Genomic DNA, 72,089 nt, shown 5'->3' with positions numbered 1-72,089 from the left:
CGTTTTCATTCTTACATAATACGACTCAATAAACATCCTGACAACATTCTGACAGAATGTGAATAATAATAATAATAATTCTATAATAACCTTATAGACGATTTAATTGGTGAAAATGCATGATAATGACAATAGTTATATAAGATTGAACGTATTCACATTATCACACAACATATTTTCTTTGTCATTCTCACAGAATAACACTGTCCACACGTCCGCACAATAGATGTCAATCCATATTTGAACCTAGCTCTCTTTCTCTCTCTCTCTCTCTCTCTCTCTATATATATATATATATATATATATATATATATATATATATATATATATATATATATATATATATAGGTGATATCCGTTGAGACTTATAGTTTCCCGAGAACCCGAGAACTAAAAGTGGAGCGTTAGATCAAAATTAACTTATTAAGGACATGATCATCATCTTACTAATCTCATTTAATGTTTAATCTTTTGTGTTATTGGAAATATTAATAAAAAAGTCTAAAAATTAACATAATAAATCAATTTTTCTATTTTTTTTATAAAAATAATAATTTTCTTTTTTTTTTTCAATGCAAAATTTTTATTTTGTTTAGAGAACATGAATTTTTTTTAAAAACAAAATCTGAAAAAATATATATTTTTTTTTAAAAAAAGCTGCAATTTTTTAAAACCAATAAATTTTAAAAATAACTAAATTTAAAAAAAAACTAGAATATTAAAAAAAACCATAATTTTTTAACCAAATTATTTAAAGTTTCAGGAATATATATGCATAATTTTTCATAAAAAAAACCAATTTTTATTAACTAATATATAAACACAATAGTACAAGTAGTTTATTCGATACAAAATAAAATATAAAATATAAAAAATGCTACAAAGATTTAAAGTGATATCATTTATTTCCATATTTTTTTCAATATATCACTTTCACCTCTTCAATATATTCCACAAATTCTTCCAAATCTACAAGAAAATTAAAAAAAAATAAAAATAAAAAAAGTAAAATTAATAAGTGCAAGTACACTCACAAAAATGCATATGTATATATCATGTAAGATTCAAATGTGATTATATCAGGTAAGATTCACATGTGATTATATAATGTGATATTCAAATGTGATCATATCTTTTAAGCTTCAAATGTGAAATTCACATGAAAATATTAAAAAATAATTAACGAAGAAAAGTGACACAAAATGTACGTGTGCATATAGACGTAATTCATATGTGATTCATTTATTATTTACATGTAAATCACATGTAATTCATATGTGATTCACTTGTGATTTACATGTGAATTACATGTGAATCACATGTAATTCATATGTGATTCACTAGTGATTTATATGTGAATCACATGTAATTCATGTGCGATTCACTTATGATTTACATGTGATTTATATGTAAATTACATTTGAATCACATGTAATTCATATGTGATTCACATGTGATTTACATATGAATCACATGTCATTCATATGTGCTTCACTTGTGATTTACATGTGATTTATATGTGAATTACATATGAATCACATGTAATCCATATGTGATTCACTTGTGATATACATGTGAATCACATTTGATTTATATGTGAATTACATGTAATTCATATGTGATTCACTTATGATTTACATGTGAGTCACATGTAATTCATATGTGATTCACTTGTGCTTTACATGTGAATCACGTGTGATTCATATGTGAATTACATGTGATTTGCATGTGAATCACATGTAATTCATATGTGATTTGCTTGTGATTTATATGTGAATCACATTTGATCCATATGTGAATTACCAATTTTCTTTTCAGCCACTTGTGTCTGTGTGTATTCTAATCCAACTATTTCAAATTTCCAAATTTAATGAATCTTTTTTGTGTATGTTAAGGACGAAATCTGTAACAAAATAAAGTTTAAGGTACATCCGAGTGAAAAGAAATCAATATGGGCAAGCAGATTAGATGAAACCATAAAAAATGATATAATGTAATTTAACTTCTTTTTTTCTTTTCTTTTTCAAAATAACATTCTTTTGAACAAAACTCGTAGAATAACGATATATCATTTTAAACTCCCCTATGTTTTTATTCTCACTTCACAAAAGAAAAAGAAAAATGTTTGATTATATACATGTACAAATATTATTGTCAAACATATGTTAGATTTAAAAATAATAATAATAATAAAATAAAAAATAATAATAATAATAATAAAACATTCTGAAAGATAAAATAATATATTAGTCGCATTGAAATGTGGCCATGAACTAGATAATGAAGTATAAAGAAATAGAGAATCAACAAGAGACAAAAACATTTGCAAATAGCCAGGCTTCAAAGTGGAAAACTCAGTTTGGTGTTAAGGACCTAACATTGTATTCTCAAAATTATCTTTGTACAGAACGAAAAATAAAATTTTTTGTTGGATAAAGAAAAATAATCAATCAAAAAATCGTAAGTGGAAACGAGTAAGAAAAATGGAAAATCCATTATGTTCTTTTCAACCACTTTGGGTCTAGAAAACAACTATTCTGTCACTATTACACTCCCATCTTTTATCTCAATAATATCTTATGCATAATATGTAATTTATAGATCAAGACATCAAGTATCCAGGTAAGTTTTGATTTAGAAAAAGTAGACCAAACCGAAATACCTTGATTATAGCCATATATGGCTTCTTGTTTTATCCTTCAGTATAAGGAAAGAACAACATAAGATCCTCCTGCACATCCACAAAGACAGATTATACTTACATGAATAATTTATTCATGGTGCACAAATTTAACATCAAAAATATCTATAAAATTACTATCTGACATAATAATTGAACATATAAATAGATTATATTGTGTAGATATCAATTGAATCTAGCAAAGACTCACTAAAGCAAATCTTACACATTAACAGTTAGCTCAAATAAACATAGCATCCAAACCTAAGTCTTCTCTCCAGACGCACAGTTAACAACAATTGAAACTTGAAAATGGACTAATCAAAATCAGAGCTCAACACAGAATCAGAACACCAAAATGGAGGCAAATGAAATTAAATTTTAAACCTGTTTAACAGCAATAAGCTCTACATAATCGAGATTCATGCCCATATACACTTGACCAAAAGCCTTGCACCAAATCAATTCACCCTTACACCACCTGATAGTAGGAACTTTCTCATCATTCTCTTTTACCACACGACAGAAATGAGGAAGTTCTGGAGAAAACTCTTGACTTGCGAATACATGAATGGATTTTTTCGGGATCGCTATCTACGGGAGCACGAAAAACCAGAGATCGACGGACAAATCCTAGACTGTGGTGGTCGTTGACAGAGGTAGAGGTTGGCGTTACAGACGGAAGGAGGATGGAGATGATCAATGGAGTTAGGGAGGACGTCGATGGAGTCGGTGAAGAATAAGGAGAAAGAACGAGCGATAGAAAGAGACTAGGATCTGATATGATTATTTGGGCTAATTTCTAAATCCCCTGAATGCCCTTATGTTATTTTATTAACATACCCTCCCGTGTTTTTATTTCCATTTATTTACAAAAGCGCCATAAAAGATCTTAGCTCTTAATTTTTTTAATTTGACGGTCCACTTTAATTCTCGGGTTCTCGGAAAACTATGAGTTCTCAAATGATCATTCCCCTCTCTCTCTCTCTCTCTATATATATATATATATATATATATATATATATATATATGATATTTTTCACTACCTTTTTGGTCGGTCATCTTTGATATTTATTATGCGAAGTCTTGAAAACATATTTTGATAATTAACTTCAAAAAAAAAAAAAAAACTCAAAAACTTATTTGTATTTAATTATTTCATTCTATAAGTACTAAATTAGTAAACCAAATAAAAATATAATCCAGAAAATTACCGAAAAAATCCAAATGAGCTGTAGTAAATCAATGATACAAACTTATTAGGAACAGAAAAGCTATAAAAAAAAGTTTAAATTATTTTAAGGTACAATGAGAAACTATCCTAAATAAAAGAAGCATCGTTGCTGCCCAAAAAAAAAAGATCTGCTCATCGAAAATATCTCATACACCGGACTGCTTACCTCTGCCAGATTTCCCACCAGAAAATATATTGTTGCCAGCTGACTGCTACTGGTCAACCTTCTTCTTCGTTTACTGATTACTTCTCCTTGTTCTCTGTTTCTTAACTGAGAAACATACCTCTATTGTGGTCTTTATCTCTTCTGATCAGTCTACTTTTCCGTTCACTGATTACTTCTCTTGGGTCTCGGTCTCTATCTTTTAACTGACCTCTATTGCGACCTATATCTCTCCTAATCAGTCCTCTATGCGGTTCGCCAACTGCTACTCCAGCAGAGATCATCGTCGGCGATGCTTCATTATGTTGTCTCCTCTCCGTCAAACCTTTGTGCTCTCTATCTTTTATGTTCGATGTTGCTTATTTCGAAATTGTAAGCGTGTTAAAAAAATTAAAGAACACGTCAATCTTTATTTACTGTTTCTAATTTATGAATTTTTAGGAATGTTAAAACAATTAGTTATCTTTTAAACTGTACTAATAGGTTATTATTTTATATTATTATTTGTTAAATATTAGTTAAAATTGTGGTAGGTAGTTTATACTAAAATGGTAAAACAATCACCCATTGGTAACTTTAATCTATATAAATTTTGGTTATGCACCCCCCCCCCCCTAATTTTTATAGTTGTGTTCCGCCCCTATCATTACGTGTGGTATATATCAATGCAACTAATGTCATGGTAGCTTAAACTGACATCTTACGGGAAATGTTTATTACTTTATTGTCGAGATCTGCAACTTTCGATTATGATGCAAACTAATGAAAGACGAGAATAAAATGAAGAACACTAAGGCCCTGTTTGATTTGTTGCTGACCCGGTCAGGTCAGACCTATTTGGCTGACTCGGTCAGCTCATTGCGTTTGATATCATGATATGTTGCATCTTACTCAGCCATGAAGGTCTTACCAGTCATCCAAAAAAAGGTTGTTGACTGAAACAGAAAGAGTCGTTCCCTTGTTTGCCCTTCTCCTTCGCAGTTCTCAAGCGTTCCTTCATCCCTGTCTAGCGCCATCGTACCCACCGGCACCACCTCCTCCTCCTTCCCTACATATGTCGGTATGTCTCTCCCGCTCTCAATCGATCTGCGGTTATTCTTTAATTTGTGATTATTGCTCTGATTCATCCTATGTTTATGCTGTGTAATTGTTCTTTAGTTTGTTATAAACTGAATTTTTATCAAAGAAATGGAAGAATGGTCAAAATAAGGTGATTTTGAATATCTTTGAAGACACCAGGCTTAAATTGATCTAGATTAAGAATGGATAGGGATTTAATAATGATGTGAGAAGGAAATGGGGAATTCCCATTGAAAAAGATAATGGTTAATCTGATGAATTATCTTTTTATAACTATTTTTAGTTTATATTTTGCTCTATTGGAGTTTTTGGATGATGAAGTTACCGGGGAATAAAAATTTGAAGGTTTTTTTGATGTTAATTCTTTCAGTTCGGTGGGATCTTTACAGTGACATATTGAATAAACATTGTTGGTTATTGATTCGGAATTTTTTTTGAGAAAAGGGCAGGTTGGTCGTTTTTTGATTAATTTCAAGATTAGCAAGTATATGCCAGGTCTGTTAGTTCTCAATTGTTTTTTCTGGATCAAGAAATTCAAAATTAGTAGATTATTAAAGATATGGATGAGAGGATCTGTTTTTTTACAAGACATATGGTCAAAGTTCTATGCTCATGGAATGGTCTGGAATAAAAATGGAGTAGGGGCAATTTGGTCAAAGTGTTATTTTTATGTTTACTGTTGCTCTGTATCAATTTTGGTCAATGAATAAATTGTTTGAATTGTTGAAAAACAATGAATTTTTTTATAACTTTATAAAAACAATGATTTCTTTTATAACTTTTATTTGGAATTTTTAAAGGATTTGTGTGTAATTCACATCACTGTATAGAGCAAAGGGTAAAATGGTCATTTTTCATTAGTCAGCCCATTCAGTCAGACGTAGAATCAAACAACATGGTTTATTAGTCAGCCATGATTTCTTACCCAGACAGACATTTCTCAGTCAGCACTTTTTCAGTCAGCAACTATCAAACGGGACCTAAGATTTAATGTGGTTCACTCGATCAAAGTAATCAAACAACGTCCATGGACGAACTAGAGAGATATTTTATTAATGTAGATGTCATACACACTTTTTGCATTAAGTCTACAATCTTACACAATAGTTATATTTATATCAAATGTTTGACCTAAAATAGCTTTTAGGTTGGGCTCCACAAGCCCATGATGTCACCAACTAATCATGACGATGGATCATGGACCGTAAATGCAGTGTATGAGCACTACTATTTTTTCATCTAGCATTTACATTTTCTTGTCCAAGCATTGCAACTTTAGATTCTAATGTGAACCGTTCAAGACCCATGCTTAGTCTTTGTAGAGACAATGAGGGTTATAGGGAAGAACATGATCAATAACTAAACAATCTCCCACTTGGAAGTATATCAACCATTTGGAAGTTATGGTATTGACTTTGCCATGCCAAAACCATAACTTCTTCTCCTAGAGAGAAGGTTTGTGTGTTGATATGTTTTTTTTCATCTCCACACTTGTCATATGTAGCATATGCTTCCCTTAAATGCTTGCATTGACTTAGTACATTTGGAAGAGTATATATATATATATATATATATATATATATATATATATATATATATATATATATATATATATATATATATATATATATGGCTATTGTTATATTATAAATGTTAATACAATATCTTTATAAAAACTTAGCTATATCATGTCGTTACTCTGACCGTTTAAAATGGATAATTTTTTATATTATGTCGTTACTCTACCCATTTAAAATGGATAGTTTTTATATTATGTCGTTACTCTGCCCGTTTAATGGATAATTTTTATATTATGTCATTACTCTTCCTGTTTAAAATGGATAATTTTCATATTATGTCGTTAGTCTGCCCGTTTAATTTTAAAAGATAATTAAAAGCTATAATTGGATTTTAATATAATTATACAACGCAACATGTGACAACCGTCAAATTCCGGTCAAGTCAAAGTCAAATAAAGTCAACAAGTCAAACCGGTCAACTCTACTAACCCTTGTATACTAGGGTTTACGTTATGTAATTATTGTACAACTCGTTATTTTAATAAGAAGCCATCACTTGGAAAGTTCGTATGTGTAGGATTCTTGAACCCTAATCGGGGTAGGTGATGTAGCAAAGCGATAAAACACTATTACATACCCTTCGGGGGTGTGTAAGACTCTTAAACATGGCTTAACAGGGTTTACGGACCTTGCGTTACAAAGCCAAACACTCAAAAATGTCACAAAAGAAGTCTCTCTCAATCTCTTTCACTCTATCTCTCCCTATCTCAAATCTCTCCCAAATCTCTCCAAGTATGTGAAATCTCTCCCAAATATCTCCAAGTATGTGAAATCTCTCCCAAATCTCTCCAAGTATGTGAAATCTCTCCCAAATCTCTCCAAGTATGTCAAATCTCTCCCAAATCTCTCTAAGTATGAGAAATCTCTCCAAGTATGTGAAATCTCTCCCAAATCTCTCCAAGTATGTCAAATCTCTCCCAAATCTCTCCAAGTATGTGAAATCTCTCCCAAATCTCTCTCAAAATCTCTCTCAACTTTTTATAATCACTCGGGGCATCCCGACCCTTGAATTAGTCAAAAACAGCTCGAAAACGGAAGTTTGCAGGAAAAACAGTCTTAAGGAGCCGAACCTAGCTTAAGGGTCGAACCCTCTTATAGGTGCGAAACCCTCTTAAAGCCGAAGCTCCTATTAGAACCGAACCTCGGAAGACCGAAGGTCCCTTCGGACCGAACCACTAGCCAGCTTCACCTTCGGTCCCTTCTGATGAGTGCGCCTTCGAGACCTGCTCGGACCGAAACCCCTCACTCTCGGTTCCAATACACCAACCGAACCCTACCTTCGGTTCTAATGCTTCTAAGACCGAACCTCGCCCCTGACTTCGGATTTTCCATTTTCTTCCCGGTTTTTGACCCAATCTTCGTTTTAAACCCGTTTTTCATTATTTTAACGTGAGATTTTCACCCAAACTTATATTTTGACATATAAGACCCTAAATATTCATATTTTAATCACATTTTGAGGATAATCTTTATCCAAGATTAAAATCTAGTGGGTGAGATATTTAGGTGGAGTGTTGACTTTACCTTTGGGTTATGACACAAGCAACCCTCTACACCCACTCCATGACCATCCCCAGTCACTATTCCACCATACCTGGTCATTACATCGTCCTTTTCCCACTCTTTTCAGCCAAACACTTTGATTCAAGGATAGAAAAATCCTTATCTCTCCTCCCATTTCACTCACACTCCTCCAAGAAGCAAAAACTCATTCTCTCTCACTATCCCTCTCTAATCTCGAAATTTCAAGGCTGATCACAAGTTCTTCATCTACTCCTAGTAAGTAATATCACTCCTCACATGATTATTTCTCCTTCTTTCTACTTAAATCATGGATATCTTACACAAACATCGTCATATTTGTGTTAGATCTTCGAATCTTCAAGCATCTTCTAAAGTGTTCTTGAGTTGAAGACTTCCTTTCTTCATCATCCATCTTCTGAAACCAAACAAGGTGAGTTCATACCCCTATCTTTTCACGTTTTTCTTAAGTTTTAAGGGGGGGAATACAAGTTAAAACACCAAGAACACAACTAAACTCATCCAACAGCTTTCGTCAAAAAAGTTTAACTCCATTCACGGACTGTTTTGGTCAACTTAAACACTTTAGTTTTCAAAACTGTATCAGGTGCAAATAGTTCAGGTTCATACCTTTAAAATGACTACTTGCACATCTCCATACGATGTTTCTACAATTTATGGTGATTTTTACAAAACTGCCTATCATTTCAAGAACAAATCCGGACCAGTCTGTGAATATGGACTTTTTCACACAACTGGGAAGTCACTAAAAATCATAAAAAAATTTATGAACAAACTAGACACATTTTCCAAACACTCAGAGTTTACGGATTCTAATTTGGACCTTTGATGATTTTTCTATAAATCTTCTAAGAACAGGAAAAGAAATGTTAACACTAGAAAAATGTTATCAATTTCATTTACACCTTGTAACTTGTTGAGCAAGGTGTGTATCATTATTTGTATATATGTGTTATATTATATGTCATTTTGTCTTGGTAAATAGACATACATCAGAAAACAAATGAATTTTTACCTCCACGAGTATGGTAATTAATTATAATAAACAAAGTTTATATCCATTGCATACAAACATTTTGATAAACTATTGTAAGTATAGTTTATATTCACTACTACTACCATTACTTGATAAACTATAATCGGTATAGTTTATGATGCACTTACACAACAAGTTCACTACCGGAGGTTTCATTTACACAAAAAGGGTTTTCATTCACTACACATAAATCCGTTAATGACTAAATTGTGAGACGTTCGCTTCATGTTACTTTTCAAGTAATGCACTATAAGTCATGTATTGTAACCAGAGTCTCTTTGAGGGAGAGCGTGATAGTTGTGTATAGATCTATATTGGGATTGACACCCCACACCTTGCTGTTAGCTACAGTAGGACCTCGAGGTCTACGGGTAACAAATGTCATAACATTTCCGACGCCTGAAGAACGTCCTTTCAGGCCATCTAGGTCATAGCATGGTTATAATAACTCACATAAAGTATTAACAACTCATAGGATTTACGGGGATTTCATTAAATCAAACGAGTTTATGTCAATTTAAACTTGCATTATTTTACTATAAGTATGGAAATTACTTGTACATTTTGGTCTTTGGATTTAAGGCTGCAATTCACACTTTAGGGAAAATATTGGATTTTTCTGGAACAAACATTACTTTTAAAAAGGAAAGGTTTTCATCACTACATTCAAAAGCTTATGAACTCACAAACTTAATTGTTTACACTCTTTCAAACTACTTGTATTCTCAGGAAATAAATAAACAGGTAAACAAGCACTTTTGAGGATGGGACGTTAAGGCGTCAAACATTTCATTTTTGTCAACATAATGTAATTGATTTGGAAACATGTAAACTTATACTATGGTGTAACGTTTTCAATTATATTTATGTTGGTTGTGTTTACTTTGATCACTATCGCAATTGTTGTTATGATACTATACATGAAGTCCTCCACCCCTAGACGTTTCCGCCATCCTTGGTTTGGGGGTGTGACAGATTGGTATCAGAGCAATGTTTATAGTGAACTAAGTATATCGAACCATATAAGATATACAAACTATAAACACATTTGGGACTGAAAGTCTCTGATTAAACATTTTCAAATGACTGTACTTTTAGAAAATAAACGGTTTCTTGTTAAAAGTATAAGTACATGCATACATGCTCGCATAGTGTCATAACTAGGAAGAACATAAGGTAAAAGAGGAGGAGTTGTACGTTACGAGTATGCCTTGGGATATGTGGTCAAGTCTGGGATGGATATAGCCTGATCAACTATATCTGTCCGAGAAGTGACTTGCATATATTGGGGGATAGTCGTAGTGGGCAACAAATCTGAAAACCTAACATCACCCTATAATGAATGCACTAAGAACCAAACATAACATTTAAAAATACTATAGGAGTATTTTGTAAATTTATAACTCGAAATTCTAGATTCATTTCATATCTCTTACACCCCTATTCTCGTACAGACAACATGGCGGGATTCCATCTACCTGGAGACCCTTACTTACCTAATGAGGGAAACGCTAGATGGCTTGAGGCAGAACCCGAGGAAATGATCGAGGAGGATCCTGAGGAAGACCCCGAAGAGGGTGAGGAAGAAGAAAACCCCGAAGAGGTTGAGGAAGAAGAGGAACCCGAGGAGGAAGAAGAAATGGGGGACGACGAAGAAGAAGAAGAACCAGAGGAGGAAGTCATCAACCCTCCTTACATCGCCAGGGTGCCTGCGAACCGTTTTGGCTACAACGGGCCTGAACCCCGTTGGGCAACAATGATCGAGCGATGGAGCCGTCAACAACGACAACGATCACCATTTGGCGATCAACGAGTTACTACGACCTCAGCCACGGGGGACCGGCTGACAGAGCGCTTCCAGTCATGACCCAACAGATAACTATCATCGATGATCGCGGTAGAGCGACGACGGACCGAATTCGGGAGCTGGGTGCCAATATAGAAGCTACTACTACCCGCACCAGAGACCTAGAGAGAGACTCCTACTTCAGGGACCAACTCATCAAGGACCTTCTCGCTGCTCGAGCAGAAGCAAAGGAGTATCAAGAAAAATACTTGGCACTCGAGGAAAGAGTGGTTACAGCCGAGCGACGATTGGCCGAACTCCAGGGCGCATCGACCTCGTCCAAAGCACCACCAGGGACTAATCATCGTAAGTAGAACTCATGCTACTCGCACGTCCTTGTAGAATAGGTTTATGAGTATGCGTTGGTGCTACTCTTTTTGCATGTAAGCTAACCCTGCGATTAAGTGATTACACTACTCAAGGGGCTATGTTATGCCAAAATTTTCTGTTACATTGATGTAGACCTGCATAAAGGTCAATTTTTCCTAAACAATATGTATCAAATTATATCAATGAAATTGGCATGTATTTTATTTCATTGCGAGTTATGATAAATCTCATAACATGACAGTACAAACAATTTGCTTTCGGTGTTTCTGAGATTCTTAATGTGCACCTCCTGGTTAATTATAACTGTGAGACGATCGACTTAGAAATGGTGAGTCCGCCTTAGGTCCTGTTCCTTATTTGGTTGTGGGCTTAGGATAGACTCATTAAGTTCAACGGCCTATTGGACCATAATTACAAATAACTGGTGTGCATCGAGTGATCTTAGGAAAGGACCAGGCATGACCAAAGATTACAGAATTACATTTGGGTCACTACTAAATTCAGGGAGTTCGAGCGCATGAACTTTCATCATAAATCATTTCTGAATGTTTTAAGTCGGGACATATAACAAATAATCAAATTCAATAAACTCCGACTTGTCATTACAATTGAAGACTTACCGACTTTTCGTCTTTATAACTTATGACAGAACTATGCCGCCAAAGAAAAAGTCCAGACCTTCCGGCAGCGCAGCACCACCTCCTCCACCACCTCCTCCGTCGCCACCACAGTTCGATTCCGCGATGTTCCAGGCTACAGTAACAGCAGCTGTGGCGGCCGCAATGTCACAAATTGGCACAAATGGCACTGGTGGTTCCGGATCTGGTGCTACACACTCTAACCATGGGGATAGTACGGGGCGTACAAAAGAATGTTCCTACAAGGATTTCACCAATGGCAAACCCGATTCGTTCAGCAGAAGTGGGGGCGTCATCGCCCTAATGCAATGGTTCGAGAAGACTGAAACGGTCTTAGAAATTTGTGCTTGCCCCGAAGCAAGCAAGGTCAAATATGCAGCTTGCACCTTCTCAGGCAGAGCTCTTACCTGGTGGAAGAGCCGCGTGAAGCCACTAACTCTCGCGGTGGCTAACACAATGAGCTGGGAAGAACTGAAGACGATAATGTTGAAAGAATACTGCCCGAGGGGCGAAGTACAAAAACTGGAGCAAAAACTATGGAGCCTCAAGATGGCGGGATCTGACCTTGAAGCCTATACTGCTCGGTTCAACGATCTGGCACTCCTTTGTCCCGCGATGGTCACTCCGGAAGACAAGAAGGTGGAACGATACCTCTGGGGACTGTCTCCTCAGATTCAGAATAGTGTGCTGGCCTCAAGACCAACTACTTTTGACAGTGCTAGGGAGTTGGCACAACAACTCATCGACCATGGAGCCAGCCATGACACTGTGAAAACTACCCCCGATCAAACAAGAGGGGGAAGTAACAAAAGGAAGTTATGGAGCAATAAGAAGAAACAACCGGCGCAGGACACAGCTAAGAGGCAACAGACTGTTGCTGTCCATGCTGCCACTACTCCTGCTACTCCAGCACCACCGAGGCAATATGATGGAAACCTTCCCAAGTGCAACAAGTGTAATTTCCACCACACCGGTGCTTGTCGGGAAATATACTGCAACAATTGCAACAAGAAGGGGCATACAACTCGCTTCTGTAGGGCGCCAGCTCAACCAATCACTCGAGTCGCCAATACGGGGGCAAGTCAAGCCTGTTACGGCTGTGGAGAGACAGGGCACTTCCAAAGAAACTGCCCAAAGACACGAACCCCTAATGCTGGTGGCATGGGGAGAGTCCTGGCTATAGGACATGGAGAAGCAGTCAAGGACCCCACGGTGGTTACTGGTACGTTTCTTCTCAATAACTCATATGCATGCATACTCTTCGATAGTGGAGCGGAGAGGAGTTTTGTGAGCCATCAATTCAAACAATTACTTAGACAAGATCCCCAATTACTAAAAGACACATACGTCGTAGAAATGGCAAACGGAAAGGCAGAGCGCACTAGCGATATATACTCAGGGTGTACCCTCACTCTAGACAATCATTCATTTAAAATCGACCTAATGCCGGTAACAATAAAAAGTTTCGACATAATCATCGGTATGGATTGGTTAAGTTCTCATCGTGCCGACATTCTATGTTACGAAAGGGCCGCTCGCCTTAGTCTGCCAAGTGGCGAAACCCTTCTCATATACGGTGATAAACCCAGTGCAAACTTACAAATCATCTCTTGCGTCAAGGCTCAAAAGTATCTCCGAAAGGAATACCACGCCTTCTTAGCCCACGTAGTAGATAAGAAACAAGAGGTGAAGGATATCAAAGACATTCCAGAGGTGTGCAACTTCCCCGACGTATTCCCAGAAGACCTTCCAGGCGTACCACTCGCACGGCAAGTCAAATTACAAATAGACTAGGTCCCCGGAGCTACCCCAGTAGCCAAAGCTCCATACCGCCTAGCGCCGAAAGAAATGCAAGAATTGTCCAGTCAGCTGAACGAACTATTAAGCAAAGGGTTCATCAGGCCGAGCTTTTCACCTTGGGGAGCACTAGTCCTGTTTGTGAAGAAGAAGGACGGATCTTTTCGCATGGGCATCGACTACCGCAAGTTAAATAAGCTTACCATCAAGAACCGATATCCTCTACCCCGAATCGACGACCTCTTCGACCAACTTCAAGGAGCAAGCTACTTTTCAAAAATCGATCTGAGGTCGGGTTACCACCAACTACGAGTTCAAGAAGAAGATATCCCCAAGACAGCCTTCAGAACTCGCTATGGGCACTACGAGTTTGTAGTGATGCCCTTCGGGTTAACAAACGCACATGCGGTATTCATGGACCTAATGAATCGAGTGTGTCGACCCTACTTAGACAAGTTTGTGATCGTATTCATCGACGACATTTTAGTCTACTCACGAAGCGAGGAAGAGCACCGCCAACACCTGCGACAAGTGTTAGAGACATTGAGAGCTGAGAAGCTTTATGCTAAATTCTCTAAGTGCGAATTCTGGATCCGAGAAGTGGATTTCCTTGGTCATGTGGTCAGTGAAAGAGGGATACATGTGGACCCCTCCAAAATCAAGGCAATCAAAAGCTGGTCAACACCTACAACATCGACGGAAATCCGACAATTCTTAGGGTTTGCTGGATACTACCGAAGATTCATCCAAAACTTCTCCAAGATCGCTAAACCGCTCACCACCTTGACTCAAAAAGGTGTGATGTTTAAATGGGAAGATAAACAAGAAGCTGCCTTCCAAACGTTAAAACAAGCCCTGTGCAGCGCACCGATCCTGTCTCTGCCAGAAGGAACCAAAGACTTTGTAGTCTATTGCGACGCATCAAACCAGGGGCTTGGGTGTGTATTAATGCAGCGAGGAAAGGTCATTGCCTACGCATCGAGGCAATTGAAAACGCACGAGGTCAACTATGCCACGCATGACCTCGAATTGGGAGCAGTAGTGTTCACCCTAAAGATCTGGAGGCACTACCTTTACGGAACAAAGTGTACTGTTTTTCCCGATCACAAGAGCCTTCAACACATTCTCAACCAAAAGGAGCTCAACATGAGGCAAAGATGATGGGTAGAACTACTGAATGATTATGAGTGTGAGATTTGTTATCACCCAGGTAAGGCAAACGTAGTAGCAGATGCCTTAAGTCGAAAGGAATACTCGGGGCGCCGAGTAAAGTCATTAACGATGACAATCCATTCACACTTGTCCACACAAATCAAAGAGGCTCAGCTGGAGGCCTTGAAACCGGAAAATGTGACGGGTGGGCATTAAGAGGAATGGATAAAAACCTAGAAGTCAAAGACGACGGAGTTCGTTACCTCATGAACCGAATCTGGACACTGAAGTTTGGTGGTTTCCGAGACGTCATCATGAACGAAGCACACAAGACTCGATACTCCATCCACCCAGGTTCAGATAAGATGTGTCTGGATCTCAAGAATTTGTACTGGTGGCCAAACATGAAAGCCGAAATTGCTACCTATGTAGGCAAGTGTTTGACTTGCGCCAAGGTCAAGGTAGAATATCAGAAACTCTCAGGACTACTACAACAGCCTGATATACCTGAGTGGAAGTGGGAACGGATAACCATGGACTTCATAACCAAGCTACCTAAGACCACGGGCGGGCTTGATACCATATGGGTAATCGTAGACAGATTGACCAAATCAGCACACTTCATGCCGATAAAAGAAACCGACAAGATGGAGAAACTGACTAGGACGTACATCAAAAAGATTGTACAACTGCATGGGGTGCCAAAGTCCATTATCTCAGATAGGGATAGTCGATTTACCTCGCGATTCTGGTAGTCACTTCAGAAGTCCTTGGGGACTAGGTTGGACATGAGTACAACCTATCACCCACAAACCGACGGGCAAAGTGAGAGGACCATTCAGACCCTAGAGGACTTGCTTAGGGCGTGTGTGATAGACTTTGGTAAAGCTTGGGATACCCATTTACGACTTGTCGAATTCTCGTACAATAACAGTTATCACACTAGCATCAAGGTTGCACCATTTGAAGCCCTCTATGGCCGCAAGTGCAGGTCACCTCTGTGCTGGGCTGAAGTGGGTGACACACAACTAGCTAAGGGACAAGTCCCTAATAGCACCCTCACTGGCCTGGAGATAATAAGAGAAACTACAGAGAAGATTGTTCAAATCCGAGAACGATTAAAAGCTTCTAGAGACAGACAGAAAAGTTACGTAGATAACAGACGAAAGCCCTTGGAATTCCAGGTTGGAGATCGTGTGCTATTAAAGGTCTCACCCTGGAAGGGTTTAATACGTTTCGGCAAACGAGGAAAGCTGAACCCTAGATACATCGGACCATTCGAGATTCTCGCTAGGATTTGCCCGGTAGCTTACAAGCTTCGCCTACCTCAGGAACTTAATAACGTACATCCTACCTTCCACGTGTCGAATTTAAAGAAATGTCTATCCGACGAGACCCTCGTGATACCACTCGACGAAATTGAAATCAACGAGAGTCTCCACTTCGTGGAAGAACCGGTAGAAATCATGGATCGAGAGATCAAAAGAACAAAGCAACGTCGTATTCCCATTGTGAAGGTCCGTTGGAACGCTAAACGAGGACCCGAATTCACATGGGAACGCGTGGATCAGATGAAACAAAAGTATCCACATCTCTTCCCAAATTCGTGAAGTCCCAGTCAAAAAGCTAAATTTCGGGACGAAATTCCTTCTAACGGGGGGATGATGTGACAACCGTCAAATTCTGGTCAAGTCAAAGTCAAATAAAGTCAACAAGTCAAACCGGTCAACTCTACTAACCCGCTATTTTAATAAGAAGCCATCACTTGGAAAGTTCGTATGTGTAGGATTCTTGAACCCTAATCGGGGTAGGTGATGTAGCAAAGCGATAAAACACTATTACATACCCTTCGGGGGTGTGTAAGACTCTTAAACATGGCTTAACAGGGTTTACAGACCTTGCGTTACAAAGCCAAACACTCAAAAAGTTCACAAAAGAAGTCTCTCCCAATCTCTTTCACTCTATCTCTCCCTATCTCAAATCTCTCCCAAATCTCTCCAAGTATGTGAAATCTCTCCCAAATCTCTCCAAGTATGTGAAATCTCTCCCAAATCTCTCCAAGTATGTCAAATCTCTCCCAAATCTCTCTAAGTATGAGAAATCTCTCCAAGTATTTGAAAGCTCTCCCAAATCTCTCCAAGTATGTGAAATCTCTCCCAAATCTCTCCAAGTATGTCAAATCTCTACCAAATCTCTCTAAGTATGAGAAATCTCTCCAAGTATGTGAAATCTCTCCCAAATCTCTCCAAGTATGTGAAATCTCTCCCAAATCTCTCCAAGTATGTGAAATCTCTCCCAAATCTCTCTAAAAATCTCTCTCAACTTTTTATAATCACTCGGGGCATCCCGACCCTTGAATTAGTCAAAAACAGCTCGAAAACGGAAGTTTGCAGGAAAAACAGTCTTAAGGAGCCGAACCCTCTTAAGGAGCCGAACTTAGCTTAAGGGCCGAACCCTCTTATAGGAGCGAAACCCTCTTAAAGCCGAAGCTCCTATTAGAACCGAACCTCGGAAGACCGAAGGTCCCTTCGGACCGAACCACTAGCCAGCTTCACCTTCGGTCCCTTCTGATGAGTGCGCCTTCGAGACCTGCTCGGACCGAAACCCCTCACTCTCGGTTCCAATACACCAACCGAACCCTACCTTCGGTTCTAATGCTTCTAAGACCGAACCTCGCCCCTGACTTCGGATTTTCCATTTTCTTCCCGGTTTTTGACCCAATCTTCGTTTTAAACCCGTTTTTCATTATTTTAACGTGGGATTTTCACCCAAACTTATATTTTGACATATAAGACCCTAAATATTCATATTTTAATCACATTTTGAGGATAATCTTTATCCAAGATTAAAATCTAGTGGGTGAGATATTTAGGTGGAGTGTTGACTTTACCTTTGGGTTATGACACAAGCAACCCTCTACACCCACTCCATGACCATCCCCAGTCACTATTCCACCATACCTGGTCATTACATCGTCCTTTTCCCACTCTTTTCAGCCAAACACTTTGATTCAAGGATAGAAAAATCCTTATCTCTCCTCCCATTTCACTCACACTCCTCCAAGAAGCAAAAACTCATTCTCTCTCACTATCCCTCTCTAATCTCGAAATTTCAAGGCTGATCACAAGTTCTTCATCTACTCCTAGTAAGTAATATCACTCCTCACATGATTATTTCTCCTTCTTTCTACTTAAATCATGGATATCTTACACAAACATCGTCATATTTGTGTTAGATCTTCGAATCTTCAAGCATCTTCTAAAGTGTTCTTGAGTTGAAGACTTCCTTTCTTCATCATCCATCTTCTGATCTCGAAATTTCAAGGCTGATCACAAGTTCTTCATCTACTCCTAGTAAGTAATATCACTCCTCACATGATTATTTCTCCTTCTTTCTACTTAAATCATGGATATCTTACACAAACATCGTCATATTTGTGTTAGATCTTCGAATCTTCAAGCATCTTCTAAAGTGTTCTTGAGTTGAAGACTTCCTTTCTTCATCATCCATCTTCTGAAACCAAACAAGGTGAGTTCATACCCCTATCTTTTCACGTTTTTCTTAAGTTTTAAGGGGGGGGGGGGGGGAATACAAGTTAAAACACCAAGAACACAACTAAAATCATCCAACAGCTTTCGTCAGAAAAGTTTAACTCCATTCACGGACTGTTTTGGTGTACTTAAACACTTTAGTTTTCAAAACTGTATCAGGTGCAAATAGTGTTCATACCTTTAAAATGACTACTTGCACATCTCCATACGATTTTTCTACAATTTATGGTGATTTTTACAAAACTGCCTATCATTTCAAGAACAAATCCGGACCAGTCTGTGAATATGGACTTTTTCACACAACTGGGAAGTCACTAAAAATCATAACAAAATTTATGAACAAACTAGACACATTTTCCAAACACTTAGAGTTTACGGATTCTAATTTGGACCTTTGATGATTTTTCTATAAATCTTCTAAGAACAGGAAAAGAAATGTTAACACTAGAAAAATGTTATCAATTTCATTTACACCTTGTAACTTGTTGAGCAAGGTGTGTATCATTATTTGTATATATGTGTTATATTATATGTCATTTTGTCTTGGTAAATAGACATACATCAGAAAACAAATGAATTTTTACCTCCACGAGTATGGTAATTAATTATAATAAACAAAGTTTATATCCATTGCATACAAACATTTTGATAAACTATTGTAAGTATAGTTTATATTCACTACTACTACCATTACTTGATAAACTATAATCGGTATAGTTTATGATGCACTTACACAACAAGTTCACTACCGGAGGTTTCATTTACACAAAAAGGGTTTTCATTCACTACACATAAATCCGTTAATGACTAAATTGTGAGACGTTCGCTTCATGTTACTTTTCAAGTAATGCACTATAAGTCATGTATTGTAACCAGAGTCTCTTTGAGGGAGAGCGTGATAGTTGTGTATAGATCTATATTGGGATTGACACCCCACACCTTGCTGTTAGCTACAGTAGGACCTCGAGGTCTACGGGTAACAAATGTCATAACATTTCCGACGCCTGAAGAACGTCCTTTCAGGCCATCTAGGTCATAGCATGGTTATAATAACTCACATAAAGTATTAACAACTCATAGGATTTACGGGGATTTCATTAAATCAAACGAGTTTATGTCAATTTAAACTTGCATTGTTTTACTATAAGTATGGAAATTACTTGTACATTTTGGTCTTTGGATTTAAGGCTGCAATTCACACTTTAGGGAAAATATTGGATTTTTCTGGAACAAACATTACTTTTAAAAAGGAAAGGTTTTCATCACTACATTCAAAAGCTTATGAACTCACCAACTTAATTGTTGACACTCTTTCAAACTACTTGTATTCTCAGGAAATAAATAAACAGGTAAACAAGCGCTTTTGAGGATGGGACGTTAAGGCGTCAAACATTTCATTTTTGTCAACATAATGTAATTGATTTGGAAACATGTAAACTTATACTATGGTGTAACGTTTTCAATTATATTTATGTTGGTTGTGTTTACTTTGATCACTATTGCAATTGTTGTTATGATACTATACATGAAGTCCTCCACCCCTAGACGTTTCCGCCATCCTTGGTTTGGGGGTGTGACACAACATTGGTGTAATAACATAAAATCTTAAAGTTATGACTACAACAATTAAGGTTATGAAAGAAACCGTTAAATGAGATACATTCATCAAACCAAGTGGTAACACTTAGAAAGACCACATGCCTATAATCGTTAATATTAAGTGAGTGGGAGAGTTATGTGTAGATCTATACGGGTTGACACACCTGCCTGCGGTTGCTAGCTACAACCCCGATGTTGGTGATAACTGTCTAAACATTACGACGTCCGATGAATTGACGTGAGGGACATCAATATTTCGACAGGTCGATTATGGGAACTCATTGTAACCTTGATACACACGCCTTAAGCAAACAAATATATAATTTGAAACAAGCTTATGTATAATAAAACACTACTTTTAGATAAAAGTACACTCTCAGTAAACATACTTTTGGTATAAAAGTACACTCTCAATAAACATACTTTTGAAATAAAAGCACACTCTCAGTAAACATATTTTTGGTATATAAGTACACTCTCAATAAACATATTTATGGTATAAAAGCACACTCTCAGTGAACATACTTTTGGTATAAAAGTACACTCTTAGTAAACATACTTTTTGTGTAAAAGTACACTCTCAGTGAACATACTTTTGATATAAAAGTACACTCTCAGTAAACATAATTTTAGTATAAAAGTACACTCTCAGTAAACATACTTTTTGTATAAAAGTACCACTTTCAGTGAATATACTTTTATATAAAAGTACACTCCCAGTAAACATACCTTTGGCATAAAGTACACGGTCAGTGAACACCTTTTTGGCACAAAAGTACACTCTCAGTAAACATACTTTTGGTATAAAATTACACTCTCGGTATCATACTTTTTTGTATAAAAGTACTATTTCATAAACATACTTTTGGTATAAAAGTACAATTTCTGTAAACATAGTTTTGGTACAAAAATACATATTCAGTAAACACACTTTCAGATAAAAGTAATTTCAATATAAATAATACAAACCTATGAACTCACCGACATTATATTGACGTTTTTTAAATTGCATGTATTCCTAGGGAAAAGAGATGGAAGCTTGCACTCTCGAATGCCAAGTTATAATCACATATAGATCAGTGATGCAATTTTACTAAGTAGCCTACTATTTAAGGCATCAGATTTATTGTAACTCTGATTATCATTGTAATCATTTTAAGTAATAATACACTCACTAATTATGTTATATTTTTCTACTGTTCATTGTATCTTCAATAACTGTGATCCATGACTACGTCGAACAACCCAACGTTTCTGTCGCCGACCAGGGGTGTGACAGTGCATGATACAATTCTTTTGTTACACGTGCGACTCTAATAAGAAGTTCTTGAACTATATAAGCTCTTTGATAGCTTTTTGCAACTGCTTCTTCACTATATTGATCTCATGCTTGTCATATCTAGCTACCAACATGTTGTCTATATTGTAACGCCCCAAAATTTTCGATTAATTTTTTTGAAATATAATTTAAACAACCAAAACCATCTTCTTAAAAAACATAATAATAATCCATTTGGTTCAAACTATTTGATTAAGATGTCTAAGGTCCTAACTAAATTGGTATAATGTTGATGAATAAAAGTAAAGTCCTTTTCTGGTTGCCCTCATAACCAGGAAATAGCTTGGATTGATCAAAGGAGAGAGATAAATGATTTATTAATATATTATATGATTAAGATATTAAAAAATAGTAATACTTAATTAAGAATTAATCCTAATTAATTTGGAATTAGTTCTAGGTTAATTAGAGTTAATTAAATGTAGAAGGGTTGAGTGTAATTGTTCAATAGTTGAACGAAAGAGAGGATCTAGAATCCTCCTAGATGGGACGGTTTTGGAGGCACTTGATAGAGCTTTTGGAAGTCTCCAACTGATAAAAGGAAACTACATAAATACTTATTTGAAATATTATTATTTAAAGTTCAAATATGGGGTTTTTGTGTTTATCAGGAAACTATATAAATGGGCATACCTCTTGTGATTTTCGGCCTAAGCAAACACAAAGAGAAAAGAAAATTTTCTCTCTTCTCTCCCCTCTCTCTTTCAATCCTAGGGTTTTCTGATTTTTGGGTGTGACGCATTAGAGGCGGCCATACTTTTGGAGCTAGTTTTTCAAGGAGATTATCAAGAGTTTTTTATTGGTTTAATTCAAATTAAGCTACAACGTATGTGGTTCTATTTATGAATTTGTTTCATAGGGTTTATAGTTTTTGTTTCATAAGTATGTTGCTATTAATTGATAAAAGACATAGATCCAATTTAGGTTGCATGCACCTGTAAAAGTTAAGTGAAATTCCGCATGTACAAATGGATTGTAACCTAAAAACCCCAATAGTGTTATCAAAATTATGATTTTTCTATTAACTATACATAGAAGATGGAACTCATAAAACAAAAAAAATTCATAGGCCGCGTCGCTCCTAGTGTCACATCTTTGGCCGGCGGCGGAAACGTCGGGTTGTGCGACGTTAAAGCGTTGGATCATAGATGTTGAACATACATTGAACAATAGAAAACAATATATATACATATATATATATATATATATATATATATATATATATATATATATATATATATATATATATATATATATATATATATAACATAAATATCACTTCCATTATGGATTAAACATTACATCATAAAATGTTTTGAAGTACTAGTATTTCTAATACAAATGGTGCCTTGGTAGTTCGGCATAACAATAAACGATAAAACCTTGTAGTAGCTCCATCGATCAACCGCTGCTTTAGGGAGTGCAAGCCTTCATCTCTTGGTTTTCTAGGAATACATGTGGTTTTGAAAACATCAACGTAATGTTGATGAGTTCACAGGTTTTAATATTATACCTTGAAAATACTTTTTATACATAACTTTATTAAGTCGTATAAATATTTTGATTTAGAGTATCTTTAGTTCAAAAGTAGTATTCTACTATTTATAGGTACTATGGCTCTAGAAATTATTATATCGTTCATCTTAAGCATTTATTGAAAAATTAGTGTATTCTTATATCAGGAGTGTGCTTATGAAAAGGGGTACTTCTAGTCTTTAAGAACCGACTGACCAAGTGAATCTTTCGTACTTTGGTTAATAGGATACCATCCTATTTAACCTACATAACTGTTTACTTAACATGTGAATAACAAGATTACACCGAGTTCCCATAATTGTGCTTCTGACTAGTGATTTGCCTTGCACAAGGCTTCAACGTACGTTGTAAGTTTAGACAGATACGTCTGCCAGGGTTGTAGTTAGCAACCGCATGTAGGGGTGTCAACCCCTTATAGATCTATACATAACTTTCCTGCTCATTTAATATTAATGATTATAGGTCGGGGTCTTAGCTAAACATTAATTAGCTAAGATGAGTGATTGCCTCATTTAACTAGTTATGTGACTAGTCTTAACGTAAAAAGAGTTATAATGTTTCATTGTATAATTTTAATTAATTTATAATTATAGTAACTAGATATCTTTAGCAAAGCCAAACTAGTGGAGTGGCGATTTAATATATGACCATAATCGAGCGGAGTGATAACATAATATACTATAATTATCCGTTTGAGTCGAGCGGAGTGACGACATAATATACTACATTTATATGTTTGAATCGAGTAGAGTGACGACATAATATACTACAATTATTCATTCTGAATCAAGCGGAGTGACGACATAATATACTACAACTATGGGTTTGAATTGAGTGGAGTGACGACATAATATACTACAATTATCTGTTTGAATCGAGCGGAGTGACAACATAATATAAGTATTATCTATGAAATGTATGGGCAGAGTAACAATAGGGAATGGTATTATTCATAAGAGTGAGCAGAGTATTGACTAGGTATAATATTATCATAAGATTTTGGGCAGAGTGTCTACCAGACATAATATTATTCTAAGGTTTTATGCAACATAATGAATAGGCATAATATTATTCCTAAACTATTGGCAGGATAACTACCGAGCATATGAATCATAGTCTTTAGGTCACTTGTAGCCCAAGAGGCTAAGTAGTGGAGGCTTGTTATGATTGGTAGGTGTCAAGAGGGATGATGAATGGGTTCCTTCAGGTCAGTAGGATGACTGTCGTGTGGCTATATACACAATGAGGTGTTAATTGCGAGAAAAATGATTTTGTATCATGAGTCTCTTGTCACAGTAGTTAGATGGTGTCATGTTATATCATGAACATGTTTGTGTAAGACTTGCTCGACGTCAACTTAAGTTCTGATGTGGTTGGGTAGTTAGAGCCTCGCCGAAAGGCTATTGGTAACCTAATGTTTGGCAGGCGGCACAACACGACCCTCTAAAGGGCGCGACATAGTGGCACAATTTCCAGCCTATAAAAGGAGGATCAAGCTGAAAGATCTTTATGACCAAGAGTCAATTTAGAATGATATTTGATAATGACATCTGATCCTATCGGGTCACACTTTATAGCAAGTTACTACTAATTAGTTATTTATTAAATTTATTTGATAATAAATATAATCAACACTTGTATTTAATTGGAAAATCATCATTTTATGAAAATAATATAACGCCCGCAAATTCAGGCTACACATAATAAGTAATAATTATTAAAATTAAAATCCTACAATGGGATAATCTATAGTCGTGCACGCTACAGACTATATAATACAAGTTTCGTATTAAGGAAAAATAAGAAAAATCAGCCGGATCGTCCGTAAATTGTAAAAATGAGTGTTCCAAAACATATATATTTAGAAAGTACACATCGACCCGATCCCGGAAATATAAATTTCGTAGAAATCTGACTTCGTATAAATTAGATATGATTTTTATAATATATAAAAAGTCAGCCGCGCACAATGAATGAGTGACGTAAAAAACTATGATGATAATGGTTGACTTTTAGATAAAGTCACCAAAAGGAAAATCATAGTACTCTTTAAGATGGGAATTTAGAGAAAAAGAATATGTCAAAAACGGAGTCCAAACGAGAGAGTTATGATTTTAGCAAAATCATTTAATCATATAAAAAATAGGGACGAAAAATAAATTCAAAAATAGCCGATGGAGTCTAAAGGAAAGTTGTAGATCTCGTCGAGAGATTTAAAGAGATATAAAGAATGTCAAAAACGGAGTTTGTATGAAGAAGTTATAGAATTTACAAAATATGTGTTTTGCGCCGTGCGCAGTGCGCGCTGGGAGTGCGACGCACGCTTCTAGAAGGTGAAAACGCAAACCACTGAAAGTGTAAGACTTAGTACATGGACAAGGTTTGAAAACTCAAATATCGAATTAACTTCAGATCAATGTATGCTGCTAATATTTTGGTGCAATCAAGTCTGGTAAACCAGTCTTGTATTGAAGTATGAAGATCAACAAAGTATTCAGCAAAATATTTAAGTAAAATAAAGTGAGTATGAAAAAAGTAAAGACAACTTAAGAACAAAGAGAATGATGGTGAAAGAGATTTGACTTGCAAGATATTGAGTATTTGATGTGAAGAGAATATTGCTTCTTAAGGTTACAATGCATGGATATATCATCTCCTTAAATAGGAAAGGAGAGACAATATGACAAAATACAAGGCTTGCATGGAGAATGTAAATCTGATAAGTCAGAAAAGCTAAGACACAAGATTTACTCGATTTTGTCCCATGAATAGTACAATCAATAAAAACAACAAGGAGCGTTAAATGCTTGTACGAACTCTATAACATCAAAAACTAGGAATGTCTCGGATAAGTCTTCATCTCGGAAGAAGCTTGACTTTGGAACTCTTCACATCTCAGAATGCACTTGGACTTCGGTTCTGGTTTAGCTTCGGATTGATAGAGGTTCACTTTTATGTTTCAACAATCTCCCCCTAAGTGAACTTAGCAATCAATTAACTCCTCAGTTGGTTTCATCAAACACAAAGAGATAGGCACTGTGTAGCCAGGTTCGGACTTCCAAATACCATTTGAGATGTTTGATGAACTTCTTCTTGACATGCTCAGGAGAATTACTTTTTGCAGCATTGGAGATGAACTTCTGAAGGATCTTTGTCAGAACAAGATGTTTTTCAATAACTCTAAAGAATTCGTTTTGATTAGTCTTCTTTTTGAGATAGACATAGCCGAGTTCCGGTTTTAATGGGGCCTTCTGCCAAGATCTGTGCTTCAGGCAGTTCGAAAGTGATTTTTTTCCAAAACATTCTCAGTTCCAAATAGGTGAGCAAATTCAATGTCGGGCCTCCAAAACTCCGCAACGTAGTCCTTCAAGAAATTGATTGCAACACTGTAAGCTCTGATGCTCGAGTGAATTGATTGGAGATCTCCGAAGTGAGCATCAATGGTGAGAATGTCATTGGGTTGATTGAAGGAAAGTCGGCATCCGTGATGGTGATGGTTGATTCTTTGTTCTGAGAGACATAATATTTGTACACCATACAGTTGAGATCAAACTTGCTTTGAACCTTGTTATCGTATCCAATGATCTTGGTAATCCGCTTCCGAGACCACACTTCTTTTTGGGGACGTGCGTTGATGGAGTAGAAGGTTCTCAATCTCTCACGCTCTGTCCTAATGATTATTTAAGGATCATCATTTGGATGAAGAGGAGTGTACTTGATGTAGAAGTGACCGTGAAGAGAGATTGGTAGATCAAGTTGATCGGTATTCTGTGTTGGAAGATCATAATACATAAAGGGAACAAAGTGTATACCATGAATAACTCCTTCTAGGAAAAAAGGAGATATGCCCAACATCGGATTCAAATTGTCTTTCAACGCTTGAATCCTGATGCTTTCTTCCAAAGCTTGATCGATTTGTTCTTGTGACCAGCCCTCAGACTTTTTCGACATCTTCTGATGTGGATTATGAACATTGGTTTGACATGCGGAATTAAAGAACACACAAAGAACACAATAATTTCAGTGCTTAAGAGATGCATTTGATTATGAAAGGTGTTTACAAAAAAGGATCTAGATCTAAATCTAGATAATTAACACACACTAACACTCTCAATGTTACATCTCTCAAGCACACCTCTACAAGTGGTATGAACCCACCTTATATAGAGGTGTTTACATTTCTCTCTCTCTCTCTCTATATATATATATATATATCTATCTATATATCTCATGTCACAAGGCTACTTTACCACATGTAAGTGGGTCTACAAAAGTCAAACCATTTACAAAGTCCTACATGGATAACTTTGTACCCAACATTCTCCCCCTCAAAGTTAGGAATGGATGACCCGCTTCAAATCTTCCAAACTCGAGCAACTTCACGAACCGAGCCTCAAGTGTGACACATGTAGAGATGAACATCAAATCTTCAATCCTTCCATGATTCTTCAATTTGGGTTCTAGAATGTGAGACCATACGAACCGAGCATCAAAAGGTAATTAGGAGTTTCTCAATCTCCAAAAAAATTAACCAATTTGAGCATAAAAGCACACTCCAAAAATCTTCAATAAGTCCAAACCCATCATGAACCGAAACCACTTCCGAATCTCCAATCGAATCATTTCATAAACTTCCAATACTCAAGGTCACTTCGGTCTTCAAGTCCGCGTAATATGAAAAATTCAACTTTCGAATTTCCATATCTAAATCTCTCCCTCTTTTTATAATCAAAAAGTGATTATAAAACCAAAAAGGGAATGAGAAAGCGCTCAATTCGGATTTTTTCTATCCAAAACTCCCCCTTAACACATGGCATAAACATTTAGCTTCAATCCGGAACATCCAAAAAAATCTTCAATTTTTAGCTTCGTTCACGGACTGCCTTTGACAAAATTTTTCAAAATTTGGGTAGAATTTGTCAATTTCAAAATTCTGCAGTGACCCGGTGCGCCCAAAACAGTCAAATATGCGAAACACTCCCCCATTTTCGAAACTGGGTAGAAAGCGTCAATTCGCATTAACTGCAGGGGCCTGTTTCAAAAATTATCCTATTTCTCAGATTTTTCAGCCCAATTGCGAAGTTCGGTAAATTCTGTCAAATCTTCGAAACTTCAGGGACCAACTTAGAAACTTCTGCACATTTCTTCAAAATGTCGAAATTATACCCCAATGTCGAATATGGGTATAAACTGTAAGTTTCGACAAAAGTGCAGGGGCGTGTAATGAAAATAATGTCTCTTTTATCCCAATCTGTCGAAAGTTGGTCCTTCTTTCGAATATGGGTGCAAACTGTCAAATCTTCGAAAGTTTAAGGACCAACTTCGAAACTATGCCTTTTCTTCTTTAATTCGTTACTAGTCGACTCAAAATCTTCGCGATCAAAATCTTTGACTATCGCGATCAAAAATCTTCATTAGTCCACATCGATTCTCACATCTCATTGAGTGTCAAGTAGGCATACCAAAACCTTTGACAGTAAGGCACACCCTTTCAACCATCGACTCAAAATCTTCGATATTACATCCCAGTTCCAAAATCATCGATGTCTATTCACTGTGAAACTTTCGAAATCAAGACACCAAAATCTAAACCTTCGCTATCAATACAGGGACCAAAATCAACATCACTTCACCATTTTGTTCGATCAATTGTTCGTTCCCAACCATCAATTTCGACTATCGAGTATTAAAAATGTAACCCAAACCTTCGAAATCTGTTCAAACTTCTCAAACATTGATATCAACCAAAACTAGTCGCATATCGAATTTTCAGTCCATTCCGACTTCTCGATCTTTGACCATTGGAAGCCAATCCCCAAAACGAACTCCAAAATTAGTTCGACATCCAAAGCTATCAACCAAAAGAGAAATTCGATCATCCCATTCTGAATCCACAATATCACTGACTTCGCTTTTACATCCATCGACTTCGCTTTTACAAATCAACAATATTGAACAACCATTTAATTTCGAACCAACAATCATACCCATTTGATCCTCAAATTTCGTTCAAGAAGAAAACAGGAACGAACTCATAGTGTTCGTCATCAAGAACACACTCCCATTCAATTCCAAAATTAATCCCAAATTAAACTCGGTTTAGACATTTACAGCCTCAAAACAACTTGTATCTATCGATTTATACCTTCAATTCATTGATTCATCATCTAGAAATTGTCTTTGACTTTTTCTGGATTTGACTTTTCGAAGTCAAAGATCAAAAAACACGAAATTGACGATTCTAATGCCCAATTTCAGATCAAAAAGTGTTCAGTTAGCTGTTCTTCATCATACCCATGCTGTTCTTGACCATATTCATCCAAATCAAAAATCCAATTTTCGATTTCATTGCTATAACTTGATCATAATCGATTTTGTGATGGAACACATTATATAAATCGATTCACAAGTTCAAATTAACAATCAAATCTAATCGATTTATAGGAATAATGAGAAGAAAACGAAGACGCAAGAACAGGTTGAAGAAAATGCGATTCAAGAGCATCGTAAACGTACAAGTCAGTAAGCATATGAAAAAGATGATTTACATCGAATTTGTATCAAATGGTTTTAACAAATCATTGGGCTCAAACAATTATGATGTTGGATCAAATATATGAACAGTAACCTTTCAAAATTATGGGCTTAAGATATCGAGTAGCCATAAAAGATCAAATATATGATTTTTGGGCTTGAAAAACAAATATGAACAATAATGGATTTAATTTGATTTTGGGCTAAATCTTGATTCAAACGAACAATTGAAATTTGAGAATCAAAGCGAACAAACGAATATGAGATTGGATCGGGGCTTGATCAATGAAAAAATTATTGGATCATAACAAATGGGTTTTTCAAAAAAAAAGTTTGATCCAATGAGTCAAAATGATCAAAACTTCAAGAACGCAACGCGCGAATTAAAGAACACACAAAGAGCACGGTCAAAATGATCCAATGAACGAATTAAAGAACACACAAAGAACACACGAATTAAAGAACACACAAAGAACACACGAATTAAAGAACACACAAAGAACGCAACGCACGAATTAAAGAACACACAAAAAAAAGTTTGATCCAATGAGTCAAAATGATCAAAACCATAAATGTTCCAATTGTGATGATTGTTGCCAAACCGAGAATCATTTCTTCAAAAAACCACTTTGATCTTCGAAGACCCGCTCTGATACCAATTGATGTGGATTATGAACATTGGTTTAGCATGCGAAATTAAAGAACACACAAAGAGCACGGTGGTTTCGGTGTTTAAGAGATGCATTCGATTATGAAAGGTGTTTACAAAAAAGGATCTTGATCTAAATCTACATAATTAACACACACTAACACTCTCAATGTTACATCTCTCAATCACACCTCTACAAGTGGTATGAACCCACCTTATATAGAGGTGTTTTCATGTCTCTCTCTCTCTCTCTCTCTCTCTCTCTCTCTCTCTATCTATCTATCTATCTATCTATCTATCTATCTATCTATCTATCTATCTATCTATCTATCTATCTCTCACGTCACAAGGCTACTTTACCACATGCAAGTGGGTCTACAAAAGTCAAACCATTTACAAAGTCATACATGGATAACTTCGTACGCAACATCTTCACTGGGCTATCCGATTTAGTAGCAATCTGCTCGGCTTTGTCTTGTGGAGGTATATTCAAGTCAGAGATGATTTGATTACCGGATTCGGTGATGATGAATTCTGGTGGAGGAGGAACCAGAGGCTCTTAAGGGAGATCATCAGGTTTCCGGGTTGGAGAACCTTCATCGATTTGAATGATCCACGGAACAGGGATTGGTGGAAGCATAGGCTGAGTAGCTCGGAATGCGTCGATGGTTAGCTTGATCTTGATTTTTTCCATATCTCGGCTTCGTCTGAACGTTTCTGCTAACGACAATGGCCACGTAACCGAGGACCATTTCAACTTATCTATATCTGAAAGGACCTTCACAGGTTGTTCCCTGATAGCTTGAAGTCCTAAAATCACATTTTCAACCAGGTCTTCATCTTCTTCATCACCAGACTCAATAGGTTCAAGAGTTTCAACCTCGAGTATGTCTTCATCGGATAACTCATTTCGAAGCACAAATTCCGAGACAGGTTTCCATTGAATCCGTTTTTCTCTTTGACTAGCTCCTTCTCCCCCTCTTGCATTGGAAGGACCTGCATCTGATGCAAGTCGCTTTTGACATTGAAGTTCACTCAATCGTTTGAACACTCTCTGAAAGCTCATATTGATCTGTTTGGAGAGAGCATCGTAGGCTTGGGTTTCGGGAGCTTAAGCTTTAAGATGGGAAAAAGTTTCATCAATAACGACGAGCATCTCATCAAATTTATAATTCGGAACATCAATGATATTCCAAGTGGCTCGGATCAGCTTGATGAGAGCCTGTTGCATAATCATATTCATCTCATCCTTTTTACAAATCTCCTTTTTCCATCCTTTGAATTTGTTTCTCATGACGAACATGAGTCTGTTTGATGAGTTTGTTCATAGTACTAATCATGTCGTCATGAATCTTGAGCATAGTGGTGGTGGTGGAGATGTGATGATCGAGTTTGTCGTTATACTTCTGTTCGAATTCCTCAAGAGTGTGCTTGAACTGGAGGGAAATGAGTTGGTCAAGTTGATTTGCTCGATCGAGTTCAAAGGAGCCAACATCTTTGATCTCGGAGAGAGATTTGAGAATAAGTTCAAGCTTGGAGTTGAGACTTATAACCTTCTGATCGATATTGGAGTCAAGTTGAGCAACGGTTTTGTCGAGAGAGTCAACTTTGGAAACAGCAGATGCAACATTGTCTCGGAGTTCTAAGAAGGCAAAAGGATCTGCAATGTTTTCATCCGAAGATCCTATGTCCGAGGTAGAACTCTCAGACTTCTTATCATCGTCATCATTATTCACATCATCTTGCGGTTCGGAAGGCTTGGGATTATTAGTTGGATTGGCTTTATCTTTTTTGCCTTGATTGACTTGAGTGTTCGCATCAACATCAACTTCTTCTTCTTCTTCTTTGGATTCTTCCGAGGAGGAGAAAAGACCGAAATCATATGATGGTTTGGAGGAGGAGGGCTTCTGAATTTTTTTGAAAGATGTGATGATCGGAATGGCACCAACAGATGTGATGTCATCATCAAACATTACGTCATTTGAATGTTTTTCAACAGATGGAGGCTATGGAGTTTCTTCACTTGAGAACATCAGAGGAGGAACATTCGAAAAAATTGTGGGATCAAGAACATCTCCTGTAGTAGTTTGCTGAGCTTCTTCGGAAGGACAGAACACTTAATCAGTCTCTTCATCGAATGGAAAAGTGAATGGAAGACGACTTTGAAGAGCTCTTTGATGCATTGAAATAAGCATATACTCCACTTGTACTCTTGTTAGCTTCGAATGTCTAGAGTGAGCTCTGTCAACAAAATCATATCAGTCTTTGTCAAAAATACTCGATCGTCTTTTACCTGAACCAGGTATCAGACCGGTTGGGGCTTTAGAGATAGGAGGGACAACTCTAGTTTCGGAAAGCTTAGAATCATAGGCAGGGGCCCTGATTGTGCATGTGTAGAATTGAATGGGATTTACGAAAAGACTCGTGGGTGTGTCCCAGGGGGATTCAAGGGACTATTTTCAATACCAACACCATCTTTTTGGGAAGATGGGGGTAAATTATGTGCTGACTCTCCGTGAGTGTGTGCATGTGATATTGAAACTCTGAAGGATACTTCAAAAGAGTGGACAGGAGGGGTAGGCAGTGATCCAGAGTCAGATCGAATGCCAATCTGTGAATCCTGTTGAGAGGATCCACTGGCTTTGGTTCTCTTTTTGGCTTTAACTTTTGAGGGAGAGGCCTTTCGTTTAGCCATTTTCTTCTTACGGCCACCAGTAGAAACTGGTTTTTTCACATCCGAAGGCTGATCATCCGAGACTGGGCTAGATTATGTAGGGTCATACATAACCGAAGTCTCAAGATGTTGTTTGAGATATAGTGAATCGGATGGAACTGCAGCCAACATATGTTCTGGCAAACGACATATAGGTCCGAAAGCAGATTGGTTCGGTAACCTATAAGTTTTTATAGCCTTAAAGGAATAGTATACCTATTTGAGATCGAAATTGAGAGGAATGGATTCTAATATTTCATCGTATAACTGTTGAAGAATCAGAGCCTAGAATCTCGGACTTGAGATCTCGTTAGGCTTCCTTTTGATGGTAAACTTCTGAAAGTGTTGCCAGAACACCTCGGTCAGATCAACAGCATTGTTTCTTCCAGAATAGATACTGTACACAACGTACAACCAATTCCTGGTCGTGGTGTCAGTATGACCATGCTTTCTGGACAATCCTTGAAGGATTAGGTGCATTAGAACAGTTCAAAGGCTAGGAACAACAAACTTCTTGAACTCCTTTGTCTTGAATTCCCTATTATACCCGATTTGATTGAGAAACATCTGAAACTCTTCAGTCGTGGGTTATTAGACACGAAAATCCTTGGGTATTTCTAGAATGCCGATTCCCTTAAGGAAGGTGTTCTTGTGGAGAGGAACGATTTTGTCGTCGGCGCTTTTCACTTCCAGTACGTCTTTTTCGATCTTGATCCATTCAAAGGCTTTGTGAAGAATGCGAAGAGGAAGTTTAGGGTTGGGGATTTCGGTGAGAGGAACTACTATAGGATGATGAGAGATGAACTCGATCATGATGCAGATGGATTCAACATAATCTATGGGATCTAGTGAGAACAGTTGAGTAGTTTCCCTAAGGATAAACTCAGTGGATGAAGATGAGGCAAAACCCTTTGAAGATTTCTTCATTGATGCAGGTTTGGAAACTTGAGGATTAGTTTGGGAAGATGCCATTGATGAATGTTTGAGATCTCGAAGAACAGAGTACAGAGAGAAAGGCTCTATGAAGATGATAGCAAAAGTGAAAAGTGGGAACAGTTAGGATTCAAAATCCTTTTATAGGTTGGACATTCCAGATCGGGTCGAAGAAAGTAATGATGAGACCCGAACATGAAATGGGTTGCATTTAATGTATTTCCGAAAACGACATCCTAAACAACTGTAGCACACAAACGATGGGACGTCAGTTTGTTCCAAAAGAGAAAACTGTTGTTTCAGTTGTGATTTGTAATGCGCTTTATTGGAACGTGTGCCAAAGCACGTTTATTGAGAATTAAAGGATAATCATCAAGAAAAATTACCATTAATATAAAATGAGAAAATGTTTCGGATTAAAAACTTTAATGAAAACCTTAAAATTCTTTAATAGCTGAGGATCTCCGAACAATTGGATTCCGAGATGAGATATCATAAGATACTTCCATTTGAATATGAACACATCATTAGTACAAGCCTCTTGGAAGAATTGTGGATCAGGCATCATCATTGTCATTTTGTTCAGAAACCCATTAAAGTTGGTTTCGTCTAATGCCTTAGTAAAAACATCAGCAATTTCATTATCAGATGGAACAAAAATAAGTTCGATGTTTCCTTTTAAAACATGATCTTTAATAAAATGGTATCGAATATCGATGTGCTTGGTCATGGAGTGTTGAATTGGATTTTGAGAAATCGCAATTGCACTTTGAGAGTCACAATAGATTGGAATCTGTTGAAATAGATAACCATAGTCCAGAAGCTGAGATTTCATCCATAGAACTTGCAAAGTGCATCTTGTAGCAACAATGTATTCCGCTTAGGCTGTTGAGAAAGTAATACAGTTCTATATCTTGGATGACCATCTAACCTATCTTCCACCAAAAAATTGACAACCTCTGGAAGTGCTTTTTTTTTATCCAGTTGAAGACCTCCATAGTTTGAGTCAAAATATGCCTGAAGAAGGAAACTTTCATTTGTCGGATACCAAATTTCTAGGTTCTTAGTTCCTTTGAGATATCGGAATATTTTCTTGACAGCCAGAAGATGATACATCTTCTAATTAACCTGAAATCTAGCACACATGCATGTAGAGAACATGATTTCCGGACGAATTGCAGTAAGGTAGAGTAGCGATCCAATCATTCCCCTATACTTCTTCTGATCAACAACAACACCTGATGGGTCTGACAAGTTATTGTGTCTGAAACCCATTGGAATCTGTGCAGAGGCACAGGTGTCCATTGAATATTTTTTCAGAAGTTCGGAAATGTATTTCTCTTGATGAATAAAGATTCCTCTGTTGGTTTTCTTGTTGGAGTCCGAGGAAAAAACTTAATTCATGATTCATGCTCATTTGGGATCGACTAACCATTAACTTGGCGAAATCAGCAACCATCGTTGAATCCGTGGATCCAAAGATGATGTCGTCAACATATATTTGGACTAACATAAGATGGTTTCCATTCGATCTTCAGAATAAGGTAGGATCAAGAATTCCTCTTTGAAAACCAGAACGCTTCAGAAAATCGGTGAGAGTCTCGTACCAGGCGCTTGGAGCTTGGTTGAGGCCATAAATAGCTTTTTAAAGTTTGTAACAGTAGTTTGGATATGAAAGATTTACAAAAGTAGGGGGTTGTTGAAGATACACTTCGGTATCCAGTTCACCGTTGAGAAATGCAATTTTAACATCCATTTGGTAAACTTTAAAGCCTTTGTGAGCTTCATAGGCGAGAAATATCCGGATGGCTTCAAGACGAGCAACAAGAGCAAAAGTCTTGTTGTAGTCGAGTCCTTCGATCTAAGTAAATCCTTTGGCCACCAATCTCGCTTTGTTTCCGATAATAACTTCGGAGTTGTCGAGCTTGTTTCGGAATACCCATCTTGTGCCAACAATAAGGTGATCCTAAGGAGGAGGGACAAGAGTCCACACTTGATTTCTGTCAAATTCTGGTAATTCTTCTTGCATGGCTGTAATCCAATCAGCATGTTTTAATGCTTCCTTGATGGATTTTGGTTCAATCATTGATACGAATGCTGAGAAGTGATACTCATTTTGGATGTTGGTAGTAAAACGAGTTTGAACACCAGCGTTGAGATTTCCAATGGCTTGATTTGGAGGATGATCCTTTGTCCAGATGTGTAATCTCGGAAGTTCTTGTGCAACGGATGATCCAATATCAACAATGTGGCTGTGTTGCTCCCCCTGAACAGTTTGAATTTGAGGATGATGCTCCCCCTGAACTTATAAGCTGGATATGTGGACGTCGTCATTGTTCGGAATGTCAAAGAAGTTAGCATCGTATTCGTTGTTGTTCGGAATAGGATCAAATTCAGCGAATTGATCTACTGCATCTTGAAATCCATCAACATTTGATTCGAGGGTTGGATGACTATTCTCCCCCTCAACCTGAGAAGGTTGAAATAGATCAGAATCAAATAGAGGAAATGTGGGTGTCAGACCAGATACATTTTGGGAAATCGAAGCTTCAGCTGACGAGGACGGTCTTGATCAAGATTCCGAGTCAAGAACAGTTTCTAATGGTCCGAACAGGCTTTCGAAGTTGACTTCATGGATGATTTGGGAATTTGTAGACCCAAGAGGTGGAGCATCGGACTCCATGATCTGATTTATAACATGAGTTGTACCAGAGTTCCGAACAAAATTATCATCAAAAGTGACATCAAAGCTTTCTTCAAGTACACGAGTTCGACGATTCAGAACTTTGTAGGCTTTAGATTTGGCTAAGTATCCTAGAAAGATTGCTTCATCGGCTTTGGGTTGAAACTTGGTGAGTTGATCACGGTTGTTTTTGATAAAGCATCTGCAATCGAAAACATGTAAGAACGAGATACTCGACTTGCGACCATTCATGGCTTCATACGGTGTCATGTTGAGACAACGATTAATGATGTTTTAGTTTTGAGTGAAGCAGGCAGTGGACATAGCTTCAACCTAAAGATAGAGAGGAAGGTTTGCAAAGTTCAACGTCGATCGAGCGGATTCAATGAGAGTTCGGTTTCTTATTTCAACAACAACGTTTTGTTGAGGGTGGTCGATGCCTTTGTCGGAGAGTAATTTCTTAATGGTGACATTGGTGAATTTAGAGTCATTGTCATTTCAGATTCTTCTAACTGGGAGTTTGACAAGAACTTCAATTCCTTTAATGAAGTTAATAAGTTCAGAGGCTGTTTCGGATTTTAGCCTAAGGAAGAAGACCCAGTCAACAATCACAAGAATGTACGTTTTGTGATGCAGACTTTCTATAGTGGATAGTCCATAAAGATCAATATGAAGAAGTTCTAATGGTTTCGAAATTGATGTTTCAATGATTACAGGATGACCTTTCTGGGATTGCTTCCTACATTCACACGCAGAATAGAGATGATCATTTTCGAATTTGAGGAGTGGCATACCTCATACCATTTCACCAGAAACAAGATCATTCATGTATCAGAAGTTGAGATGAGCGACCCTCCGATGTCATAGCCAACTAACGTCAGGAATGGCCTTTGAGAGAAGAAAAAGTTGAGGCTTTCTGATGATCATGTTGATGTCTAATGGATACATGTTTTGATGCGATCTGATTTGATTAAACATTCTTTCGGGTCTTCTATCATAAAGTAGCTATTCTTTTTGCAGAATTCAACTCTTCGGTTTGCATCAGTAAGTTGAGCTACACTAATGCGGTTATGCTTGAGATCAGTCACATACTCCAGATTGGAGATAGAGAAATTTTCATTGGTCAAGACGTCATAACCTCGAATTTGTGAATTTGAATTGTTTCCATTTGTCACGTAACCAGCGTTAGGAGAGAGCTTTAGATCATGCAGAAAGTCTTTCTGCCCAATCATGTGCATGGAACAGGCACTATCAATATACCATATTGTATCCTGTTCTGAAGCACAGAGTGCCTGCAAAATTAGTGAGTTTTGGAGTTTTTAGGCTCCGAGTTAGACTTAGGGACTTTGGTATGGGCTTTGGACTTGGATGATGACTTTTGAGCAATTGGCATCTCGGAGGGCTTGTTCCGAGATTCTTTCGAAAAGAAGCAGAATGTCAAGGTCTTTTCATTTATCCAAAAATAGTATTCAACCAAAGGTTGTTTGGATACTGCTTTTCTCGGACCAATAGTTTTTCGAGATGTTGTAGTAATCACTGTGTTGACAGTTGTTACAGATGTGTTTTCAGCCTTTTTTACATTCCACTTAAACTTTTGGTTTGAATATTTTGAGGTTTTCTGAACAACATTGTTCTTAGCAACATGTTCTTTGCTTGCTACTTTTGAAGGCACATCTGGTTTCGGAAATTGTTTTGGTTTGAAAATTGTGCCATCGGATTTAGCAATAAACACGGAAGAAACTATCCAAGGAGAGTCAGTTTTCATCGAAGGAGTCTTAACAGTGATCTTTATCGGATTATTATTGACATATTTGTTTTGAACAACTGAACTAGGAGGATTAGATGGCCTCTTAAGAATCTTAACATGCATAAAGGTATTGTGGTTCCTAGTGGTTGGACTAACTGTTCTAGAAAATTTCTTATCGGAGAATCTGGAATGTTGCCTAGACCTCATTTCTTTCTTAAGGGCATTCTTAGCTTTGGTCTTTGGGTGAACAACATATTTCGTATTCAGCGAAGGTTTCTTCCGAGAGTCAGATGATGACTTGGAAGTTTTTCCAGACGGTGGATTGTTGAACCTAGGCTTAATTGGAATTAGAGTTGATTTCGAAATTACATCAGATTCAGAGGTACAATTTCTTCATCTACATCACTATCAAATGACGCCCAAACGAAGTTGGATTTGTCAGAGTCATGTCCAGTTGTCTCGGGAATTATTTCCTCAACAACACAATTGTTTGGAGGGCTGGAGTTCGAAATTTGAACTCTAGTACAGTTGGTGTCAGGGAATGAATCTGAAGACTGATTCAGGTCTAGGGATATCAGAGGCAGGATAGGTGTGGAATCAGGACATTTAACAATGATAGGCTAGAACTCAGGAATCAGAGATTGGAACTGGTCCGAAGTTTCAAGAAGGGTGACAGTGGTGAGACAGGGTTATCCGAATGAGTATGGTTCGGAACGTCTCCTATAAACGTTAGATTTTGAAGTTCCTTCAAGGGACGAGCAACATGTTTTGGAAACTCACTTCCGAGGCTTGGTGCTTTGGACCATGGGTGATGAAAATTATGTGTCATCCGTTCGTTTGCTTCAAGAATATCAATAGAGTTATGCAAAGCATCAATCTTGGCATTAAGACGTTTGTTATCAGAAACTAAGATATTTATTTCACAAAAAAGTGATTTCACATTTGTCTTTGAAAATGATACATTCATCTTTAGACATTACATGATCTCTTTCTAGTGATTTTATCTTAAGCTTGAGATCTTCAAAGCATAATCTAAGACGAGTCAGTTCACTATCCAGCTTCTCACTAACTTCTATGGCAGACGCATAGGCTCTTTGAATAACTGTCATATCTGATTGGATCTGAGTTAGATAGGGTTCATAAACAGATAATCAAAATTATTGTCAGTGATCATGGATTTTACCTGTTGGATGATGCTTCTATCGGGTGGATCGTTTGTTGCCATGTAGCAAAAGTTTGGCTCAGCATCGTCATCGTCTTCTTCTGAACCTGAAGACCAGTAGCCTTTATCACACTCGATCGATTGTCTAGCCGTAAGACATATGTTCCTTCCAGATCTCACTTCATCATCATCTCCAGAAGACCAGTAACCATCAACATTTCTTGACACTATGGTAAAAAAAGCTTTCTCATTTTCTGCCAACTCTTGGGCTCTACGAGCATAGTATGTAGAATCTTTTACCTTCGGTTTTTGAGAGGTTTCAGCCAAATAGTATTTTGCAAAGTGGTTAGCAAGACCGCACTTATGACAAACTATCTTGGGTTTGACTGATTTCGGAATTTCTTAAGATTCCGAGGAGTGATTTGGGATGTTGGGTCGGTATGCAGGTGGGTTTTCTGAAGGTTTAGGAAATGGTTGAAGATTAATTGGACGAGGGGATTGAAATTGGTTTTGATAAGGTTTATGACTGGGATTCCAGGGACAATTGTACTTCATGGACAATAGTGTGAATTCTTATTGAGAACGAAGTTCGGACTCAGCTGGATTGAGATCAAGATTTTCTTCAAAGGAATGGTTCGGAACAGGTGGAGTAGGTGGGGTAGGAATTTTTGGTTGAATTGGCAAAATAGGTGGGATAGTTCCAAAAGGATCTGACACAGATGGGCTCGGAATTAGTGGGTTAACACAACTAACTAAGGAAAGAGGACCTCCTTACAGTTCTCTTAACGTTTGAGCAACGTTAGATTCATGGCATTGTAGTTCGTCAAATAGTTGATAAAGCTTCAGTTTCTTCATGGATCCGTTACTCTGAAGACATGACTTGACGTTCCCCCATCCTTTTCCGAGGCTGTTGATAAACTTCACATTGTACTTGAGTGGAGTTCTAACTATACCATGTGCAATCATATTGTTCACAAAAATTATGTACCCATTTGAAGCAGAGGCTACAGATTCACCAGGAGTTGTGGTGAGGGTATCAAAATCATTGACAACAGAAGTCATACGTTTATCCTTCATGTTCTCGGACCCTTCAAATAAGTCTTGAAGAGTGTCCCCCATCTCCTGGCATATTTGCACAACTTAATGTGCTCAAAAAGAGACGGAGGAACACCAAACACCATCTCTGAAAATGCAATGTGGTCTACATGAAGATTTTATATGTCTGATGCAGTAAGAGGTGTTGGACATTGTTCTTCTTGGCCCATGAGAGTAGCAACGACATCTCTGACCATTTGTCTTACTGGAACATGAGGTCCTTCTTTCACAGATCTCCATATCTCTTCACCTTTTTCCTTACCAAGTAAAACATTTCAATTCTAACTTTCCAGTGATCATACTCTTCAACAACTAGTAGTGTGGCACGAGATGGGCAACCCACGCTCTTTGCTATTTGCATTGAATACATTTGTTGGGTTTGATTAGGAGCAGCCATTGAAGTTAAATTATTGGAGCAGAAGCGATATATAGAAGAACTATTATCTTGAACACAGAAATGATTGAGATACCAGGGTAATCTCAGATCAATTATAATCTGTTCTTATGGATTCAAAGGACAACCACTCAAGCTATGATACCAATTGAAAATGAAAGACTTAGTGCGCGGACGAGGTTTGAAAACTCAAACCTTGAATTAAATTAAGATCAATGTCTGTTGCTAATATTTTGTCCAGTCAAGTCTGGTAAACCAGTCTTGTCTTGAAGTATGAAGATCAACAAAGTATTCAACAAAACATTTAAGTAAAATAAAGTGAGTATGAACAAAGTAAAGATAACTTAAGAACAAAGAGAATGATGGTCAAAGAGATTTGACTTGCAAGATATTGTGTATTTGATGTGAAGAGAATATTGCTTCTTAAGGTTACAAAGCATGGATAAATCATCTCCTTAAATAGGAAATGAGAGACAATAAGACAAAATACAAGACTGGCATTGAGAATGTAAATCTGATAAGTCAGAAAAGCTGACACACACGATTTACTCGATTTTTTTATGAGCTGTACAATCAATAAAAACAGGAGCATTAAATGCTTGTACGGACTCTATAACATCAAAAACTAGGAATGTCTCAGATAAGTCTTCATCTCGGAAGAAGCTTGACTTCAGAACTCTTCACATCGCGGAATGCACTTCGACTTTGGTTTTGGTTTGGCTTCAGATTGCTAGAGATTTAATTTTATGTTTCAACAACCACGAAGAGCCTAACATGTGGCACAAAATGGTTGGGGATACGTCACCTTAAAATGTGCTATGTGTACCCTAAATATCGCATATAAAAGGGCATTCACCCCTTATTCATTTCACACACTTTCTTCAATTCTCTCTCAACTTCTAGGCTCGTTTTTTTTGAGATATTTCTTCGGGATTTTAGAATATCTTAGCTTAGAAAAGCTATGGACATCTAGCACCGACAAATAGAGGCTCTCGAGTCGAAGTTCTCCAACGTAATTTTCCGATTTTTGCTTAAATGCTCTGTAAGTTAAGCTACACTCTATCACTTTCAGTGTAACTTATATTTGTTGTCATAAGTGGTAATTATGAACCTATAAATAAGATTTATCAGTAATACAAGTCAAAATACTGATTGATCTACTTACGGGAGAGATGTCTAGAATTGTCACGTTGGCTTGGTTGTTGGATTTCAGAAAAGCTATTATGCCGAAATAATCTTGCCTCCCAACTGTCATGCATGGTTGATCCTTGATAGATCATGATTTAGACATTGGGATTAGTGAGGAATCTAGACTATAATTATTATAGTCACCGGGATTACGAAACTAGACTATGGCTTAGTACTTTATGCGTCTAGGTCTATTCAAAATACGAAGCGAAGCGCTGCCAAAATCGTTAGTCTTCTACTTTTATCAAGTGAGTGCATAGATATCTTCATCTTACACATAGATATGAAGTATCTACATAATTACATGCTCTATTTGCTTATTATCTGCACATAAAATGTTATGTGTTAGATAAAATAATATGAGATGACATTTAAATTGATTTAATCATATAAGTATTATAAAATTATAAATATGTATTGGGTAGTGATAGGATATATAGGAGATAATAGATGGGTGATGATAAATACATAATGATACATATGTGATGATAAATAGGAGATCACTATGAGATGCCCTGGCCTTGACTTGCGATGATGCGATGTAGTCATCTACCAGAGTATAGATGGCGACCGCAGACTAATCTAAACCGTCCAGTGGAAACACCGGCAGGATCATAACCTCTAGGTGATGAATTACAACTTTAGGTGACGTATTAACTACGTATTTATGCGATGATACCCTAACCCTTATTGGACACGTATTGAGGGAGTAATTCCCAAAAGAATATTGTTCATGCGATGTAGGCGATGATCCTTAGGAAAAGTCCTTAGCAAAAAACATATAATGAAGTGCGATGTAGACGATTATAGGTGGATACGATATAGATGATGACCCTGAAGATAATTCCTTAGGATGGAATAACTAAGAAAACGGGGATGGGTAATCGGTTTAATTTTTTGACATGAAATATGTGAATAAACAAATTAACTATATTATTGTGGATTGAAAACCCTATGTATCTCATCAGGTTTCCCAACCTGAACCGCTCAAGTTATTTGTATCACATGTATCGTTACGAAGATACATTACACTGAGAGATGCTTATGTTTTGTATTAGTTATGACATCCCAAGTTTTGAAAAGATATCAATATCGAACGTTTCTTCGGAAATGTTTAATGTTAATATTATCTCACATTAGAATAATATTTTTGGGACCAATTCAGCAACAAAAGAAATATTATGTTTTAAAATATGAATAAATAAAATTTTTAAATGACCGTTAATTTGGGCATGTCACAGTTGATATCAGAGTATTAGTTTAAGCTAACTAGGAGTAAGGATTTATTTCTAGACTTAAACTTAGAATTCTAAGCAATGATCGTGAGATGTGTGACTAATATATTTTAGGTAGTACACATGAATTGACACACGCACTAGCTTACTGTAGGATAAGATGCCTAATTTGATTTTATGTGCTAAATGATCTATAGAATAAAATGCCTTAGGTTGCCTATCTAGATTACTTTAAGGTCTGTTTCCGACCTAAATTTAGGAAATTTTATGTGTTCAGGTTTCTAAACGTTTAATTACGATATTAGAACTGGAATATAACTTGTCAGAGTGATAAGGAGGATTACGCGTCTAAACCTTCCCTATTTATATTCTCATCTCGGTACACTGAACGTCCACATTGTTATATAGAACGTCATGGTGAGAACACACAGTGGATTAGGAAACGCTAATGGAAACCAACAGCTTGAGCCACGAGTGATTGAGCGTACACCAGAGGCAGCAGTTGCACCCGAGCCAATCACAATGGATTGAGTATAGGCAATGATGTAGATGATGTTAGATCATCAGATGGAGGAGACAAGGCGTTTACTTTTGGGTAATAGAGATGAACCTACTACACCCGTCATACAACATGAGCTGGAAGAGGAGCTGTCGGAGGAAGGAGACTACAGTAGAACTGTTAGTCATGTTGTACCACGAGTGGTTAGGAATGGCCACCTAGACGAAGGAGTTGTTAAGGAAGGATGCCTATACAAAAACTTCAAGGCCTCCAAGCCACTAAGTCTTTCTGGAAATCCAACACCAGTAGAAGTAAGGGAATGGATCTCTGAAATATAAATAATATTTGAGAGTTGCGACTGCAGCGAGAGGCAAAAGACTGTGTTTGGAATTAGACAGTTAAAGTCTGGGGTACTGAGTTGGTGGAAACTATTGGTTAATTCTATGCCAAAGGAAGAAGCAAGGAAGATGTCTTAGGAAGACTTCCTTAAGGAGATAAGGATGCAATACTGCTCTAAACACGATCTTCTGGAGAACAACAATGAATTCCAGAACCTGAGGAAAGATGAGTGTCAACGGGTTTGTTGCAGCTTTCACTGAAAAGATGAATCTAGTCCCTCACTTGGTTCCTACCAAAATTTCCAAAGTAATTAAGTTTTCTATAGGATTACCAACGGATTATGGGCCAACAGTGAAACTAGCAATTACTCTGAAAGCAACCATCTGGGCAGCTAGGAATGTGGAGATCCGGATAGAGGAGAAGAGTATGGAAAGAGATAAGACAAGAGAGAAAAGGAAGTTGGAAGAAACTTCAAGATCCGACCCGGACGACAGGAAGTCTGGGGGTAACAGTGAAGCCAAGTGGTGAGAGAAGTGCAAGAAGAACCACTTCCGAAGATGCGATGGAGAAGTAGATTGTTATAAGTGTGGGAGGATCGGTCACTATTCCAAAGATTGTACATTTGATAACAAGAAGTGTTACGAATATGGAGATGGTGAGCATATTTCGAAGAACTGCCCAAAGAAAAATGAACCAGCGAGGCAAAATGTGCCACCGAAGCCGAAGGCAAGGGCATATCATATGATCCTTGATGAAACAATAATAGGTCCAGAATAGAGAGCCACTTATCCTGAGTTTGAAATAAATAGCATTAGAATAAGTGGTATGATGTAATAGGCATGTAATATAAATCTTGTAACCGTATTCGAAGATAACGTGATCTCATAAATTATGTTATGTGTTTTCTTTGTGATTTCCATTTTGTGATGACTTGGTGAACTGTGAGACAATACTTGGGATGAGTATGAGTAGGTGTGAAAGGTACTAGTGGTCTATGAAAGATCTAATATGCTCAAGAATCATATTAAAGTGATATTCACTACTTGAAAACAACCCTTTAATGACGCGCAAACAATGACACACGCTGATAGAGGACACGCTTTTGTGCGTGCCCTAAAAAATAATGTTAGTTTTGAAAAATTTGAAGGATAGAGGACACACATTTTTGCGTGCCCTAAAATTAGTGTCAGAAAAGAAAAAAAGGAAATGCGGAGGGCGCCTTTCATAAAATGTGTGTCATCTAAGTGTGTCGCTTTATAATTTTTTAATGAAACACGCGTTTTAAGGCGGGATTTCACCCGCCTATTGGATCCCAAAAACTAACCCCCCCCCCCCCCCGCCTCTTCCAATTAGTAAGAAAAAGCCCTAGGGCCTTCGTCTTCATAGCATAATTTCTCTTGCATTCGTGATCAAATGCCTCGTGACGACGATGATAATGATCATCGTCTCAGCGGAGTCACCCCCAACAAAGTGCGCTCAAGTTCCCTCAAGTCATCCTTACAGCTGCTTCTTTTGATTCACATCTCTGGTATCGAATTGGTCAGGTCAGTCTTCCATTCTTATTGATGATCTAGGTTTTCTTTTTCTTTCGACTTCATGTTCATTTGTAGTTATTAGTCAAAAATTAAGCAACATTTTGTTCCATTTTGGTTTAGATCGATAGTTCACTACAATTCTCTGAGAAAATTTGTGAGCGAACCTAGGGTTTTGTTTATCATTGTCCAACGACACAAATCAACACCTCTAGGAAGACCCATTCTCAATTGACGCCTTACAAGAAGAGAAAGAAAACATTCACTGCTTGAAGATGTACGCCGTTCATCTCTCTCTCTCTCTCTCTCTCTCTCTCTCTCTCTCTCCCCCTTTACACACACAAAATCTCATTCCTTGATTGAAGATTAATCAATTTCGATCCTTTTTGGGGTGAAATTATCGCATTTGAAGGTGGATAAACTAAAGAAAAAGTTAAGACAAGAAGAAAACATACACAGAGCACTTGAAAGAGCTTTCGGTCGATGTTTTGGAACTTTACCTCATCTCCCTCCTTATCTTCCTCCACAGGTTTCTACTTTAAACCCAATCCATCTTTATCTCTTCATTTTTCTTCCTAATCGAATAAAATCAGCCCCAAATCTTTCCTTAAATTCATCATGTTTCAAAGGGGTTACGCATATTCTCGCAAAGCTTTAAGCTTAAATTCATCATGTTTCAGTGAAGAAATCTCCTCAAAGAGACTCCTCCTCCATTCACAGATAATTCAGCAGAAGCAGAAGTTCTGATACCTCCCCTGTCCAATATTTATCATAAAAATGTGGTAACTCAACGGGATCCATGTGATTGTGTAGCAATCTAACCATGTATTAATCAAACAGTAACTACAAGAAAACAATGTATAACTTGGTCATATTTTGTTAAGACTCTTTACTTCTTTTCACTGACTGCATACCTCTTGATTAATGCATCTTTCATCTGTTTTATGTTGTTGCAGTTAGGGTATTTTGACTTATTTCTAAATAATATCAATTCCATCATCCAAAACAACAATGGTGAAGATCATGTAGTGGATCAGAAGACAATATCAAAGTGGGCTAGAAAGGTTAATCTATTTCACATCAGGTTAAAGGAATGAGGAATACAAAGAAAAGAAAAGAAGAAAGGTACTCCATTCTGTTTGTTTTTGATGCTCTATGTATTGGTTGCTTGGGTTTCTCTTGTTAGATAAATATGTTATCTCATTCTTTCATAGTTCTTTCCAGTGTGGACACCATTTTCTTATTATATGCATACGAAATTGTCGATCTTCATGGCACTCCATTCTGTGTGTAATCCAACTTCTTGAATGCCTCTCCTGATCACCACGTAAAACATATGTCTATAAAATAAATATACATGTGGCAGCTCAATGGATATCTTTGGCTGTTGCTCCATTTGTAATCTATCCTGATCACCATAATAATCTTATCACACACATTTATTTGCCATGCAGTCTGGGCTTGCAATGCAACATTTAGGTGCTCTTTTGATAGAGCTTGGTCGTACAATTCTCACATTGCATATTGGAGAGTCTCCCGTATGTTTTTTTTCTTTGCAGTACAATAGTTATATATAAGTATTGTCATTTAGTCATGTACAATTGAACTGATTAAGGTCAACATTTCAGGCTGAATCTTTTGTAAATGCTGGGCCAGCTGTTTATATATCTCCATCAGGTCCTAATCCTATAATGGTTCAGGTTTGTGGTCAACTTTCACTATATACACACAGTTGTAAAATTTAAAAAAGAAGCTTTTTAAAGAGGTTAAGTGGAAAAGGTAACAATATGTATGTTTCTTTAATGAATAATGAATCCACAATCTCCTTGCAACCCTTTCCTCTACAAACCAATTCTCTTTTTGATAGTCATGCAAATGCAAATCCTAGGGCATATTGTCCTATTGGAATTTGAAGTATCCCAAGGCACATTAACATACATATTCATGTTGGTAAGTTAACTCAATTTGCCTTCACATAGGCTATATATATATATATATATATATATATTCTCATATGTATCTTTTTAACAGGAATAGGTCCAAGGGCAACTCAAAGAACCCCTTTCTATACTTTCATATTTCTGAAAGACCCAAACTTTCATACTTGACAATATAGTTACTCCAAAACATGCTACATGCATATTCATAAAACAATATTTTTACATTGATAAAGTCATTACAAAAGATTGGATACAAACCGACTATGTTTTAAGATTTTACATGACTACCCAGGATATTGTAATTTTATACATACATGAACTGAAGTACAAAAGTATTATTACAAACTATTCTAAGTCTTCCAACTATACTGGGTGCTTATTGCCTGCATTATGTTAAAACATTGGGAGGGATAAGCGATAATGCTTAGTGAGTTCAATAATAGATACAATATAACGTTATGCCATATATATACCAATATGGCAGAAGCAATTAGAAGCAAGGAACAACAAAGACATAATGTGATAAGCTTTCCCTAACAATCATTGATTTGATTTAAATATATACCATCATTTAGACATAACAATTTCCATACTTGATAAACATCAATAACGCTTCGGCCCAAATGGCACTGAAGACAAACAATTTCTGATTAACATTAATGTAGATTTCAGGTTTTGACGCCCTGTCTAACCATATGCCAATGCCATAGAATAGAGTCATTCACTTACTGGGGGACATGCTCTACCTGGCCAGAGGCTACATACCAGTGCCACTGTGAATCTGAGTTCGTAAACTGATCACATGGTCAAAGGTATAGCTTTGCTATCATAAATAGCAGAAAAAAAAATAACACGGGAAAATACTCAGGAATAACATTCTACCGAAGCCAAAGTGATGCCTATGTCATACACTTCATGGTCAACGGTTCATACCAATACCCAAGTGATGCCTATGTCATACACTTCGAGTCAGAGGTACAGCCTTGCTATAAAAATAGCGGATACAACAACTCGAGATGATAACATGGAAACGCACATAGCACATATAACACATAACATACAATTGTTTCTACATATTAAACTCACCTTGAATTAACCGGGGGTCAAAATAATAATTTGGGCAGCATTTCGGATATAAATATGACTTTCGTCGTTGAAAACCGGGCCTTGCGAAGGTAGAGCTTCGAAACCGAAAAGATAAATTTTTCGGGCTTCTCGGGAATCTCGAGGCGCGTTTCAGGCTTTGGAATAAGTACCGGGGCTTCGGGGGATGTCGGGATAGTAAAAGTATTGAAAAATGGTGAAAAGTGTGAAATTTCCAAAGTTAGCCGAGAGGGTTCGCACCCTCCTATTTATAGGAGGCGAAGGTCTTCGGCCGAAGGGAGGAGGGGCAGCTGGCGGCTCGCGAGAGGACCAGATGGCGCGCATGCGAGGGCTCCAGGTGGCTCTCTTCGGACGCAACAGGCGTCTTCGGATGCGAGGAGTCACCGGGTGACTAAGCAGCTTCGGACGACTCATCGCGACACGCGTCGGATCCGGGCGAGGGTGAGTCACGACGTCGGAAACGAGGCAGACATGGCATCGGACCAATCAGAAGGTGCCAGCGAGGCTGCGGTCCAATCAGAAATTGCCACGTGGATCAACACTATTCATGCGAAAATTAAATGAAAATGTGCCCAATCTTGTAAAATCCATAACTTTCTCATACGGGCTCCGTTTTTGACGTTCTTTATATGCACGCGTAGAGAAAATTATGCTCTACAACTTTCGTTTAGACTTCATCGGAAAATTTTGACTTTATTTTTATATTATTATTTTTAACAGACCGGGACTGGTAAATCCGTTAAAAATTCATAACTTCTTCATCCGACGTCCGTTTTCGTCAGACTTTTTAGGATTGTACTGCTAATGACGAGACCTTCGATTCTCGTTTAGGTTGTGTCGGCTAAAAATAACTCGATCTAAAATTCAAGTTTTTAGTTGTTTACTGCTACGCTGAAACTTGTAAAAATCATAACTTCCTCATACGAAGTCAGATTTTGGCGTTCTGTTTATCGAACTTGTCGGTTTAACGAATACTACGACTTTCATTTAGATCACTAAGGCTAAAAAGTAGTTTATCAAAAACTCACTTTTTACGTCATTCGGCACCGTGCCGGTTTTATCGCAGATCTTCGATTGGTCATAACTTCTTCGTTATAACTCGGATTTCGACGAGGTTTTCGCCTACGTGTTTCTAACGAGATTATCTACAACTTTCATTAATAAAATTTTACTTATTTCAAAGTTTATGTTTTCGCTAAATTTCACTATTTGGCTTTTAATTGGAATCTCATAAGACTTCCAATAATTTATGAGTGATTCTAAACATAGTTTTACTTCATTTCTAGTAAAAACTATCTGTTAGAACTTAACACTCAATTTCTCATAATATTTCATAATATTATTAACTTTTTTAATTTACATAACACGATTTCAAAACGTGTATGTTACAAATACCTCCTCCTTTTGAGGATTTCGTCCCCGAAATCACAACGATTTGGACAAATGAGGATATTTCGCTCTTATCTCATTCTTATTTTCCCTAAGTATAAGTTTATTAGTCCGTTCCACCTTGGATAATGGTACCGTTTCATCATATATGCTCAAGCATTTACGTAGATATCTTACATGAAATATATCATGAATACCTGCCAAATCTTCAGGCAATTCCAAGCGGTATGCTTGTTAGATAATTTTGAAAAGTCCAATAAATCTTGGACTCAATCTCCTTTTCTTCTCAAATTTCATAATACCTTTCCACGGGGTTACCTTCAGTATCACCCACTTGGAATTCTATGGATCGTCTCCTCCATTTCTACACAGGTCTTTTGTCGATCCTGGGCTACTTTCATTCTTTCTCGTATAATTTGAATCTTATCAGTGGTTTCTTGAATCATTTCAGGACCACCAAGGATTTTCTATCCTACATTATGCCAACATAATGGTGTTCACAGATACTACCGAACTCTAAGACATATGCATGAAGCATATCTTCTACTGCTTGGATTGTTCTCTCCGTCTAATCATCTGTCTGGGGATGATAAGTTGTGTTGGGAGTAACTCGAGATCCCAATTCACTCTTCAAACTCGCCCAAAAGTGAGAAGTGAAGCGAGTATCACGAAAAAAAAAAAAATCTTTAGTGGCACACCATGTCTCGCCACAATTTCGTCTAAGTAAACTTGTGCGTATTTCTTCATTAGAACCGTTGTACGTATGGCGAGAAAATATGCACTCTTAATCAGCCGGTCGATAATTATCCAAAGGCTATCATTCACAGTTTTCTTCTCCTCTTTCAAGGTATTAACTGTATAAGCCGGATAAGTAGAATATCCCTTCGACATAAATTTATGAGTTTTTAAGAAAGAAATTTATTATTTTCACCATAGACCTAAATAGAATCTTCCCTTTCGATAGGGATGCATATCATCTCTTCGTAGCACAAGAGATCTGCGTAGTTCTTTAACAACCAATCCATGTCGAGAATAATATCAAAGATAGGAATTAGGTTAGCAGGAAGATTATAACTTTCAATTCCTATAACACTATCTCTATAGACTTTATCAGCAAGTAATAATATATTTCCTATGTTATCTATATGAAATGATTGGACAATTGCATAACAAGCAATTTGAAAAGAATGTGCGAATTTATAATGCACGAAAGAATCTGAGGCATCATAATCAAATAAGATGTGAGAAGATCTAAAGTTTACGAGAAAATTACTAGTCACAACATTCGAGTCCTAACTTACTTCCTCTGTGGTAATCTAAAATGTACGATATTTAACTTTTAGTTTGCCAAACGATTGTCAAACGCTTCAAACTTATTAATTACTAGCGGTGCTCAAACCTGCACCCGCTCATCATTCTCTATTGGGCTTTCGATCCTAATCTTTGAGTTAAAACTCAATTCTCATTGCAGGCTCCTGCTCCTTCTTGGTTTATAGACTAAACCCAAGATAAGGTCTTTACTTTTGCTATAACAGCAACTCGAATGGTCTTAGTCTAATGACCTTTGTATTTATAACACACAAGACACATAACGAACCAACCTCTTGTATTAGAATTAGATCGAATAAATCAAGCTGATGGAATAAAGAAAACAAAAGAGTTTGAACAACACGTGGATGCTTTGGAATAGAAAGAATAGCACCACGTATCTCTATTTCGTGCTTTCGGACATATACATCTTTTAGCTTTTGGCACCTCCTCCTTTTTAGTTGGAGTACTCTTTGATTGTTGAACGAAAACTTGACTCCCTGCCATTTGACTAGTAAGAGTAGGGCGGAAACATTTCTTGTGGCCAGTAACACCACATAACCAGTCACATCTCTGGCTAATGATTGCTCAATCCTTTAATAAAGATCGTTATATTTCTATCGACTACCTCGACCATTTACTTCTTCAGTATTCCTACTGAAGTTTCGTCACTATACAAGACATGGTTCTCTGAACCAATCAACTCCTTTCGCGGATTTATACTAATCGGACTCGATTCTTTATGACATTAAGATTTGAACGATAATTATATTCTTAGTCATTACCGAAACGAAGGTAACGACACACATGAATAAAATGGAATCATTTACTAGCTTCTTGGTAACCTTGTGACTTTTCCTGATCCAAGTGTGAGTCCTGTGATTCCAGTAGTATAGGCCTCTACTACTATTCACACCTACTCATACTCGTCCCAAGTATTGTCTCGCAGTTCCCAAGTCACCATTCAAAAGTTTTCACAAAGCAAATTTTCACACTTAAGTGCGTTCAAACAAGTACATACAACAATTTCTCCTAGACTCAACTAGGGTTTTCGCGTTTCTATCAAACATATATTGGATTACCTATACTCGCATTCTAGGATTCTTCTCATGCATAAACTCGATCTAATATATCCTAATACTTTTCCATAGGTCGATAGAAATTTTACTTCCATTTCTTCATATAAATTCTTTCTCGGGTAGTGTCTACTCTGTAAGACATACTACACCCAAAATTTCCTCTAGCAGTGTAAAGACAAATAGTCTCCAACTACTTACATCATCTTCTAACTCATGCAAACCATCATGCATTTTTGTTGGTTTCATTATCATTTCATGACATCGTCATTCCTGTATCTGAGTAAGTCTTCTTCTCATGGTTGTATCTTTTAATTCTACTTCATAGGAATCTATCCTAAGAAGTCTGCATTATAGTTGCATCTCAGCAAGCTCTACTAGCTTCAAGTTGATTCTCTGTTATTTCTAACTACAACATTTCTTCTCATACAATAATATGAGTGTATATCTTCTTCAACTAAATACTCTATCTTACTCTAACAAGTAAGTCACTCAGCCTTTTCACAACCAAATAACCTATTTCACTATCCCAATCTTGTATGTTAAAGTCGGCTTAACACACAATGGAACTTCCATAAGGATGTGATAGAAGTCAATCATCACTCAGTATTATTAAATACTAAGTCTGAGCATCTTGTATAGGGTTACTACTCGAACTACATACTTCATCACAAAGTCTTGGCCTAATAAGTCTAAAAACTTCATTAGCCTTTCCTTTGATCTTCATTTAATTCTTCTAAATCTTGGACTACATTAATTTCAATACTGTTGAAGTATTTATCACCATCCTCGGTTCTTCCGACTCTATAAACTATCTCTGCTTTAATCTGGACAGCGGTGGAACAACTCCATCGGTTATGCCAAAACATTTATCTCATCTAAATGTATTTTAAACGCACATCTTTCTTCCAAAGATGTTATTATATTATCTTACATATTTTAAATGTATAATACCACTCTATTGGTATTAATACACTATTTACGATTTCACTTCATATTTATTATTTTACGATTTTCCGCAATCGTTTATTTATAAACTTATCGATATCAACTATCATAAGTATCTTTATTACTTCGAAAAGTTTCATGTAAATTCTATTACGAAAATTCTTAAAATTCTGAACATAAAATTTTCTAAACCAAGGTCGGCAACAGACCTTAAACTTTCTCAAATAATAGCAATATAGGTATGAAACCTAAAGCATGCTATATTTACTTATCATTTAGCACATATTAGAATATAAGGCATATATCCTCTTAATATTCTAGTGCTTACCCCATTAGGTATTCAACCTAAAATATATCAGATACATATTGTATCATCTTCACTTAACAATTCATGTTTAAATCTAGAAATTCTCAAAATTCCTAGTTCATATATACTAATTCTCTAAAAGTTTTGAAGTAACTTAATGTCTTAAAATACTAGGGTTTATCACTACCCAATACCCCACTTAAGTGTTTCCTATGGTTTGTATCCATATATTTACAATGATTTAGTTCATATATTGAACTTCCAATAGTTTAAGTCTAAATACCAATCCATGAGATTTAGTTCACTTAAACCACTGCTCTGATACCATGATTGAAAGAACCCCTTTCTATACTTTCATATTTCTGAAAGACCCAAACTTTCATACTTGACAATATAGTTACTCCAAAACATGCTACATGCATATTCATAAAACAATATTTTTACATTGATAAAGTCATTACAAAAGATTGGATACAAACCGACTATGTTTTAAGATTTTACATGACTACCCAGGATATTGTAATTTTATACATACATGAACTGAAGTACAAAAGTATTATTACAAACTATTCTAAGTCTTCCAACTATACTAGGTGCTTATTGCCAGCATTATGTTAAAACATTGGGAGGGGTAAGTGATAATGCTTAGTGAGTTCAATAATAGATACAATATAACGTTATGCCATATATATACCAATATGGCAGAAGCAATTAGAAGCAAGGAACAACAAAGACATAATCTGATAAGCTTTCCCTAACAATCATTGATTTGATTTAAATATATACCATCATTTAGACATAACAATTTCCATACTTGATAAACATCAATAACGCTTCGGCCCAAATGGCACTGAAGACAAACAATTTCTGATTAACATTAATGTAGATTTCAGGTTTTGACGCCCTGTCTAACCATATGCCAATGCCATAGAATAGAGTCATTCACTTACTGGGGGACATGCTCTACCTGGCCAGAGGCTACATACCAGTGCCACTGTGAATCTGAGTTCGTAAACTGATCACATGGTCAAAGGTATAGCTTTGCTATCATAAATAGCAGAAAAAAAAATAACACGGGAAAATACTCAGGAATAACATTCTACCGAAGCCAAAGTGATGCCTATGTCATACACTTCATGGTCAACGGTTCATACCAATACCCAAGTGATGCCTATGTCATACACTTCGAGTCAGAGGTACAGCCTTGCTATAAAAATAGCGGATACAACAACTCGAGATGATAACATGGAAACGCACATAGCACATATAACACATAACATACAATTGTTTCTACATATTAAACTCACCTTGAATTAACCGGGGGGTCAAAATAATAATTTGGGCAGCATTTCGGATATAAATATGACTTTCGTCGTTGAAAACCGGGCCTTGCGAAGGTAGAGCTTCGAAACCGAAAAGATAAATTTTTCGGGCTTCTCGGGAATCTCGGGGCGCGTTTCAGGCTTTGGAATAAGTACTGGGGCTTCGGGGGATGTCGGGATAGTAAAAGTATTGAAAAATGGTGAAAAAGTGTGAAATTTCCAAAGTTAGCCGAGAGGGTTTGCACCCTCCTATTTATAGGAGGCGAAGGTCTTCGGCCGAAGGGAGGAGGGGCAGCTGGCGGCTCGCGAGAGGACCAGATGGCGCGCATGCGAGGGCTCCAGGTGGCTCTCTTCGGACGCAACAGGCGTCTTCGGATGCGAGGAGTCACCGGGTGACTAAGCAGCTTCGGACGACTCATCGCGACACGCGTCGGATCCGGGCAAGGGTGAGTCACGACGTCGGAAACGAGGCGTACACGACATCGGACCAATCAGAAGGTGCCAGCGAGGCTGCGGTCCAATCAGAAATTGCCACGTGGATCAACACTATTCATGCGAAAATTAAATGAAAATGTGCCCAATCTTGTAAAATCCATAACTTTCTCATACGGGCTCCGTTTTTGACGTTCTTTATATGAACGCGTAGAGAAAATTATGCTCTACAACTTTCGTTTAGACTTCGTCGGAAAATTTTGACTTTATTTTTATATTATTATTTTTAACAGACCGGGACTGGTAAATCCGTTAAAAATTCATAACTTCTTCATCCGATGTCCGTTTTCGTCAGACTTTTTACCATTGTACTGCTAATGACGAGACCTTCGATTCTCGTTTAGGTTGTGTCGGCTAAAAATCACTCGATCTAAAATTCGAGTTTTTAGCTGTCTACTAGTACGCTGAAACTTGTAAAAATCATAACTTCCTCATACGAAGTCAGATTTTGGCGTTCTTTTTATCGAACTTGTCGGTTTAACGAATACTACGACTTTCATTTAGATCACTAAGACTAAAAAGTAGTTTATCAAAAACTCACTTTTTACGTCATTCGGCATCGTGCCAGTTTTATCGCAGATCTTCGATTGGTCATAACTTCTTCGTTATAACTCGGATTTCGACGAGGTTTTCGCCTACGTGTTTCTAACGAGATTATCTACAACTTTCATTAATAAAATTTTACTTATTTCAAAGTTTATATTTTCGCTAAATTTCACTATTTGGCTTTTAATTGGAATCTCATAAGACTTCCAATAATTTATGAGTGATTCTAAACATAGTTTTACTTCATTTCTAGTAAAAACTATCTGTTAGAACTTAACACTCAATTTCTCATAATATTTCATAATATTATTAACTTTTTTAATTGACATAACACGATTTCAAAACGTGTATGTTACAGAAACTAATGTTGAATCATCAAATCAAGCAAATGTTGATCTTCTAATGTTGTTCTTTTACAATGTTGTTATTTTACAGGTGGTTGGAATTGGACCTGAAGTTGGTTGCTGATATAGGAATAGTGTGTGCTCCAAATGCAGGAAAAAACATGGTTTTAAGTGTTATTAGTGTTGACATGTACCGTTGTTTGACATGTAATGTTAGGTAACTTGTTTGACATGTGATATTTTTTTTTGAAATGAATTATCGTTCTTATGTATGGTATTTTATTTTGTATTATGATAATTTCAATCTGTTGTTTAATTTAAAAATTAGTAATTCTATCAAAAATATATATATTTAAAACATTTAAAATTATGACACTCAAATACGTGTCATCTTCATTTATGACAGGGGATTTAATGATACACAATGCGTGTCCTAAACGCGCGTCGTAAGGTTACGACATGCAAATGCGTGTCGTCTTCCTTTATGACAGGGCGTTCCTTGATACGCATTGCGTGTCGTAACTGCGCGTCGTAAATGCGCGTCGTAAATAGACGACACGCAAAAGCGTGTCGTCTCTTGTTATGACAGGGCTTTCCTTGACACGCATTTGCACGTCGTCTGAGCGTTTTACGACACGCATTGCGCGTCGTAAAGGCTGCTTTTCTAGTAGTGATTATTAATTAACATATGATACTAATGGGTCATACTAACAACAACTTGATATAATTGATTATTTATTAGAAATTGGTTTTAATATATATTGAATAAACTCTTATATTTAAATTGGAAATTATTTATTTCAAGGAAATAATAAATTTCATTAGCAAGAAATATAATATATATCATATGGTATGATTTATTAAGTCATGTACATCTTTTTGGACTAGAAATACTTTTATCTTTTAGCTAAAAGTTGAAGTTTATAAAATATAAAAGGTTTGTAGTTTTTATAAACTTTGGTCTTTTTTTTTCCTCCATATGGCCGAAATATTCTTGGAAGATATAGGAATGGGTCTTTGATTATTGTAATGTAAAGAACACTCCTTTTAAAAGTAAGCTTGGACCACATGATTAAGCGTGGGTAATTCTTGGATAGGTAGGTCTTAAAGGTTAAAAAAATAATGATTAAAGATGGCATGTTAAAAGGCTTTCATGCACTTCTTTTGTGCCTTTCCTAAAACCCGTGAGATGCTCACATATAGAGACTCTCTCCATTTTGTTCCTTCTTTTGAAGACTACTTGCTTATTCTTATGCTCTCTTGAAGTTCATATTGGTTATGAACTTCAAGCTTAAGAGATTAAGAGTTTTCTTACAAGACTAGCATCTTAAATCAAGTTGACAACTTGTTGGTGTTTCTGAAGTTCATCATTCTTCATCAACTTCCAAGCCTCCCAAAAGGATCGAAAGAACTACAAAGGTTGTTATTTGTTCTTCTTCTTCTTTTGTTGTGTTTGTTTTCTTTCCAAACTTTGCAAGAAGATCCTTGGTATGTTAGAAACTTGTTTTATTTTATTTTTCAAACCAAAAAGCCTTCCATGGCTAAATATTATGTTTTGAAACCAATTAATGAATATAAACCCAACAATTGGTATCAAGAGCTACCTTGCAAGTTTGGTTAGATTTTTTGATTTTTGAAAATCTAAGTTTTTGGAGAATATGGATAACTTGGTTTTGTATAAAAACAAGTTTGTACATATTTTCTATGACAACTTTCTAATTGTTATTTTATGTTACAAAAGTTTTCATGCATCTTTTGTCATTTAAAGTTGTCTTAGAAAAACAAAGGTCGTTTAATGTGTATGTTGATATGTATGATGTGCACAAACTAGCCAAGGACTATTGTGTTTGTTGTGTTGTTGTGTTGGTTGTTTCCTAAAAACGGTTGTAATAATTTATTTATTCATATGGTATGTAATAAATTAAATAAATTAGTTTTCTTGGTTTATTTTTGTAAGTAAAAGATTATTTGTTAGAAATAATTTATTTGTACAAAAATGTAACAAGAAATGAGGTTGGAACCACTTTTTGAAGACCAAAGAGCAATTTTCGAGTTTGACAACATGCTGAAATTTAGTGATAGTTTCTGAGAAATGTCACTAATGTTGTTTACAAATGGTTGTTGGACTTTTAGTGACAGTTGTTGAATTATTGCTTTCAAGAAGCCTTTCCAATCTTTTGCAAGCAAATGATGTTTTCTCAGGTGGGAGCTTCTACAACAACATTACAAGAAGCTTTTTTGGTCCCATAAAATGTACCTTTGGGAATGGACTTGACATTTTTCGTGTTGGCTCACAAAAAATGTTATTAGTTTGTTATGTTTATGCACATATAATTGTATGCATGTTTGTGTTGTTTATGTTATGCAATTATTATGTGTGGTTGATAAATTAGTTTATCACAAGCTAAAATAATTTTTGGATAAAATAAACATCACATGGAGTTTGGTTTTCAAATTTTATAATGTGGACATAAGATGTAACAAGTTATAGTTTTAAAATTAAATCCGGTTTTATAAAAATGTTAATAACGTCAAATTTTGAAACACTCACATATAAGTTTTAAAATGGTAATTTTTATAACTTATACAAACTCCAAATATATAAGTAATAAAAGGAAGTTTAATTAAAGATATAAATGATTCAAATGCACTCAAACTTAATACCGGTTATTAAGATTGAATCGCATCAAATTATATATAAAACAAGCTTTTTATATATAACCTTTAAAAGTAATTTTTTTTTAAAATTGGTACCATGGTTTATTATATGAGTGTAACAACCATGATATCATATGTTTTTTAAACTAGAATTATAAAAAATATAAAAGACCTTTATTACAAACCTCAAATCTATGCAATCCTTTTTGAAGAGCACTGGCACATCTCTTGTATGCACTAGTGGGGTAAAGGATACCTAACCGCTTAGTGTTATCTTTTGATGGTCAGGATGTCTTCACAATTTCTATAACCACGTTATAGGCCGATTACACATGGTTTTAAACTTGGATGATTTGATCGGAAATCTTTTGTGATAAAGGATACCTAAGCAAGAGAGTTTTGAGGCATATATGGGATCAAACGTGTATAATTAAATTTGTTATTAGCGATCCCATAAATCTAGGAATTATATAGTCAGATATAATTTATAATCGATAACTACCAGGTTGAATTCAAATGGATGAGATAAAGGATACCTAACCATTTATTTGTTTTGCAACGTGGATCCTAGACTTTGATAATTAATGTTTTTGGAAACTCAAAGGGTATTAATTATTAAAGAGTTTAAATATTGAAAATACTAAATGAATTTTGTTAAAATTTTGTTGTTAAATAATCCATTCTCATTAACATGAATTGTCATTTTTTAATGACTTAATGAAACAATAACATTTAATAGATACAACGTCAATGAATGGGTTCATGTCTTAAGAGACAATCTCATGAGAGATATGAACTAAACACCTCTAAGACCAATAAAAACAATAAGGCCCACATAGATGGATCTTGTTTCTTTTGTGGATAAACTGGACACTAGAAGAGGATTTGCTCTTCTTATCTGGAAAGAAAGTCTGGAAGAGACTAGTATTTCAGGTATCTACTAGATATAACTCATACTTTTCATATAACACTTACGTACTTGGTACTTAAATGTTAGTCTAATATTTGTAAATTGCTTTCAGATATTTATTGAAGAGTAACCAGCTGAGAACAATCAAGTTGGAACTACACTCTCGGAGTTTAGTTTATTAATTATGTTAGGAACATAATTCACTTGTATTATGAAACAATGTTTGTTTTGGAACAATGTATGTTTTAATTTAGCTTGCCTAAATATATGTCTCAGTTTAATTTATGAATGATTGACTACTTACTTAAATCATTTTTCATAACGATCACCTTCATATTCAGAAATGATTAAAATTCTATTTATGAGACTAGATCTCTTGATAATAATTATAAAGTAAATATCAATGTTTTATAAATAACAAGTTCTATATGCAAAAGTTTTGACTTAAACTTGTTTTAAATCAAACTCATCTTTGACATTGTTATCTTTATTATATAAATGACATTCACATATTCCAATTTCAAGAAAGGGATCCTTGAAGGCAAATAATATAGTTTATTTGACATATGTAAATCTTATTTATATATAAAAGTTTCCTAATGATATTTCACTAAGTAGTAGAGAAAATAACTATTAAGGAACTATACACTATGGTGCATGACTTCCTTTCTAATGAATGTCTAAAATTTTACATAAGATACCAAATCAACTTTATTAATAACTATAGTAGTTTCAATTATATTTATACATGGTAAAGCATAATTGTGAAACTTTTGTTTAAGTTTTCAAATATAAAGTTGAAATACAAACCGGTTCGAACTATCTAAGGCCTTAATGATAATAAATGATGAATTAAATCCTACTTGGTATGATTTGCTTTCTAATTGGTAGAAATGTCCTCCTTTTAATTCCTTGGGATAACAACTAGAAAAATATCATTTGTATCTTGAGTACAAACACCAACTAACTAGTAGATACAACATTGATTCCTCATAAGATTTTGTATGGAAAAGCTCCATCCCTATCTTACTTAAATGTTTTATGGATTTAAAGCCTATGTTAGACTAAAGCTTCTAAACCCAAAATCTACTAAAACATATTTGTATATAATATTTTCGCTTAGATTATTATATGCAAACCCACCAAGAATAAGTTTTCTTATTTCTTTGATAGTTGAGTTATTAGAAAGCAAGCTTCTAATGAAAAAGCAAGTGGGAGGTACATGAAACTTGAAGCAGCTCAAGAACCATAACCTGATGTAATTACAGTTGGTACTAGTTTTAACAAGGATATTTGAACTTGAATAATAGCTATTCACAAACACAAAGTGTTCGCATTAGTGGTATAAACAATTTATGACTTGAGAAATGTGGAATCTCTCATTGATAAGCTTTTATTGATGGGTTCTAGCAAATCCATCAAATACCAAGATGTTATGTCAAATCTCGAATCTGATTAATGACTTGGAGTCGTGAACATGAGATGTAATCCATCTACGATAATCAAGTGTGGTCTTGATTGAACTTTCTCTCTATAGCAAGTCTAGAAGGAGAAAATGATTATTCTAGAAAGAATACATGACATGGATAACAATACACATCTAAAGCAAGACTTGTTATAAAAGGATATTCTCATAGTCATGTAATTGGCTATGGTCCTTATCATACTCATGACTTTGACTATGATCAAACCTTTTTCACAAGTAACTATGATTAGATCAACAAGGATATTGTTTACTATAAATTAATATTCTCAATATGAGATATAGCAAATAGATTTCAAGAAAGACCGCTTTTCTGAATAGACGTCTACTAGAAGGTATCTATACACATTAGCTGGAGGCTTTCTTAATCCATGTTTTCCTAACAAAATATGTAAAGCTTGAGATCCACCTGTGGATATAAAGAAAACGTCTCAATGTTGCAATCATCATTTTAATATGAAACAACAAGGTATGCTTTTATATCTAAATGAATATAACATGTGTGTTTACTAAGAACTAGTGGGAGCATAGTGATATTCCTAATATTGTGTGAATGAGACATACGTAATAACAAGAAAATACATTTTTTCCATGCCAAGCCTTTTCACATTGACTCGGAATGTGTTTCTAAAGTGAACGACTTGGGAAGGGCAAGATACCTTCTTGGAATGTAAAATCTATAGAGATAGATAAACCGAATGTTGAAAGTTTTATATCCTTTTGCATATACTAACAATATCTTGAAAGAGATCAAGATAGAAGATTCCTTTGGAGGAACCTTTACATTGTCACATGGCACTGATTTTGAGTCAGCCTCAAAAAGAACCTAGCTCATAGATTTGAACTAGCTGAAATGATTTATATTCGATTTGCTTGTCAAATGAATCCATCATTTATGCCATATTATGCTTAAGACCTAGTATATGATCATATTATGATCATATCATAATATACCAGTTGAATACATGGTTAAGTCACCGGATGACTATAGGAACATTATATGAGTAATTTAGAAGAAATAAGAGAATGTATATGAGACAATTAGTTTAGAGTAAAAAAAATTATGTAAAGAGCTACATAGGATTCTGATTTCTAAACAAATGTATATAATTATGAATTATAATTGGATTATGACTTCATTGAGGGATGAAGAGTAAGTTTAGTTAGAATGAGGTCCAAGCAAAACAAAATGACACAATCTACAACAAAATAAGAGTACACTAATTTAGAAGTTTAAATCTAATATGATTGGATGAATGAGTTCATTGAAAAACTATGTTGATATTTGCCATTCAAGGATCACATAGAAATCTTTGTGACTTCGTGAGTATACTTAATTGAGCTAAGAGACTCTATGTCATGAAAGAACACTAATCATATACTCCAAGATATTTAACTATACCTAGAGTAAAGTCGAATATGGAGATGATAGTATTCGCAGAAATCACACAAATTAAGTTTAGTCGAACCCATTAATAAAGTCTTTATTTTAAGCTAAGTATGAATGGTCACACTTCAGCCGTAAGACTTTATTGTTCTAGAAATGGGATTTTGATCTGGATTTAGTATTTGGATATTGGAACATTGTAACAACAACTATTATATAATGTTTTGATATATTGGGATATGATCATAACATTAATACTTGTTGTGTTCTATATTAACATGTTTAATCCGTGAATAATCTTATTATTCTAAAAGTTCATAGTCAGTTATAATTGTGGGAGCAATTATGAAGTAAGACTAATATGAATTAGATTGGTTTACTTTCACCGGATGAAGGTAGGCAATGGGTTGTAACTACGTTTCATATGTACTTGTTAGAGAACTAGTATTGAACTAACCATCATCAAGATCATCTCATGGATCGCTATCATGAATGTTACTTGATTAAAATGTACTATCTTTGTATCCTTAACACCTGAGATACATAGTGGGACTTAAGTGTGGGGAATATTGTGCTTAGATATGGTCAAACGATGGTCCTTAACCGGGGAGTTATAAAAGCCATTTTCAGGTATGGTATGAACAATGCAAAAGGCTTATGTAGTCAAGATGGCATTTGTTCCTCTTATGTGTTAAGAGTTAGACATCTAAGGCACCTTACCAAAAGTTGAACACCATATGAGATTGATTGCAATACGTATCTCATGTTTAACATGATGTCTGTAACAAATGGATAACTGATATGCTAACCTTATACACCAATTGTAACTTTGAGCTTTTTGGGAATTGGGCGTCGATAGAATGGCACAAAGTTGTATGGTGATTGGGGCAGTGAAATGTTGCTAGACGTTCACCACTGTCTATATTAGTCTAATCTAAATCTTGTGCAAGTGGGAGATTGAAAGATCTAGTATGCTCAAGAATCATATTAAAGTGATATTGCTAATTAACATATGATACTAATGGTTCACACTAACAACAACTTGATATATATATGATTATTGATTAGAAATTGGTTTTAATAAATATTTAATAAACTCTTCTAAATAAACTGGAAATTATTTATTTGAAGGAAATAATAATTTTCATTATCAAGTAACATAATATATATCATATTGTATGATTTATTAAGTAATGTACATCTTTTTGGACTAGAAAGACTTTTGTATTTTAGCTAAAAGTTAAAGTTTATAAAATATAAAAGTTTTGTAGTTTTTATAAACTTTGGTCTTGCTTTTTCTTCCATATGGCCGAAATCTTCTCGGAAGATATAGGAATGGGTCTTTGATTATTATAATGTAAAGAACACTCCTCTTAAAAGTAAGCTTGGACCACATGATTAAGCATGGGTGATTCTAGGATAGGTAGGTCTTAAAGGTTCAGAACTAATGGTTAAAGATGGCATGTTAAAAGGCTTTCATGCACTTCTTTTGTGCTTGTCCTAAAAACTGTGAGATGCTCACACATGGAGACTTTCTCCATTTTGTTCCTTCTTTTGAAGACTACTTGCTTATTCTTAGCTCTCTTGAAGTTCATATTGGTTATGAACTTCAAGCTTAAGAGATTAAGAGTTTTCTAACAAGACTAGCATCTTAAATCAAGTTGAGAACTTGTTGGTGTCTCTAAAGTTCATCATTCTTCATCAACTTCCAAGCCTCCCAAAAGGATCCAAATAACTACAAAGGTTGTTATTTGTTCTTCTTCTTCTTTGGTTGTGTTTGTTTTCTTTCCAAACTTTCCAAGAAAATCCTTGTTGGGTTATAAACTTGTTTTATGTTATTCAAATCATTAAGTCTTCCATTACTAAAAATTATGTTTTGAAACTAGTTAATGAATAAAAACCCAACAGTCTATACTATCGGAAGCACATGACTCGTAATTGGATCAGAGAAGGTCACAAGGTTACTAAATCTCTAAGTAGTTGAGCTATTTTGTTCATTTCCATCATTACCTTTATTTCGTTAATGACTGCAAAGATAAATATTATTCCGACCCTAGTGGTCATCTTGAATCGAGTATGACTAATCTACGAAGTAAGTTCGACATAATGTTCGACCTTAGTTATAAGATTGAAGAAGGAAAGGATCGAGGCAATCGACAGAAAGATTGCAAATCATCATTAGAGCTTAGCAGCCAGTAGCTAGAGATTGCTACTTGCTATAATCTGATTATAGCACATTAGAACATGAAGGAAGGTACCTTTAGGCGTAAGCATTCGACTCTTAGGATAAGAGTCTAGTTCCTAATACAACTATTTTAGGATACAATAAAATAAGAGTTATCACCTAGGATGGAAAGGTAACGTACGGAGTCATTATACGAGCTCTGTTTTGTTGATGATTATGGGATGTAATCATCCCAAGGGGGAGATAATTGTAATGTCCGCAAATTCAGGCTACACATAATAAGTAAAAATTATTAAAATTAAAATCCTATAATAGGATAATTTATAGTCGTGCGCACTACAGACTATATAATATAAGTTTCGTATTAAGGAAAAATATGAAAAATCAGTCGAATCGTTTGTAAATTGTAAATATGATATTGAGAAATTACATGTCATCCCGATCCCGAAAATACAAATTTCGTAGAAATCTGACTCCGTATGAATTAGATATGATTTTTATAAGATATAAAAAGTTAGCCACACACAATGAATGTGTGACGTAAAAAGATACGATGAGAATGGTTGACTTTTAGCTAAAGTCACCAAAAGTAAAATCGTAGTACTCTTTAAGATACGAATTTAGAGAAAAAGTATGTCAAAATAGAGTTCGTACGAGAGAGTTATGATTTTAGCAAAATCATTTAATCTTATAAAAAATAGCGATGAAAAAGAAATTTAGATTTAGCCGATGAGTCTAAAGGAAAGTTGTAGATATCGTCGAGAACTTTCCAGGGATAAAAAGAACGTTAAAAACAGAGTTTGTGTGAAGAAGTTACGAAATTTACAAAAACTACGTTTTGCGCCACACAATGCACGACGGGTGCGCGATGTTCGCTTCTAGAAGGTGAAAACGCAGACCACGGAGAGCCTGACATGTGGCACAAAATGGTTGGGGATACGTCACCTTAAAATGTGCGTTGTGCACCCCATTTGCACGTCGTGCACCCCAAAAATCGCCTATAAAAGGGCATTCACCCTTCATTCCTTTCACACACTTTCTTTAACTCTCTTTCAACTTTTAGACTCGTTTTGTTTTTGAGATCTTTCTTTGGGATTATAGAATAGTTTAGCTTAGCAAAGCTCTGGACATCTAGGTCCAACAAATAGAAGATCTCGAGTCGAAGTTCTACCAGCGTAATTTCCCGATTTTCGCTTAAATGCTCTGTAAGTTAAGCTACACTCTATCGCTTTCAGTGTAACTTATATTTGTAGTCATAAGTGGTTATTATGAACCTATAAATAAGATTTATCAGTAATCCAAGTCAAAATATTGATTGATCTACTTACGGGAGAGATGTCTATAGAATTGTCATGTTGGCTTGGTTGTTGGATTTCAGAAAAGCTATTATGCCGAAATAATCCTACCTCCCAACGGTCCTTCATGGTTGATCCTTACTTGATAGATCTTGATTTAGACATTGGGATTAGTGAGGAATCTAGACTATAATTATTATAGTCACCGGGATTACAAAACTAGACTAAGGCTTAGTATTTTATGCGTCTAGGTCTATTCAAAATACGAAGCGAAGCGCTGGCAAAATCGCCAGTCTTCCACGTTTGTCAAGTGAGTGCATAGTTACCTTCATTTTAGACATTGATATAAAGTATGTAGATAATTACATGCTTTATGTGCTTATTTTCTGCACTAAAAATGTTATGTGTTAGTTAAAATAATATGAGATGACATTTGAATTGATTTAATCATATAAGTATTATAAACTTATAAATATGTATTGGGTTGTGATAGGGGATAGTATATAGGAGATAATAGATAGGTGGTTATAAATAGATAACGATACATAGAAATAGGAGATGACTAGGAGGTTCCCTGACCTTGACCTGCGATGATGCGATGTAGTCATCTACCAGAGTATAGATGACGACCACAGACTAATCAAAATAGTCCAGTGGAAACACTGGCAGGATCATAATCTGTAGGTGATGAATTATGAGTTCAGGCGACGTAATAACTACGTATTCATGTGATGATACTTTAACCCTTATTGGACACGTATTCGGGAAATAATTCCCGAAACAGTATTGTTCATGTGATGTAGGCGGTGATCCTTAGGAAATGTCCTTGGCAACAAACATATAAGGAAATGCAATGTAGATGATGATAGGTAGATGCGATATAGATGATAACCCTTAGGATAATTCCTTACGATGGAATAAATAAGAAAACGAGGATGGGCAATCAGGTTAATTGTTTGACATGAAATCTGTGAATAAACAAATTAACTATATTATTGTGTGTTGAACACCCTATGTATCTCACCAGGTTTCCCAACCTGACCCACTCAATTTGTTTGTATCACAGGCATCAGTGCAAAGATACATTACACTGAGAGATTAAAGGAGATGTATATCATTAGTGTAAAGTCTGTTTATGCTTATGTTTTGTATCAGTTATGACATCCTAAGTTTTGAAAAGATATAAATGTCAAACATTTCTTCGGAAATGTTTAATGTTAATATTATCCCACATTGAAATAATATTTTTGGGACCAATTCTGCAACAAAAGAAATACTTTGTTTTAAAATAAGAATAAATAAAATTTTTAAATGGCCTTAAATTTTGGGATTTCACAAATAATATTTTACCAACATATTGGGAACTATTGTTTTTAGAAGATAATAAGAAAAGATAACAAAACTAATTATATTCATAAGGTTTGAGTATAAACGTTGTGTACAACTTTTTGGGCAATTAGAGTAACCATTTAGTTGCATTGTAACTACTAGTTATGAGACTGAGTATAAAACACACTTTGGTCTTGACGTTTCCATGCCAATACCACAACTTCTTCTCTTGGAGAGAAGGTTGTGTGTTGATATGTTTCTTTCATCTCCATACTTGTCATATGTAGCCTATGCTTCCCTTAAATGCTTGCATTGACTTAGTACATTTGGAAAAGTATATAAAGAAGAGTATTGTGCAAAAACTAGCTTAGTTTTTTTTTATATTTTTCTTCTTCTCTTTTGCTACAAAAATCGAGAGCCTTTAGGCTCTCCCCTCTCCTCCTTCTTGCATGGTGTAAGGAAGTATTAGAGTGCTTGTAAGTTTCTTCTCCTTAAGACTTACTTTGTATATGTGTTAAGGCTTAAGATCAACTTATATAAAAGTGAAGACTAGCATCTTTTGTGGTTTATCCTTGCTTGGTGGATACTTGTAGAGAGATTATCCTTTGGAACTTCATGCATCACGTCATCAACTTCTATATCCCATGAGAATCAAAGTCTTCAAAGGTTGTAAGACTTTTCCTTCTCTGGTTGATTTAAGCTTTCCATGCTTTGAAAAATGATCCTTGGTGTGTCAAAAAGAGTTTTAAGTTTATTCAATTTTAAAGCTTCCATTTATGTTTTTAGTGTTTTTAGAAAACCGATTTTAAATAAAACCAAACAATTGATATCAGAGTCATTTTTGCAAGCCTAGTTAGATTATTAGATTATTTGTTATAATCTATAATGTTACTGAATTCATGCTAAACATATAAGGGATTAAAGTTATGATTATTCATTTTATTGAATAATTAAAAATCCTAGAATATGATAATTGTAAATAAATAAGAATCATTCGTACACAATACAGATTCTATAAATGATAATTTAAATTATTGTGTACATGTTTTATAAACAAATATTATGGGCTTATAATATTTTTATAAAACCTTTTTATAAAAATTATGTTAAATAATATTTGTAATAAAAACATTATTTTGAATTAAAAGTTATAGTAGTTGTGATTACGAACCCGTGAGTATAAAGAACGCAAAAATGTGACTACGTATGAAGAAGTTATGATTTTTCAAAGTTTAGTGTTCGACATAATACAACCATGTGTGTCATAAAAATATGAAACGGGTACAGGTTACTGGTTAGCCAAAACAATTTAAACGGGAGTTGATGTACTCGTAAATACGAATATGTTGATATAAAAAACGTCGAGAACGGAGTTCATATGAAGAAGTTATGAATTTCACAAAGTATTTTACAGTGTAATCTTTATAGATTTTAAAATAAAAATAGAATGCAACCTAGCTGTTGAGATCTGAAGGAAAGTTTTAGTACTTGGAAATACGAATATATGGATATAAAGAACGTCGAGAAAGGAGCTCGTATGCGAAAGATACAATTTTTGAAAGAATGCAAGAAATAAATGTTACATGAAGCATAACACCACTCAGTGTACGTTACGTGGCAGAACCGGGGACCAGCTCTTCCACTGATGTGATGGTTTAAACTTTTCAGCGTCTAAGTTCAAACTTTCATTCAAACTTTTCTATCTAACTCTTTCCTATCTCTATAGCTTTTATTTACAGAATTTTTTGGGGTTCCAGAGAATTTATAGCTAGGCATCGTAGCGACATAAGGCCCACCACGAGAAGTATTCAGTGTCTAAGTTCTGTTCGAGAAGTTTTTAAGTATTCGCTAGAAAATTTGTAAGTTAAGCTACACTTATTATGCTTTTAAGTGTAACTTATATTTAAGTAAATAGTTGTTATTATGTGTGACAACCCGATAGTTTCTAGTCAACAAAAGTCAAATTTCGTTAAATAAAATGTCGAAATTTGTTTATTCCGTCAAGCTCTTGTGGCTTAGGAAATAATCTAAAGTATATAAATAAAGTTTATATAAGCTTTCGGAACCAAAAACACTCAAAAAATCAGCAAAAATTGTCAGCCAAGTGTTTACGGCCGTAAACCCATTTTCGGCTGTAAACCCATTTTCGGCCGTAAACCCGTTTCCGACCGTAAATGTGACAACCCGAAATTTCTATTCTGTACAACCATTCAATTCAATAGAAGTCAGAACAGTTTATGCTAACTTTCAAGCTTTTTGGAATAAGTTTGAGTGTTTTAAAGTTAGTACTTCAGGAGATAACAGGAGAGAGGATGCCTTAGGGTTTATTGTGCAACAATAAAGTCCCAAAACTCCAAGAGTTTGGAGTTTACGGCCTAAACAAAGGTGTTTACGGCCGTAAACCCTAAAATGGGGTATAAATATGACACTTAGTCATTATTTACCACTTTTCACATTTTAAAGATCCAAAACCCATTTCTCTCTCAAGTATCATCCGACTTTTCTTCAAGATCTTCAACTTTGTAAGTGTTTCTATCCCTAAAAAGTCGATATCTTACTTAATCTAGTGATCTTACATGATTCCATCCGTGAAATCATTCCAAAAGTGTAGATCTTCAAGTTTCACCAAGAACACACACTAGTGTTCTTGGACTTTTAGCACCTTTTCAAGCTTCTACCTAGTAAGTACTCTTACCCTAGAGTATTATAAGACTTGTTACACTTCTAATCATCAAGAAAACACCCAAGAAACACAAGATCAAAGGTGTTTACGGTCCAAGATGTTCTTGGACTGTAAACCCTAAAAAGGGTGCCAAAGTGTGCCCTAGTCCCTTACCAAGCCTTGGAAACTAGCCTAGACCCTTCCTTGATGTGCTTAGTACTTGAAAACATCAAAAGACCATAAACCATTTGGGTTTACGGCCGTAAACCCAAAGACAAATGGTCCAAGGACCGTAAACTCCACAAAGGAGTGAAATGGTGCCCTAAACACTTCCTAAGGCTTAAACATGAAGTAGGAATGCTTCTTATGATCTTTAAAGCTTCAAAACTCAAAATGGTCAAAGTACCATGAGTTTACGGCCGTAAACTCATGGGTTTACAACCGTAAACTCATTGAGTGATGGTCACAAAACCGTAAACTCCAAGGAAGTTTACCCTTGAACCCTAAACCCAATAGCAATGTCCTACAACACTTAGATGCAATCCTTAGCACTTATAACACTTAAATAAGGTGTTTTGAATGTCCTAGGATGTCTTAACTTTGTTAATTAGTTGTTTAAAGACTAATTGGATACATATATGTGTTATTATATGTTAACTAGGATCATTGTGTGTGTACAAGTCTTCACTTGACACCTAGCAATCCTATATCATCAGTTCTTCCAAACCACTCACTACAGGTGAGTTCATACCCCTTAATTAACCTTTTAAATGTTTTTAAATGCTTTTATGGGGGGGGGGGGGATACAAGTTGAACAATTATAGTTATTATATCAATCACATGTGATTAATAACTACCAAACAAGTGGATTTCTTACTTTCAAACTGTGTTACCAAACTGTTTTACTTCAAACTGTTTTATAAACTCTTTTTCATATCAAATACTTTTATTAAACTCTTTTAACTTATATTCTGTGTATCTATGTAGATATAGTTATATAAGTAGGATTGAAAGGACTTAGGACTGATAGCTCACCTTACTTCCTGTTCCTTGTTTGGTTGTGGACTTAGGGTATTCAGGTTATTTGTCCGAAGGTCGTTTGAATCCTAGTTATATATCATGTATATGTGTATAGATATAAAAGGTTACTTCATTTAGTTCAATACCTTTGGGTAGCAAAGGTACACAAACATGTTCATACATTCAAACAACATTACTAGTAAACTATAATAGGTATAGTTTAGGGAGATACTAATACTATTACTAGAACAGGGAAACATACAATGAGTCAGTTCATACATGAGTCAATAACAAACAAACAATAGATATTATGATGAGAAACAAACAATAGATACTATGATGAGAAACAAACAATAGAATACTATGATGAGAAACAAACAATACATGCTAGACAGGGAGAGAACACACAATACAGCTAGCACATACATATACTAGAACATTATTACATTTATGTGAGCCACGTAACGGGGCATGACACTACCTGTCATGACCGTTTTGTATCCATAATCTCCTTAAGTGGGGAGCGTATGAGTTTGTGTATAGATCTATACTGGATTGACTATCCTATACCTTGCTGC

Source organism: Lactuca virosa, chromosome 9, assembly GCF_052849685.1.
Source record: "Lactuca virosa cultivar CGN04683 chromosome 9, Lactuca_virosa_CGN04683_v6, whole genome shotgun sequence".
Lineage (NCBI taxonomy): Eukaryota > Viridiplantae > Streptophyta > Magnoliopsida > Asterales > Asteraceae > Lactuca > Lactuca virosa.
This window is presented reverse-complemented; position numbering follows the sequence as displayed.